The sequence below is a fragment of the Rhinolophus sinicus genome, linkage group LG12 (assembly GCF_036562045.2).
Source record: "Rhinolophus sinicus isolate RSC01 linkage group LG12, ASM3656204v1, whole genome shotgun sequence".
NCBI classification, from domain to species: Eukaryota; Metazoa; Chordata; class Mammalia; order Chiroptera; family Rhinolophidae; genus Rhinolophus; species Rhinolophus sinicus.
Genome location: NC_133761.1, coordinates 9,874,801 through 9,946,889, shown reverse-complemented (window position 1 = coordinate 9,946,889; position 72,089 = coordinate 9,874,801). Strand labels below are relative to the sequence as shown.

At 42.2% G+C, this 72,089-nt stretch overlaps 1 long non-coding RNA gene across 3 annotated transcripts; it reads right to left on the bottom strand.

Annotated features, from left to right (window-relative positions):
• Positions 1 to 12,896: 12,896 nt before the first annotated feature.
• Positions 12,897 to 42,247, bottom strand: LOC141567877 (uncharacterized). Of its 3 annotated transcripts, XR_012490819.1 has the most exons (6): positions 42,116 to 42,247; positions 31,285 to 31,436; positions 28,196 to 28,363; positions 22,736 to 22,826; positions 15,079 to 15,176; positions 12,897 to 13,668 (listed from the first exon to the last, which is right to left on the bottom strand). It is a non-coding gene; the product is annotated as an uncharacterized LOC141567877 (long non-coding RNA). The 3 variants fall into 3 exon arrangements; XR_012490818.1 differs by lacking the exon at positions 22,736 to 22,826; XR_012490820.1 differs by lacking the exons at positions 12,897 to 13,668; positions 22,736 to 22,826 and adding an exon at positions 13,701 to 14,394.
• Between the last annotated feature and the right edge of the window lie 29,842 nt (positions 42,248 to 72,089).

Here is a 72,089-nt window from a genome sequence, read left to right as displayed (position 1 = left end):
GTAGAAGTCAACAGAGCCTGTTGGAGACACAGACAGGAAGTATACTGAGTTAAGGGAGAATGGCAAGAAGTGAGGTCAGGTGGGGGAGGGGGAGATAGGTGTCGGTAGTGATTGGCAAAATTTTCCACTTTATTCTAAATGAAGTGGGGAGCGCTTGAAGGCTTTTAAGGAAGGGGATGCCTTGTTCCTTTTAAAAGTTCATCCTAGCTTCTGATCAAAAATGATGAAAGCTGGAAAATCAGTGGGCAGGCTAATGTGGATTAATCTCACAGACCTTATGTCGAACAAAAGAAGCCAGACACAAAAGAGTACATCCTATACTATACATTGATTTATGTACATTGTAGAAATGCAAAGTTCTATCGTCTAATGTCTATGTGGTTTACCAGTCGTCCGGGCAGGAAAGGATGATGATGGACTAGTGTGGTGATAACGGTGAGAGAGAGACCATTCGTGAGTCTAAGCCTTGTTACAAACTTTTTAACGGGGAGAGGGATACGATTATCCTCCATGTTATATAAATAGGAAACAAGTCAGAAGAACAAATTGCGTTGTCTAAACTCACAGAACTAGTAGCCCTAGATCTAGTTCTCAAATTCAGAGTATTCTATTTATTTTAATTATTAAGAAAAATTCAGATATATACATTTATACAAAGGACTTTTACTCAGCAATAAAGGGGGGAAAATGACTGATCATGCGATGATGTAGGTCAATGTCACAGACTTTACATTGAGTAAAAGAAGCCAGTCACAAAGAGTACATATTATGTGAAGTTTTACAACAGGCAGAAAAAATCTATGGGGTATGGTGACAGAAGTAAGAAAAGTGTATCTCTTTATGAATGCAGGGGTTAACTGGAAAGGGCCATGAAAGAACTATTGGAAGCAATGGAAATATCGTATACCTTGATCTGTATATGGATGACATGGGAATATGTATTTGCCAAAACTCATTGAACTGAATTCTTAGGGGAACAAAGTTCAACATACATAAGTGATTTCCCAAACATATACGGTCAAAATATGACAGTGCTGGTATAAGCATCCAAGTTTTCTGAAGTCAGGTCACATACATACTCTTGCCTTAGAGTCATAGAGCTTGGGCTTGAAGCGACTCAAGAATCCCAGCTTCCGACCCCCTTGTCAAATGTCATGACATACTGTTAACCAGACTAACCATCTACTGTTTGAAGATGTAACTCATAAAGCCTAGAACTCAAATATATGTCCCACATGCCCAATGTGAACGTCCTTCTAGAACAAGAGAACCTCTGCTGAGACTATTGGAGAATTTTTCATGCCAGCAGATTTCTTGGTCCTGAACCGTGTGAGAACATGGTTCTTCTAAGAAAAGCTCTCAAGATCCAGAATGAGACAAAGAACCAAGACAGCTTAAAATAAGTTCTGTACAAGGATTGGTTTAGCTTATCAGAATTTAGAGCCACTCTAGTGACACCTCTGACAATGGTGTCCGTATGATTGATGCAGCTGAGCAGATAATGGGACGCGATACCCTTACAGGAATGGCATTTTGGCAAAACACAGTATCTTCTGACTAACAGTTCATTTTTTATAAGATTCTATTCTTGGACCGCATACTCATACAATCTCATTAGTCGGCCATTAATCATTTCTAAGTCTATCTATATTTGTGATTTTCAAGACCTGGATTTGCATGCATGAAAACAATATGTCGCATGTCCTGGTAACGCTGGCCTCATAAAATGAGTTTGGAAGTGTTTCCTTCTCTTCAATTTTTTGAAAGGGTTTGAGAAGGATTGGTATTAATTCTTCTCTCCAAGCTTTGGTAGAATTCACCCGTGAAGCCATCTGGTCCTGGACTTTCCTTTATTGGGAGGTTTTTAATTACCGATTCAATCTCTTGACTCCTTATTGGTCTTTTCAGAATTTCTATTTCCTCATGATTTAGTCTTGGCAGGCTGTATATTTCTAGGAATTTACCTGTTTCTTCTAGGTCATCCACCTGGATCCCACTAAGGAATTTGGTCCGTGGATAGTGTCAAGTATTTGTTTCTATGAGGTGATGTGGTCTGGAAATCTCCTAGTCTGCCCTCTTGCTGATGTCACCAGAGTTAGTTTCTTCTGTGGGCTGTGAGGGAAGAACTTGTACCATTCCATCTTTCCTTGGCTTGTAGGTGACCATCTTCCCCAGATGTTTCCTTGCATTGTCTTCTCCCTGTGAACATTTTTCTCCTTTTTATAAGGATAACAGTGATAGGGATTAGGTCCCACCTTAATGACCTCATTTTCAGCCGATTACCTCTGTAAAGACCCTATCTCCAAATAAAGTCACATTCTTAGGTAGTGGGGGTTAGGACTCCGACATATCAGTTTTGGGGGAACGTAATTCTACCCATAATATATTCTGACCATTTAGTATGAAAAGCAGGTATATTTATCTCACATTGTTAGTTAACGTTGAATACCAGTCAATGTGTGTAAAAGCACTTAGGACGCTGAATATTTGTGTATAAAAGTAAGGCAGTAAAATTAATGAGAGATAACGACATAGAATTAATAAAACCTCTCTCTTTACTGAGAACAGTCATGTGCCTGGCACACTTCTAAATGTGTTAACTCATTAGTCTTTAAAATCTCTTGTGGAGGTGGGGGAATGAAGAGTATCACCCTCATTTAAAGACGAGGAAACAAGTACAGCAAGTTGGAGCAGCTGGTTAAGAACACAATGGTCTGAGCGCTTGTGAGCCACTCCATCGGAGGTCAGAGCCGACAGGCTTACTCTCACCGTCCCAGTACACTTCTTAGCGATAGAATCAACTGTAAATTTCCAGAATAAAGATTATTATAAAGATAAAAATAAATATGAAGGAATAAAAATAGAAATAATTTCTATAGACAAGGTAAATGGAAAAATAGTTGAATATGTGGACATATGGGAGATGCATAATATCATATACTACAGTATCATTATGTAGCACCGTATGTAGAGAAGTAGGTTAAAATAGATGAGTAGGGGAAACTATTAACTTTGATTTTTCTTGTAGTGGAATTCCAAACAAAGCAGTGAAGTAGTGATAAAGAGCAAGGTCTTCCTTCCTGAGTTCAAATTCTGACTACACTGTTTGCTAACTTTATGACTTGCTCTGTTACTGTCTGTGCCTCAGTTTCCTCATTTTAAAGAACCGGTAAAGTGAAAGTGTTACTTTTGAATGTTAGCAGGAATCAGACGTACTAATATTGATAAAATACAAAAAAAAAAAAAAGAAAAAAGAAAAAGAAAGAAAAGAAACCGCTTGGCGTAAAGTAAGCTATCGACTCAAGGAAGGTAATTCCAGAGCAGAACTAAGAATCTGAAGTTCAGAGAAACCCTCCGCGACCCCTAAGATCCACCCCATAAATTGATCAAAGGATAACTGAAGGACAGTTAATACCGTAGGCTAGTAGCAGTACTTTCAACCCACAGATAAGTTTGGACCTTTCTAAAGAGAAGGGAAACTACAATTATTTTAGACCTACTATGTGCCCGGCTTTTATCTAATATATACATATGCCTATGAGATCTCATCCATCAGTAGTTCAGAGGACATACACTCTTATTATAATAAACCATTTTTTAGGGATGATTAAACTGAGACATGTCCAGGGTTATACAGTCTTGACTCAGGTCTATTTTCCCCCAGGCCTATGTTATTTTCCACTAAACTAAGTAACCGGAAATATAAGCCACATACCCCTTTTCTTGTATCTCTTCTTCTTTGAATCCCTAATAGTGGATACTCTTACCCCAAGTACTTGAATTGATCCTATACCTTTCCAAGAGATTAAATGATAAGTTAGTGATTTGAAAGGAATAATTTCTTCCTCCAAAGTGATGGCATCTTATAATTTCTCCGACAGATTTTTTTCCCCCTCTCCTAATGAACAATCTATGGAAATTACCCAGAGAAGCCTGTAACTGCAGGTTTCTGATTAATCTTTCTTTGGATACCCCTGTATGGTGACAGAATGGTCAGTGGGGACAGTTTTGCAATTGATGTTTCCAACCATGATAGGAACACAGAACTGAAGAGAGGATCAAAAGGCATTTAATGCAGTAGAGACATCTGTCTGTTTTTGCAGCAGAATCAGCATGATACCGTGGTCTGACTATTACTGTCATCTCAGAACTCATTAGAACTCCTGAGGCTTCCTCTGAGCGCAGGCGCAGGGAAGAGTCCCTGGTCGAGGGAAGGGAGAGTTCAGCCTCACAGTGTAATTTCAGAGACTCAAGTGTGTGTGTGCCCTCACCTACTGCATCGACTCCAAGGCGCAGAATGGCCAGAGAGAAGCCGAGGAGTTGAAGCACCTTGGGCTGAGTCAGGGCAACCAGAGGTAAACGTGCCAGACTGATGGCCCCAAGGGGCCATTCTGTGAGTACCACCTACGCCCATGAATGAACCAAGGGGATCCCGAACATATTAGTACCTAAAGGAGGAAGTGGCCTCCCAGATGTCTGGGAAAATGCCAGGTGACACTGAGCCTTCGTCCCAACTTGGTCACTGCGAAATCCTGGGCAAGGACCATCTCCTCTCTGCTGGAGCTTCTGGGCCTCGTTTTGCAAAGCATAGGCCTTGCGGATGGGGTAGGCTCCCAGGCTCTGGTCATCTCTGATACCTCTGCCTGCTGCAGCTTGGCAAACAGAGCTTCCAGGATCCAGATGGGCTTTTGGTTTGGCTCTTCATAGCTGTATTTACTCAAAAGCAAGGAATCATTCTTTTTTTAGGGTCTTTCAACATTGAAGTCCAGTTCCCTATATGTGGATACGTCCTAGCATTTATTTGAATGGAAAAAAAGAAAAGTACTTTATATCAAAAATTCTAAGTTCAAAGCCCAGATGTAAGCACTCTGACCACATTCCTCAATCTTTCGCAGACTCAGTTTACTCATCTGTAAAAGGGAATGGTGAGATCTGCCGGCCTATGAAATAGTGGGGAAAGGGAAGGTCATTAATATTGTCTTCCGACCGGCACACTACTGCGTGCCAGGGGGTCACACACATCATCTCGCTTGGTTCTCACAGAAGCCCATTGAAATAAGCATCGCCTCTCCCAGTTTCTAGGAGCAAGGTGTTGACACACGGTGAGCACGGCGATAGAATTCCCAGCCACCAATGGTGGCAGTTCCAATATTCAGTATCTTCTCATTGTAACCATCTTCATCAGGCATGCTCCGAAGAGTGAAATGAGCCAATAGGGTGGCAGCCCTTTGTACCTCATGAAAGTGCTTCTGATGGCTGTGTAGGGAGTACAGGAGCATGGCGTCGGGGGTCAGGTTGGCGTGGGTGCCTCTGCCATTTATTAATACAAACGCCAACCTGTGACAAGGAGTTCAATTCACAGTAACCTCAGGAGTGTGTGTGTGTGTGTGTGTGTGTGTGTGTGTGTGTCTAAATTGGAGACATGAATACTATTTACCTCATGGTTTTATTTAAAGGATTATGATAGGAGGGGTTTTCATTCTCTTGGCCTCTTTACATCCTTATAGGGAGAGTTTTGCTAAACTTTTGCTCCTGGCTTCATCTGACCCTTCACTTTTTCAGTCTTAATGAGGGGTGACTTCAACATGACAGGCCCTGCAATTTCTGCTTCATTAGCCTCACAATGAACCCACGCGTGGCCCTGTGGGCAGGACCTGGTGTGTATCCAGTCAGCCCTTTCACTGCCTCCCCTGGGGCAAAACTGCTGGTCTTGAAACACCTTCCAATCAGAACTCTCTTCTTTCACCGGGGAGCGAATCCTCCAATCTCTATCAGAAACATTTAACAGCAGGTGAGCACCCTTTCAATCTAAAGAGCATTTCCACAGGACCTTAGCAAATGCTGTACGTTGTGTTCCCTTGTTGCGATATGCACAATGTATCTTTTAGGAATGTAAATTTCAGTGTCTTAGAATATGTGACTCAGGACCAGTCTTCTTAGTTGCCAATTGCCAAATAAGAAATCAAATCCAGTGTATGACTAAGTGAAAGAAGCCCATGCATCCTGTATGATTGCAACAACGTGACATTCTGGAAAAGGCAAGACGATGCTGGCAGTAAAGAATCGGTGATTGTCAGGGATTGGGGAGGGGGAGGGATGAATAGCAGGAACACGGGGGATTTGGGGACACGGACACTATCTCCTATGATACTACAATGATGGTGTATGTCATCCCACATTTGTCCACACCCATGGAATATTCAACACCAAGAGTGAAGCCTCCTCATGGAAACTGGAGACTTTGGGTGACTGTGATGTGTCCACGTGGGTTCGTCAGTCTCTGGTGGGGGCTGTTGATAATGGGGGAGGCTCTGCCTGTGTGTGTGTGGAGGGATCAGGAAGTGGATGGGAACTCTCTGTACGTTTTGCTCATTGTTTCTGTGAACCTGAAACTGGTCTAAAAAAATAAAATCTATTAAAAACAAAAACAAATCCAGACATAGGTAGGTAGAGACTTTATCTGAAAGGATTATCACAAGAAGGGGAAAGGAACTATTGTAATAGTGAGAACGAGCTGGCTGACTGTAGGCAAATAAGCATCTGGTCTTGTCACAAGTAAACATGGAGGTATTCGTGATTCTTAGCTAACTCATGTGGGGAAGGGTCCTTCCTTGCAATAAGTTGTTTTCCAGAACACAAGGGATGGGGGTGGGTGGTGGATTTCTTTATTTTCTTTCTTTCTTTCTTTCTTTCTTTCTTTCTTTCTTTCTTTCTTTCTTTCTTTCTTTCTTATTAGTTTCAGGTGACCATATATATATATATATATATATATATATATATATATATATATATATATATATATATATATATATATATATATATATATATGTCAGGCATCTACAGGAGTTGGATTTCTTAATCTTTGCTCTTTTCCAGAAGCACGATGCTCAGGTAAAATTAGAATTGACGCAATCTAGTTTCCCGTGAGAAGGACCAATTTTCACAAATGGAGGTTCCAGTGTCCCTGGCCCATAAAATGGGAGAATTTTCCAAGGGTCTTCAGTAATGGACCCCTGCTGCGTTTCACACTATGGGCTCTACGGCTCAGTTTCATCATCGATAACTTCAGCTAATACTATACACTCTGCCTGTTAAATTGTGAGGATTAAACGAGGCGATGCTAAGTCACAAGTGGTGAGTGTCTTCAACGTGTTATTTCTCCTTTCCTCATTACTTCTACCTACAGAGCAATGTTCCAGTATGATCCAAAGCTGCCACCAGGCAATGACCTAAAAGTAAACTGATGGCTTCCCTCCGGGGCGAAGATCGTCCCTGTTTGCAGTGGCAGCATGTTTTGTTTATGATGCAATTTTTATGGGCTGGAACTTTTGTGCTTGAGGGTCTCTGGATGCGTCACTTCCCTCCTGGGTTAATTTCCATGAGACAAAAAGAAGAGGAAAGGAGAGGTAGCAGGGAGGGAAAGGGAAAAAGTAAGGACTCAGGATGTCATATCCGCCTGTCAACTAGGTGGAGAAGCATCTCTCAGAGGAAGAGTGCTAATAAGCTACAAAGCACTGACGAAACGATCTTAGAGAGCATGCAGATCCCAGCAAGCCTGAGGCTGACAAGTGGAAGAGCCAGTGAAGACGGTTTCTTTTAACTGCTACGAGCACAGAGGAAAAGTGCAGCTAGTTTGGGTTTGGGTACAGCTGTTTTATTTTGGAAAACAAAAGTCTTAGCCCAAGTGAGATGGTTTCAGGAACTCAGTAAGGACTGCTGCTCGAACTTATCCTGAAGTTACACCAGGAAAACAAAACAAAACAACTGAACTAAAGTTCTAGAGAGAAGCCAACCCCGGGAGGAGTGCCGTCTGTCAGTCATTCTTACTAGAGTAAGACCTAATTTATTCAAGTTGTTTTCCCTTAATACCTAAGATTTAGTTAAAATCAACCATTCTTGGGTAGAGTTGCTCAAAGAAACCTCAACATGTCACGGTAACCAATAGTTTCCATATCAGTCTTCTTACATCCAGGAGCCAAACAAGCTAGTTTGAGCTGTCTCTGCATTTTTATTCATGGAAATTTGAACAGAAAGTGACCATACATCCCAGTTTGCCTCAGGCAGCCTCATCCATGCTTTTTCTAGTGCCCTGTCTGCTTTAGCTTTTGTCCCGTTGTTTTCCTTTTGTGAGATGAAGTATTATTAATTTGCACTTGAGGTAACCGAGGATGAGTTTGGTAGTCATCCACTTTGTTCTTCCAGCCTCTGTGGTGGTCTGTCTCATCTGAGAGTGTGTGGAATGCAATGCAAGGAACGGAGCTCTCACTCTCTCTCGCTGACTTTCTCCAGATCCCTCATTATCAATGTCTTCCTTTCCAAGCACAATCAGGGTACTTGCTGGCAAAATAAATTGCACTTGGACTGCAGTGGCCAGGGGGAGCAAATTGCTTCTGGCTCCCCCTGGTGGAAGGAGGAATATTCAGCGATATTGCCCAGCTAGTCACCCACTGTCCCAGCCAGCTTGTGCCAGATCCTATGTCAATACCCGTGAGTTTGCAAAAGCTCATCTAAAGGGTCAGTGGGAAACATAGGAAATTATAGGTTAGATGCACTTAGAATGGTGTTTGAAAAGGGGGCTGAGGAGATGGAGAGCAGCCTAAATATCTTGCTACGGTGATTTTGCCATTTGTTGTAAGAGCTAAATTTACAATTTATTAATTTTGTTGTTTATTAACATAACATTTTTCAATAAAATATTTCGATAGCAATTAGGTTTTTTTAAGTATGTTACTGAAAAATTAAGGATGATGATAAACATCTTTGATGACAACCATGTGACATACGACATGTTGGTTGACAATTTACTTTCCATCAGAGGGGCGGTAGTGATATCACAGATGGTTTGAAAAGCAGGATATTCAGATATGCTGAAGAAATGTTAGCATCTACTTAAAAAGACAAGTTATTTTAAGAAGTCTCTATTTAAATAAGGTGTATATGTGTGTGTATATATATATATATACACACACACACACATCATTATAAAAAGCATGACTTTTCATTTAGATCAAGCGGTTCTGTTTTCTGTATTAATTTCTCTTGGTTTCAATTCCACATTTTCTTATGTACTTATCAAAACTGAAATAATAACTATATGAGTGTTGGTTTCATGAATGTAAAAACTTAGTAAATTAGAAAGTGATACCCGCTTTGTGCTAGTGTCATGAAAACCTTCCAATAAAAAATCAGTTAAAATAATTCCGATAATTATTTATTGTATCCAATTCATGGAATCAAAGTAAAGTGTTTAGAAGTGCATTCTTCCAAAAGTGAGATATTTTACATTATTGTGAATGCTATTGCAAATTCAGTAAAAGAGTTCAACATTAAAGATAAGATTACTTGGTAGTAATGTGACTACAAATTTTGGTGCTACATAACCTTATGTATTGAAACTATACCTACTTGACTAAGAGACCTATGAAGAATTATTATTAATTTTGTGTGTCTAAGAAGAGTATTATGGTTATATTATTTTTAAAAGCAAACTTTGCCTTTTAAAATGCACACTGAACTATTTATGAGTGAAATGTTTTGATGTCTGAGATTTTCTTCCAATAAACCAACGTTAGAGCAAGGGAGCATACACAGGTACAAATAATACAAGAGTGCCTGTGAATTGATGGTGGTTGTCGGTGAGTGATGGGTACATGGGAGCTTACTGAGCGATTTCCTATATTTCTTGGAATGTTTGAAATTGTCCATAGTAAAGAGGAGGGACAGAAAAGGAAAGAGACAGAAACAGAGAGACAGAGAGGAAGAGAATAACTGAACAGTTCCAAAAGTTTGGTTATTAAGCAGCTGATGAATTCAAATCCTCAGCATCACAGTATGGAATAAGATTTTAGACATATTGGCTTCTTTGAAAAAAAAAAAGTAGGAACCACCATACATATCAAGTATCCTGCAACAGTAACTCTTTTTGTAAACAAGTCTTCTCAATGTGGTTGCATTTTACTCAGCATCAGATGGAATCTTCAATAGGCAACGTCAGTGTCTGGAGCGCTTTGCAAACTGTGTTTAGGAGAACCTGAAGGTTAAAGGTCTTGTATCGTCACCTTCATTTATCTGGTGATCGTCATTCTTATCATTGAGGATGCTTGCTTGTAGTCCTTTGAGCACCTCTGGCTCCCTTATGGGCTCCCTCTGGCAGGCTTAAGAGTGTGAGTGATGCAGGAAATGTTTGCTCAGCTGTGGTAGTACCTCCGCAAATATCCCCAGAATCCTTTCCGTTGAGTTGTTTTAGTTTCACCTGCTCCCATGGTGATTGCACTTCACACAGTTTGTGCCAGAAAACATGATTCACGCTGTTATGATTATTTTTGTTATTAAAGAAGTAATCTTCTGTAGCAAATAGATCCTTTCATTCAATTCATTGTTTTAGTGGCCCTCTGAAAAGTATTATTTTTATTTCACTTCTATGACACAGAACCAAAAAATAAATAAATAAAATACCGTTAGCGGAGACATTCAGAAACGTCTGTATCTTCACACGGTGCATACATAACCGGCCGCCACGGAATCATTTATTGGAATTTTCTACCAGTATTTGCTGAAAAACAAAGGCATTTTAGCCTATCATCATCTGGTTTTTCCATCTATGTAACTTTTTTTTACTGTGACAAAGAAAAAAATGTTTCATCAGTGGTATGAAACTTCTGTCTTACTAAGAAATTTCAAAAAATATTGCGAAATACCACAAAGTGTAGGTAGTAAAATCCAAGAGAGCATTGAATCCAATAGTAAATGATTTAAAAGTCACCGCTAAGTTATAGAATGTTGTTTTCATGTTGTGGATACTGAAATTAAGTTGTCTTGTTAATAGTAATGACTTCCTGTAATCCTTGCTCAAGGCACAAATATACCAGGAGGACAGATTTCAACATTAATGACAGTGGATACAATTTCACGTATCAGTCTTCCTGATAATGTAGGACTTTTTCACTGACTTCTTGTCATGTGTGATGGTATCACTATTGTTTTATATACCTCATAACATAGCTGAGGAAGCCCTTCTGCCCTTCCAAGTTCTTTTATTTGCCTGTTCTTTGCATCATGAGTATAATCTTGAACTACCCTTTCCCTGCAGGAATATTTGAAAGATATTTATTAATTCACTTCAGGTATTACTAGAAAGTACAAGGTGTGACAATTAAATTCTCGAACTTGTTGCACCGATGTGGCTAACCTTTTTTGATATCAGAGGGATGATTCATGATGAATTTGTACCAACTGGACACACAGTTAAACAGGTTTACTATTTGGAAGTTGAAAAGGCTGCATGAAAAAGTTAGATGACCTGAACTTTTTGCCAACAATTCATGGCTCTTGCATCACGACAATGTACCAGCTTACACGGCATCATCTGCGAGGGAGTTTTTAGCCAGTAAACAAATACTGTATTGGGACACCCTCCCTACTCACCTGGTCTGGCCCCCAGTGACTTCTTTCTTTACCCAAAGATGAAGGAAATATTGAAAGGAAGACATTTTAATGACATTCAGGACATCAAGGGTAATAGGACTACAGCTCTGAATGGCCATTCCATTCCAGGAAGAGTTCCAGAATTGCTTTGAAGGGTGGACTAGGCTCTGGCGTCGGCGCATAGCTTCCCAAGGGGAGTACTTCGAAGGTGACCATAGTGATATTCAGCAATGAGATATGCAGCACTTTTTCTAAGATGCATTCGCGAACTTAATTTTCTGACCTTATATGTTCTCTAACTCAGTGTACCCAGGCATGCGTGAATTATACAGTGTTACAAGATGCTAAGAGTGACTGACTAAGTAAGGATGCCTGTGGAACCCTCTTCAGATAATGAATTTCCCCTCTCCCCCTTGGGGTATCTTCTCTCTTTTCTATCATAAATGATTGTCTCCCTGATGAACTGAGAGCATCAGTGCCTCTGTGTAATTAAATAGAAATAAAACTAACTTTGTTTCTTTTTTTCTTTTGACAGCAATAACTAGAAATAGAATTTCTAAAAGTTTCTTTTCAACACCAAGGGATCATTTGTCACTGTTCACTTTGGAGATCGTTGATTTAGATCAGGGCTTGGTAAATTTCCATTGTAGCATGAAGGCAGCCAGAGGAGATATGTAAATGGATGAGCATGTCTGTGTTCCAATGAAAATTTACAAGAACAGGTGCAGGCCAGATTTGTTCCATGGGCCATAGTCAGTCAAACTTTGATATAGGTGATTAATTATGGAGCCCAATGTGTTTTGAAGGTGAGATCTGAAGAGCCCTGACTTATAGGAAGGGCTTGCAAAAACATGAAATGTCTAAGAGTTGAATGAGTGAGAGTTTGAGAGACCATAGGTGTTAGAACTTGAAGTAAATATCTACAATGCCATTGCTAAGACTCTACTGTTAGCAAATTATGGATAATAACAAGGGCATGAGTCAGGCTATGATGAGGGTGGCTGAAGTGCAGTGAAAGTAAGATTTGTTGAAGTTGGGAACGTCTGGGAATAGATGGCCTAATATTTAGAAAGTTGCTGAAGGGATGTCTAAAGTTCCAGGGAGATTATCTCATGTATCCCTCTTGAGTTAACAGATATTTTAAAATTTAAATATTATAGGATTTGTGCTCTTTGGAAAGTTGAGGAGATAACTGGATCATTTAATAGATACCCTCCAGGCAAATAAACTCCCAGGGGCTGACCATTCTTCCTTCCTAGGTCTTGGGAAAATAATGGTAAACTTTATTTTGTTTGTGAAATCTTCCTTTTAAGAACTGTGTGGCCTAACCTTGGGTATTTTATAATATAGAGGAGCAAACAAGCAATGTGCAGACAAACTGTGTATTAGTCAGTTTGGACTCCGTAACAAAATGCTATAGACCGTGTGGCTTAAACAACAGACATTTATTTCTCACAGTTCTGGGGGCTGGAAGTCCAAGATCAAGGTGCCAGCAGCTTCCGTTCCTGGTGACCCTTCTTCCTGGCTTGCAGATGGCTGCCTTCTTGCTCTTCTTATAAGGATACTAATTGCATCATAATATTCCCACCCTTATGGCCTTCTCTAAAGCGGGTTACCTCCCCAATGCCCCACATCCAATTACCAGCACATTATGGGGGTAGAGCTTCAACCAAAAATTGGGGGGGACACAACTTTCAGTCCATAAAAAACTGTTTGGTCCAAAAAAAATACACAGAGGTTATGAAATGGTACTATGATAGAGTCAGGGAAGAGAGAGTATTTCCCTTTGGGTGGTCTGGGAAGACCTTTCTGAGATGGTGACATTTCATCCAATATTCAAAAATTGAGAAGGAACCACACATTGCTTGGGAAGAACATTCTAGGCAGAAAGAACAGCAAGAACAGTGGCCCTGTAGCAAGAAAGAGGCTGTCACATTCCAGAATCTATCAGAAGACTGCTGAGGTTGCAGTACAGGGAGCAAGAGGGGAAGTGGCACTAGGAAAGGCTGGTCCCCTCTGACCTATGCAAGGACACCTTGTTACACAGGATTATTAGATTTCAAGGGAAGCCATGGTATGCGCTTCTGAGTTAGAAAACCTTTGTTTAACCCCCTGCCATACAGATTCTGAACTGCAAACTCTTGAGCGAGCCCAAAGGCTTCTCTGAATTCCAGTTTTCTTGCCTGGAAATGACCACGACATCTTCATTATCAGACAGGGTGGTTGTGAGCAACACATGAGATCCTATAGGTAAAAAAAAATGTTTTGCAAAACAATCTACAAATATGACAGATTATCATGTTTCTTGAGACTCCCCTTTTCAGTTCCAATCCAGTTTGCTCATTGTGTGTAAGATGGCATTTGTTTTTTCAAGAGATACCATTTCTGAGTAAAGTAGCAATTAGGAAACTAGATCCTGAGTCTGAACGTGCTCTGCTACATACAAGCTGGGTGCCCTGGGCCTCAGCTTCCTCATCTGTAAAATGGGGATAAATGGAATTTACCTTTCAGGCAGCTGGTGTGTGTGCAGCACTGAGAATGCTGCCTGTCACTTATTCTGGGACAGTGTTAGCTCTAGGAGGCCACATTTTGAGTCACTGCTTTGGTAATCCCTCAGATTTTTATTCCTATGAGTCTCACCATGAAGACTGCTCTTCACGACTCCACAACTTCTCATCACACAGCTGACACTGAGCTGCAACTTGGACATTCACCCCTCCTCTGGCGTTGCTATAGGATGTGAATGCCAGTGCGGGTGAGGGGGGTTGGAGGGAGGGTCTGCCTTGGCCTTTGTCCAACAAGATTTAATTCCATAGGTGGCACTAGAATGTTCAGTTCTCAGTCACATGGCCCCAGAGTACGGGCATGGGCCAGGAGCCATACTAAAGTTGTGGCGGCCCCAGTAGAATCCAATCTAGACAAGGACTTTTCTCTGAGTCTTTCACGCACGGAACCCTCAAGATCCAGGCCCTGAAAAAGCAAGTCAGCTGTTTGCATCTTGGGACTTCTGTCTCTGACTCTCCGCAGCTTTTCAGAGAACTATGCGTTTAAATGGACTATACAGACACTTACTTCTGGCCTTTGCCTTGTCTCTAGAGAAGACTACATTGTTCTTATAAGTTTTCACCTCTGCGTGGAATTCCCTCCTGCCTTTCTCCCACATCTACCCGCTTTGTCCCATCACTACCCTCGCTGCCTCTGCTCGCATGTCCTGCCTGGTTTCTACTTCATCACGTTTAGGGAATTACTACAGTTAGCCCCTCCTGTAGGAAGCCCCCTGCTGTCTTCCTCCTGCCTTTGCCCCTTCCTCCCACCAGGTGGGTTAGGGTCTCTTCTTCCTGGCCTCCCTACTATCCTGCACATACCTCTACCATAGCAGTTTCTACACATTCTGTGTCCAGGTGTCTTGTCCGTGAGACCATGTGCTTTAGCATCAGGGTCACTGTGACTGGATCGTACTCACTTTCAACGTCCAGTGACTACCAGTTGCTCAGGAAATGTTTACTGAATGAATGACTGATGACTAAATAACTGTTTCCTCTAGTGTCCTTTACATAGCAGACTTCCCCACCCCAATTCCCCATCCTCAGTCCCTGGTTATCCCCACGCATCCCGGATTCCCTTGCAGCGTTCTTCCTCTGCATGCATCTCTACTTTCAGCCATCTCCTTGCTTGTTAGGCTGCTCTATTTTTAGAAAAATTCTTTCAGCAGAAACTTCAGTCCAAGCATCTTCCAGTTTTAGGGAGTAGCTCTGCCATCAGGAACAAAACGAACTTACTACTGTCTTCTTTGTAAAATAATCTTCCCCATACTTAAGACAATTATTTGTCCTTTTTCACTTTTTTTTCACCTCTGGAAAAATTTCTCATTCCCTCCATTGTATATCCATTCACTCACTTAATAATTTATTCATTTAATCAATAACTCATTCGTTCATCCATCTCTTTGCTCACTCACTCAATCGGTCTTTCACTGTATGAATATTTTGAGATTCTGTGATGCCCCGGGTCCTTTCCCAGAATTGAAGGTGTGATGGTGAACAAGCGAGCTACGAATCCCAGCCTTCCCGTCTGTGTTTAGTTTGATGAGAGGGACATCTCAATATGGAGTGATAAGTGCTTTCATTAGAGAAATACAGGGTGATGCCAGGACACAGGGTGGCACCTAACCCAGATTGGAGGAGGCAGGGAATGCCTCCCACTGGGAATAACATCTAAGCTGAAGCTAAGTAGGGGTCAAGAGAATCAATAAAGGGGCAGGGAGAGTGTTTCAAGCAGAGGCCACAACGAGTGGTAAGATTAGGGTGAGTGTGGGGGAATGGGACGTGAGAGAGAATAATGGAGCGTTTCAACAACCAAAAGAAGAGGGATAACTTGCAGTGCAGAAGGAGCATGAATGTCATAGCATGGAGGGCTCTGAGCTGTGTCAAAGAATTTAGATTTTATCCTAACTGAAACAAATATCCATGAAGTGTTTGAAGAAGAGGAATAAAGTGGCTAAGATTTTATTATACAAATACAACTTGTTCCCTCTATGCTTTCCATTTCATTTCCTGACTACTCCTTTCTGGATCTCTCAAGTTTAGATGTGCCAAAAATTGTCACAATTTCTAATGAAGAACCCAAGCAAAAAAAAAAAAAAAAAATGAGTTAAGGGAACTGAGACCAAATGTCCCTGTTTAGCAATTGAAGCACATTTTTCTAAGGATGTGCTTTCTGACCTCATGGAAAGTATCTGAGGCTCTCGCTCTGGTCCTGGAAAAGAAGGCACCTGTTTCAAGGAATGTCCAGCCCCTTCTAACTTGGCAGCTGCCCCTCCAAGCTTGTGACATTAGGCATGTCACAGAGTGAAGAGGCTGATGATGACAGTTTGGTCAATCCATGTGACTATTTTCATCAGCTTTATTTCTGCAGTGTGCTGTGCCCACAGAGGGGACACAAGATAACTTTATAATTCCTTGACCATATTAAGATACAGTTACACCCAGGGCCTTAAAGGCAAGAATATGATTGAAATGTCAAATGGGGACCTGCTGACCTAACTTGTATATCCCTCAAAACCAATCTCTTGCTATCACCTGTGTCCTCTGGGTGAGGTTTCTAAACAGATATAACTTTCAAATAGGGAAGCTCATGACCCTCTGGTCATCAGGACAATTATGGAATGATTGCCAAAGGAGTAGAGAGATGAGCTGGCTTTTCTCTGGATAAAATCTATCAATGCCACAAAACTGCCCAATTGCAGTTGGTCCAGGACGCACATTACATTTCCCCTGCAGGATTACTCTCTTGTCTGACCTTCCCCTCTCTGCTTTCCTTCCCTCCTGTGCACCACCTCTTTACTCACCACTGACCTCCTACCCCTGAGGTCCAGCCCCATGATATCCTTTGCTTTTCCTTCCACAATCTGATCTCTCTGGCCTCCACGTTTTTTGATTCAGTCTGTTGTCTCTTTTTTGAGTCCTCTCCAGCATGAGTAGGAAAATATTGTTCTTCACTGGAAAACTGCACATTGTTTAAATCACACCCTTCCAGATTATATGCATCTAGTCTTTTGTTGTCCTGGAGCCATTTTATAGCTCTGTGAAATAACAGTAATGCATATAATTTTTGTCTACAAATGTAAATTCCAGTGGAGGTGTCAATGGCTTGCCTTCCCCATTGTGGAAAAGGCCAGTTATAACTGTTTGCCCATTCATTTCTATATTTCTGATCTATAAATGTATATATTTTTTTCTTTTTTGGATTCTCCCTTGAACTCATAATACGTCACCAGTTTCCTCATTAATGAGTTAAATCTTTAACACTTGTTCTTATATATGTTAGTATGAGAGTCCTGATTTTTCCCTTGTTTGAAAATTATCTTTAAATAGATGATAAAAAGAGAAAGGGTGGGGCTGACCCGGTGGCTCAGGTGGTTGGAGTGCTGTGCTCCTAATGCCGAGGTCGCGGGTTCGATTCCCACGTGGGCCATTGAGCTGCGCCCTCTACAGCTAAACTTGTGAACAACGGCTCTCCCTGGAGCTAAGCTGCGGTGAGCAGCCGGAGGTTGGTATGAGCTGCCGTGGGCTGCTGTGGGCTACTGTGTGCTGCCAGGAGTGGCCGATAACCAGCGTGAGTGGCCGGCAGCCAGCATGAGTGGCCGAACTAGTCTAAGAAACAATGGCTTGAACCGGAGTAGGGGTGTGGGGGAAGAGAAAGGGACAAACAGTAAGTGCTGAGTTCCTACTACAATCCAGCGGGGGCAAGATGCCAGGCCGTAGGATTGTATTTCTCCTGAGACCACCACATTACAACCATAGGGATTGTTATAAATTGCAGATTCTTAGGCACTCCAAGATAAGGGTCACGAATTTGCATTTTAGCAAGTCAATGTTCAGGAGAGTTAAAGAACCATGTGACTAATGATTAAAACGTATAAAGACTCTGCCATACTTAAAACTACATGGAGAGATAGACTAATTTAGGGGTAAAATGTAGAACGACTGGTGAGAGCTAAGACTGATGTATAAATTGCAAAATTAACTGGAAATGTGTGTGTAAAGCAAATCCAAGTAAACCAAGCAACATTTCCTATGAGAGATAATGGTAAACAGAAACGTTAGGAGAATGTCACATAGCCCAGTCCTTGCTCCCGATAAGACATTTTATATCATTCTAGCCTAGACTGGTATAGAAATTTACATTAGTAAATAAAATTAATTATATGTTTACTTTTAAGGACAGTAAATAGACCAATATGCTTTGTATGAATTGATTAATACAGCAGACATGGCTTGAGTATCTTCACTGGGGATACGACATTAAGAAGGGCTCTTTAATTTTAGTGTTTCTGTTGCTTTCTTAGATAGGAGCAGGGACAACATAAAACCCTCTACATGAGACTGAAATTGTTGGCAATACCTTTAAGGCTATAATGTTATCATTTGACAAGATTTACCCCCAAAACACTGTGGTGCTAACCAGTGTGCTTTGCTCACAGCATTTGTTGTCTTCCCAGATGTAATGTCAGAAACCCGTAATCCAAGAAATTTCTAAATGGAAAGTATGAGCTTACAGAAACCACATACAGGAAGAAGTGTTAAGACAGTGCATCGGTGATAACAATACATGATACCTGAGAGCACAAAATCAAGAACAACAGTGGTTGCCAGGGAAGCTCAGAAAAGAGAAATCAGTAAGGCAGGTGTGGAGTCGAGTAGCTTCCTGGGGAGTGGAAGGCTTCCTGGAATTTATGAAATGCTAAAGTCTAAGGAGAGTTCGCATGGGTGGGATGTCAGCTTGGGAAGCTTTCCCTATAAGAGACATTGTATACAAATCCAGAAGTGAGCCTGAGCTGTCTGCTGTAGAAAAGTGTTAGTTAGCAAAAACCGCCCCATAAGTATGAAAGACAAATACCCTTTCACTGCACATCACCTGCCTGCGAGCTAGATGCCAGGTGCAGGATCTCCTACGGTAGACACATACCCCACTGCTAGATCTTTCTTAGCGAGCTGGGCAGAGGGAGAAAAGCTTCACCCCAAATACCAGTTGCCTCCAAACATCTGGATGTTTGGTGTCATGTATTCTAAACAGCTGGTGTAATAAAGCGGTTTTTACTCTCCACCTGGATGCTGGTTATCAAGTCCATCATTAACTTCTGGGAGTTCCAGATCCTCAGGAGAGAAGTGAGCGGATACTCCTGCTGCCGGCAGAAGCAGCTTCTGTGTGAGCCCCAACTGGCCACACGCCTATATTTAATCGGAAGTGACATAGCCCTTGGGGTTTCCTGTGGATTGAGTCTACCGAGCTGGAAGGTTTCATTTTGACTGTTCCACTTCCTCCCTATGGAGAGTTCATCAAATTTCTCCATTAGCCACAGAAGGACTTTTCACGTAATATGCCCCACTTAGTTGCTAAGGGGACCCTCGTAGCATGACTGACATGCATTCCTGATAGACCAGGCTTTGTAAATGCTGATAATTAAAATTGTTTTAACACTACACTGAAGAATAGGTTTTCTACTCATGCAGATGTTTGCCAGTGGGTACATTTTACCCTTTGAAGGCATTGACTACATTCAGAGTAATCCTCATTTTTCCTTTATGATGACAAATCTCTGCATCTTTCTTTCTCCCCGTAACTGGGGTCTCCTGCCCCCAAATGTAGGCACGTCCCTGACAATCTCAGAGCCATTCTGGACCAGAGGCAAAGTCATGGCGCTTTTTTCTTCTATCTGTGTGCATCTCCTTTTCAGGATCAAATTATTAATCCTTTCCCTCTCGTTCTTGAGAGTAACTTTGTACCGGTCCGAGTCCTTTTGCTTGCTGAGCTCAATAATCTCAGACTACGGCTCTTCCACTCTCAGCACTCTCAAAGATATTTTTTGTCATTACACCTTTTTCCTGCTTGCTTTTATCTCCTTTTGTAGGCATTTCATCTTCCCAACTAGATTGAGCAATCCTTGAGACCACAGATCTTAATTTGTATATCTTTCCTTCCTCTTCCCACCAGGCAGGATGTGTCCATTTAACAGACCCATTGGATTTTAATGGGTTCATATGTGGGGAGAAGCAGAGAGGTGAGGGACTGTCACCCAGCCTGCAGAGGTTGTGACTGTCTCATTCAACATCATCTCCTTAGGATATAGCACGTAGTCTTGCAAATAACAAGTGTGAATGAAAAAATACTGAATGGACAAATTAATATAAAATAAAAGTTTCTTAGGCACTACCTTTAGACAAATCTGGGTTTATGTGGTGGGCAGAATCACGGCCCCCCAAAACTCCTCCATCTTAATCCCCAGCTCCTGAACGTCAGTTTGCATGACAGAAGGATTTTACATATGTGATTAAGTCCAAAATCTTGAGATGGGGAGATTATCTGAATTATCCCGGTGGACCCAATGTAATCACAAGGGTCCTTTTAAGTGCGAGGCAGGCAGGAAAGTCAGATTAAAAAATAGGAGATGTGCTAACAAAAGGAAAGGTTGGAGTGATGGAATTGCTGGCCTTGACGATGGCAAAGGGCCACAGGCTAAAGAATGCAAGCAGCCTCTAGAGGTGGGAAAAAGCAGGGGACCTGATTGTCCCCTCCTACCTCCAGAAAGAATGCAGCCAATACCTTCATTTTAGCCCAGTGAGGCCCGTTGCAGACTTCTGCCATCCAGCACCATAAGGGAATAAAACTGTGTTGTTTGAAGCCACTGAATTCGTGGTAATCTGCTCCAGTGGCCACAGAAAATGAATACGGATCACATTCTAGTTCAATTAGTATCTCTCCGAATTGTCCAGACCGCAGATTTCTATTGTGTAAAAAGGCTGAAAATCATACTGTCACAGCTTAGCACATGTGGGCAGAGTACTGGTTTATTACAGTGATTGGCATTTGCCTAGGCTCTAAATGGATGGGAGGATAAAGTGCTTAGTTATATTTCTGATAAAAAGTACGTTCTTCAAAACACAGGAGTTAGATCCTGAGAACCTACTAAGTAGGTGCATCGGCAAGGCGCTAGATAATTTAATTTCAGGAACCTAAGGAGAGTGGCGTGAAGAACTGAGCGGGCTAATAAATCAGTGAAACTCTTTATGAATAAATATTTAATTTACTAATACACAACATAATAAGGATGTCATAAATAAGATAATGTTAGCATTTTACACATTTTAAATGTGCAATAGTAAATCCTTCAATATTCACGGGCAGTTAGAATTCATTGTTACTAGAAACTCTTTAGGAAAGAACTTCTACTTTGTTTCAAATATGTCCTCAGCTTCATTGAGGTGATAGGAACATACTGGGATGCTTGCTTTCCTGTTTTTCCTGGAGGCTAGGCCTCATCTCTGCATATTGGATCTGAAAAATGCAACAGTGCTTAGGGACCCTCAACACTCCCTCCCCCCAAAACCTCCCTGAAGCCGGCCCCTCCCTAACAGCACCTCTTACACCTACTCCAGTTCTAAACTTACTGCAATTCTAAAACTGGGTTCTCATTTTCCTCATCCGCATTGCCTTTCTCAAAGCTTCCCCCCAAAAGCCTCTTTACTATACTGCCACTACTTTATTTCCTACTCTGGCTCTGTCTTTTTCTATCTATAATAGGCATCACAAAATTCACATTTGCTGGAACCAAAATTTTTGTGGTTGGCGAAAAATATACAGATGTAAATTCTTGTATAATGAGATTCTGTGTAAGGAAAACTCAATTGGGGAGGGAACGTCATGCGGGATAAATGGCAGCTCCCTTCCTGCTCCCCCTGTCCTCAGGCCAGCCTTCCAGCAGAGGTCCTGCCGGCTCACTGTAGCTACCTGTCTGCTCTGGGAACTGAGACCCAATATTGTCGTGTTTCAATTAAACTGCCCCTCACCACATGGACGAGTGGCTTAAAAATCTTCACGTAAAGAAACTGCAAAATGCTAATACTGCAAGTACCGGACCTCAACAAGAAAGTAGCAGAGCTGGACCTCCCCTAATTCTACTACAAGGTTTTCATGACCCACCTTTTGAAGGAAGAGCAAGCATGAGCCCATCAGATCTGACAGGAAGTTGGCCCCAACAATGATGTTATCAATAAGTCTATTTGAAATATGGGCTTACACCCACTAACATTAGCTATGAATCTCACCTCAAGTGTATCTGTGCCATGAGGTATTAGTGAATAACAGACCAAGCCATCACAACGAGCAAGGCATTCAGTGAGCAAGTCGGAAGAAATGAGAACACATGTTGACAAGGTTTTTTTTTTGTTTGTTTGTTTTCCAGGAATGTTTAAAATCACCCATTACTCATTTCATCGTTTCATAAAAATTTTAGTAAATTTAGTGATTTAGAAGATTACATTTAATTTCTTGATTTTTAGAAGATAAAACGTCATATATTTCTGTGGTACAGTGAAAAAGGCTGAGATAATAGATGGAAAAGAAGATGGTAACAAGCCAAATGTATTCTTTTGTCAACAAATACCAGTGATGCTCTACATAGACAGCATTGCTGAATATTTATTTAAAGAAATACACATTCAAGCAATTACAAAACAGAATGTCGTACAGCAAAATGAAAATACAGATGTTTCTAACATGTTTCTGTTTATAGCACTTTCTAGATTCCCATTTAATATTAAAGCAGGCATTAAAAAATTGTTGTGTGTGTAAGCCAGGAAGCAAAGATACCCTCACACACATAGTTGACTTAATACATACAGTGTTGTATAGAAAAAGTTTATAAATATAACCATTGTCGGAGCAGGTGCTCTCATTAGAAGCACAGGAGCGGGGCGGGGTGAGGGGTATGTTGTTAAGTTTGCAGAAGGCACCGCACTTAAAAGTTACTTACTGCGAAAGTCATAGACAAGCTATTGGATCCAAGTTGAGATGAGAAGCATAAATAACGCTGTATCGCATGCAATTAATGCAGTCAATGTCTCCTAAACAAGAATGAATAAGTAACATTTTTGCAATATTTCCAGGAGATGGGAAATGGCTACAGAAATCTTTTCTATACCACAGATTTTATTGTGGAAGTTATCTCACAGCAGCATTTAAAAAGGGGCTACAGGACAATAAAGAGAGATTTGCATTTCTCTTTTACAACACGGCCGATGTTTTAAATTTGCTGACTCTCTCTGTAATGAGAGGTGACTATCAGTAGGCAGCAGATATATTTGTAAAAATAAACTCACTTGATCTGTCCCTGCTACGAAAAAGTGGCATTTCGCATTGAAACAACTGCTCTCAAAAGAAAGTCATATTATGAAGAGAACATTTTGAAAATACATCTTTGGAAATATTTGCTTTGCTATGTGATTTATTTATTTATTGGGTCAAAAAGGCCTAATTGGACTAATTTATCTTGTAAAGCACAGATCAGGCATTACCCTATAGTTAAACAACTCCAATCATCCTCTGAGTTAGGTAACCCTTTTCTCAATTTCTGTCCTACAACATATGCTGTTGTGCTTATGACATGGTATTAGAGTATGTTAGTTATACGTGTATCTCCTCCATTAGATTGTGATTTTATTGGGATCAGGAACTAAGCCATTGTCCTACTGAAAATGAGAACAGAATTCTTCAAAGATATTCTGTAAAAATTTGGTAATTGAATTAAAAGACAAACACAAAATGGACCAAGACACTGAAATAATTGGCCAATATAATAATAATAACAATTAATATTAACAACAATGATTGTGATGAATTATCACTACAATGGTGAATGCTTGAACTATTTTATGTTTCCTATGTCCCAGGCATTGATCAAAGCATTTTGTACGTATTTTCTTATTTTATATTTACTACAATCTTATTGGAAAGGACTGTTATTAGCCCTAGTTTATAGATGTGATAAAGGAACCAGTTAGTTGTGTGAGATACAATCCAGGTGGTCTGTTCACAGAGCCCAGATTCTGTGAAATGGGGAAAAATAAAGTTTGGCATCAATATCAAAAGGAGAATTGCAAACTTATACAATATTTAGGACCAATAATAGAATGACAGTTACATACTAAGGACAATTGGTATAATGCAAATTATTCTGCCTTAAACATATGGGAACTTATGTCCCATGAGGTTACAGATTTTGTCTTCTCAGTCTGTATTCTCAATGAAATAGTATTGGCTCATTAGACTATTTGTACAATAGTCTCTATTCTGTTATTGTAGAATAAGTAAATGAACACATGAATGAATAGTATGGGTCAGGGACGTCGTATAGTTGGTTATCTCACATCGTATCGCGACAAACCGACTAGTAGTCCTGATACAAAGCCTAGAAAACATCGGCTCAGAAAGGTGCAGTTTTCCCCAGGGTCAGCAGCAAGTGACATGGCTCTTCCCTTCTCCCAGTTCACACTGCCCCTCAGGCTGTGGCTCTCAGTCCGCTTTATTTCAGATGGAGACGGACACGCTGCGGTGGAGTGCAGCCAGAACAGTGCAGCCAAAACATTGAGTAGCCCAATCACCACGTCACATGAGGAGCAGCTGAAGGGAGTAGGAACATTTGGCCTGAAGTAAAGGAGACTCGGGGAGATGCGATCACAATCTCAAAAAAAATATTTCAAGTGTCAAGTGGAAAGGGGATTAAGCTGCAGTAGTGTAGCTCTGGAGGGCAAATCTAGGAGTGCTGGGGGAAAGTGAAAGGGAGACAGATGTCAGATCAAAGGAAGAACTGTCTAGTATTTGAAGATGTGCTATCATGGGAAAGACCATCTTGTAAGATTCAGATGACCAATGGCCAGGAAGTTTCCGGGGCAGCACCTACAGGAGGTGGTAGGTAGAACTCGCCCACTGCCTGTCTCACAGACTTGATCTGATGAAATAAGATCAAGTGGGGCTGAGGGAGGTCACCTTGCCATGTCTGAGGTGGCATGGTTAATAATTACACTTAAAAATTAATAAGAGCAGCTTATTACTGTTTCTCACTCTTTTTTCCAAATCATCAGCATCTATGTGATTGCCTCAACTATGAAATGGTAATAGTAATAATAGTACCTTTCTCGTGGTGTCGTTGAGAGGAGTCCATGAGATTATATCTATAAAGGGCGGACAATGATGCCTAACACATAGCCAGCATATCATTTTTCCTGCAATTTTGATAATAATAATAATAATAATAATAATAATAATAATAATTACATACCACGTATGGGACTCCTCCTGTGCGTTACACATGGTATTTCAGGTAGGCCTCACTGTCTCCCAGATGTGGACAATTAACATCCTTATTTAATAGGTAAGAAAACTGAGACTGTACCCAGCATCCCGTGCTGTTATTATTCATCTAGTCTTTATCTCTAAACAATAATTCATGACCAATTATGATAATTTATGACAAAACAGCTCCGTGAAACTTCTTCTAGGTGAGAAACCTGATATTGAGCAAACCAAACACCCATTTAGCCCTGGGGCCGCTGCCTGGGTCCCGGCTATCTGGGTCCCTCTTCCCCACCAGTCTTGAGAACAAAGGCCCAGGGAAATGCCCCTTTGCCAACGGGGGTTTGGTAAGAAAGGAAAGCACAGCACTTTTTCCTCCTCGCTGTGGGGTTCAGGTGTGTGTGCATCATTAGGAGAGAGCAAAACTGAAGGTACAGGTACACCCCTCCAGGTAGCTAGGGGACTTTGCAGAAGAAAGGGAGGTGGGTGACAGGGTTCAATCGGAGGCACTGAAAGCCAGGCCCCGGGGTTCCTCCAACCTGCTTTCTAACCGCAACACTGCCACTTAGACAAGTCATTTAACTTCTTCAAGCTTATTCCTTTCATTTATAAAATGGGGGTGATAATGCTTACTCAGGGATGCAAAGGAATTGAAAGATATAACGTGTAATTAAGCAGCTGTTGCCATGTCTGTCTGGGACCCCAGGCAAGTCAGCCTCCTTCCTGTTCATTTCTGCCCTTGGTGGTTTTTATCATCACACCTTCCATCAACATTCACGTCCCACCTCCAATATCAAAGAGCAGAGCGATGCCTCATCTGCCCTCATAGCTTGGAACTTCAACCCAAAGCAAGTACTGCTAGCATCTCTCAAAACAACCCAGAACGTTAGGATTTGAATGGAACCATAAGAAGCCTCACCGACAGCCAGTGCCAGGTGATTCAATAGTCACTATCGAAGCTCACAAAGGATAAAACGAAACTGCTTGAAATCCCACCCTGCCAGCTCCCCTCCTTTGAAATGATGACGTTTACACCTGATAGAAACACTGGGAGTTTCAATCTTTCCCCGAGGGTAAGGTTTGGTCTAGGGATGTGGTGTGCTATGAGGTCTTGGGAATTGGAGAGGATCAGCCCACAGGACTAAAATATCAAACTGCTAGGACCACCACAGAAAAATTAGTCACCTCAGGACTTTACCCAGGATGGGTCTGAGGTGGAACGTGTTGACTGTGCAGTGCCACCAGAATTTAACGAGCTACCCTATTTCCCTGAAAATAAGAGCTAGTGGGACCATCAGCTCTAATGTGTCTTTTGGAACAAAAATTAATATAAGACCTGGTTATATTATATTATTATATTATATTATATTATATTATATTATATTATATTATATTATATTATATTATACCCGATCTTATAGTAAAATAAGACTGAGTCTTATATAAATTTTTGCTCCAAAAGACGCATTAGAGCTGATGGTCTGGCTAGGTCTTATTTTCGGGGAAACACAGTACTTCATCACATCCTGGAGCCTTGGAAAACAAATGTCACAAACTCTCATTAAACTGTCAAACACTTTTCCAGAATTTCCTCTCCTATTATAGCTGATTATGAACACACACACACATGCACACACCCCCCCACACACACAAATATCTTGATAAGTTACTAGAAAAGGCAGAAAAACATCTGACAGTTTAATGACATTTGGGTGAAAGAAAATTCTGTATTTTAATGTTTTCTAGGCAGTAAAATAACTCATAAAGTTCCTGAGACTCATTCAGCTTGGCTATATTTCTTAAAATATTTTCATAAACGTTGAAGAGCAAATCCCATTACCGGGCACTAAAAAGGTTGCAGTCGAGTAGATCAGCCATTCTGCCCACATTCACTCAGCTCAGCATTCGCCCCGCTGGGTCTGACCAGCGACCAATGGTCCTCAGACTGAGCTGTGTCCCATGGCTGGCATTGCTCAGTGAGGCGAGGCTTTCTGCATACACAGGGCTGGCCTTAAGGTACATTAAGCTGACAGCAGGTGGCCTGCAGAGGTGATTGTAGCCTGTCCTTTTCAAAGACATCTGAAGAAGTGTGGATCAGTGCATGGATGCGATACAGTGTAGGGAAGAAAGTTCTTGTCAATGATGACACGAAAGCCCAAAGAGGGACTCAACAAATCAATGTGCAGGGGATGTTTTAGAGAAAAACATAAAAGCATCAGATAAGTAACGTGTAGTACATAACTTCCTTTTTTTAATTTTCTTAAATTCATTAGGGTGACATTGGTGAATAACATATAAGTTTCAAGTGTGTAATTCTACAACACATCTTCTGTATACAAGGCCTGATAATTAAGTTTGTGAAATTGTTGCACCGATGTTGCTAACCTTTTTTGATATCAGAGGGATGATTTATTATGAATTTGTACCAATTGGACAAACAGTTAACCAAGTTTACTATTTGGAAGTGCTGAAAGGCTGTGTGAAAAAGTTAGACGACCTGAGCTTTTTGCCAACAATTCATGGCTCTTGCATCATGACAATGCACCAGCTCACACGGCACTGTCTGGGAGGGAGTTTTCAGCCAGTAAACAAATTACTGTATTGGAACACCCTCCCTACTCACCTGATCTGGCCCCCAATGACTTCTTTCTTTACCCAAAGACAAAGGAAATATTGAAAGGAAGACATTTTGATGACATTCAGGACATCAGGGGTAATAGGACAACAACTCTGATGGCCATTCCAGAAAAAGAATTCCAAAATTGCTTTGAAGGGTGGACTAGGTGCTGGCATTGGTGCAGTTTCCCAATGGGAATCCTTCGAAGGTGACTGCAGTTACATTCATCCATGAGGCATATAGCACTTTTTCTAGAGTGAGTTCACGAACTTAATTGTCAGACCTCGTAGTGCATTGTGTGTTCATCACCAAAAGTCAAATCTCCTTCCATCAACGTATGTTTGACCCCCTTTCCCCTTTTCTACCCTTCCACCCCTCTTTCCCTCTGGTAACCATCATACTGTTATCTGTGTCTGTGAGTTTTTGTTAGTATGTCTTGTTCATTTGTTGCTTTCAGTTTTATACCCCACATATGAGTGAAATCTTATGGTTCTTGAATTTTCCCATCTTACTTATTTCACTTACCTTAATATTCTCAGGATCCATCCATAGTGTTACAAATGGCATAATTTCATCTTTTCTTATGGCTGAGTAATATTCCATTGTATACGTATATGTACCACATCTTCTCTATCCAGTCATCTATCAAAGGATGCTTTGGTCATTTCCATGTCTTGGCCACTGTGAATAATGCTGCAATGAACATAGGGGTACATATGTCTTTACAGATAAATGTTTCCAAATTTTTCAGGTAAATACCCAGAAGAGGGATTGCTGGGTCCTATGGTTATTCTGTTCTTAATTTTTTGAGGGAACTCCATACTCTTTTCCACAGTGGCTGTACCAGTTTACAATACCACCAGCAGTGTATGAGGGCTCCTTTTTCTCCACAACCTCTCCAACAATTATTATTTGTTATGTTGATAATAGCCATTCTAACAGGTCTAAGGTGGTATCTCATTGTGCTTTTAATTTGCATTTCCCTAATAGCTAATGATGTTGGGCATTTTTAAAAATATCTGTTGACTGTTTGTTTGTCTCCTTGTGAGAAATGTCTGTTCCGGTCCTCTGCCCATTTCTAATTGGATAGTTTGTTTTTTGTTGTTGTTGTTGAGTTGCATGAATTCTTTACATATTTTGAATATTAGCCTCTTATCAGAGGTGTTGTTTGCAAATATCTCCTCCCGTTTGTTTGGTTGCCTTTTTGTTTTCTTTAACTTCTAAGGTGATTTTAAGTCCTAAGAGTCTGGGATTCTGAGGGGGTGAAAGAAATAAAGTGTGCTGCAATGTGGCTTGTTCCGAGCCCTGAATCCACCGAGCTTGAGAGTCGCATGGAACAATCTCCAATATATGTACGGTGCATGTGCTTGAGAAATGGCTTTCGCATGTATTCGGAGATGTGATACAATTAAAATATGAACTAGGCATGAAAATGATCTGCACTTCAGAGGAGATGGAGGATCAAAGGCTGAAAAATTGCTCCACAATACAATATACAGATGATTAGAATTGTATACTTGAAACCTATATATGTTTACTAACCAATGTGACTCCAATACATTTAATAAAAAAAAATTTTTTAAATTACTCCAAACCACTCAGTTTATGAATGTCAGAGCTAGGATAGCTCACTGGAGTATAAATCCTGTGATCTTCCTGTTGGTTTTTCTAGAGCCATTAGGAGGCAAAATATCAATGGACATAATCACAGGCTGGACGTGGGAGAACTTTGAGTGTTCAAAGACACCTCCGAGGTTCTGAGCCACTGTACATGGGGGATTGGTGACAATACTGAGAGAACTAGGAAAGGCAGTGGAGAGACTGTTTTGTTTAGAAATTGTTGATGTTTGAGCTGCTTATGTTTGAAGATGTCTGTGATCGTTGAAAGAACAAAATCCAAAAAACAATGATAAAGTAATAACAGCTAACATTTAATACTTGCTAGACAACTATTGTGGGTTTGTGTGTGTGTGTGTGTGTGTGTGTGTGAACTATCAACTCTAACAATAAGCACTGACTGGGGAAACAGAGGCACAGAGAAGTTAAACAACTGGTCCGAGGCCAGGAATTGAACCCCCGAGTCTGGCTGCAGAGTTCACTTTCAGTCATTACACTGTGGTCAAAGGAGGTTTAGAGGACTTGCATAGAAATCTATAGTCACACGATTTGGGGCACCTGCCATACCTGGGTAGGTAAGGGAAGTGTTTTCAGAAGAGGTAAAGCTTGAGTAAGAAAGTTAAGAAACTCCTTTTCACATACTGGTATTTGATCTTGTTTGACCACTGCGTTTTTTTCTCATAAAAAAATAAGGTGAAAGAAAAAGAAAATGAGAACTAGCTCTGTACAGGTGTGTGACGGAGCTCAGGTCCCAGTAAATCCTCGCTGTAGTTGTCATTTTTATCTGCTCACAGGACTGGCTTGACTAGTTGGACTTAAGGACCAATCACTTCAGCCAAGTCACACAACAACGCTGTGTGTTTGCTCATCTTTCAAATCGGTTTTCTAACTGTTCACAAACCGGATTTTAGCAGAATGAAGCCCTCAGCAAAGCTGGTTGTCTTTACAGACGTAGTCAGGTCAAAAGTAGATGGAGAGTATCCTGGTTTCACTTGTAATCGACTGTTAGCCCAGAACTCTGTCTGGTACGATTCTTAATGGTGTTTGCTGAAGACAATGTCTGCAGGCATTTGCTATTAGAAACATGAAACACCATCTTACAGTACGGAGAGGTTAGACTGAGGCAGAGTGATGCGGATGGAAGGTTCCTGAAAGCATTGTGGGAAACATTCCTTGGATGTGTTCTTGGGCAAGGAGTTGATTTATTAATATTGGAAGGGTGCATGAGAGAAAGGAAGTAAGAGGTTATGAGAGAATGACCCTCCTGCATGGTGGTGGGAGAATTCTTGTAGTGTGTATGTTAGCATTGCCGTGTCATGAAGGTCTTCTGCTTTCCTGGGTCCGTGCTGTCCAGCATGGTAGCTACTGGTCATCTGTGGCTCCTGAGCACTTGAAATGTGGCTGGTCTCAATGGAGATATGCTATCAGTGTGAAGCACAAACTGGATTTCAGACGTCGTACGCAAAAATATAACATCAAATATCAAGGATTCATATTTGATTGCATATTGAAATGGGAAACATTTGGATATATTGATTTAAATAAAATATGTTATTAAAATTAATTTTTACCTGGGTCTTATTAGGTGTTGAATGTAGCAACTAGACAATTTAAAATTCATATGTGGCTCACGTTCTATTTCTGTTGGGTGGCAACTGCCTTGAACGGTTCAATGGGCTGGACACGTCCCTGTTGGGATGGAGGAGTTGGTAATAGCGGTTGGCTTGAGAGTGGATGGGGCTGATAAGCTAGGTGGGTGGGTTATCACTGGGACTCAAAGGATGTCTGACAGAATTATATGCTCCCTGACTGCAGAAAACCCATCCTGGGGAAAATAAGTTAGGAAAAGGTTTTGCAGTCATGGGAGGAAAGTCTTCTGCATCTAGCTAGAGACAGGGCATAACAAATCTATAACTGGATTCGTGGAGGCTAGAGGCAGAGAGGGAGCTAGGAATCAGTGATCCCTGAGAAACAAGAACTGGACAAAATGCTCGTACCAGCACTGGGCTCAGGATGGTTTCCTTCAATACCATAACCTGCTCTTTGGAAAGATACGTAACTGGACACTTCTTGTACTCTCTGCATTCAGTTCTTTTATGTTCTTCCTCTGTAAATATTTTTCTTCATTTCACTGAACCTCATGTTTGCCCTGGGAACACAGAGAATTTTTGCACAAACTTAGCCAAAATATTAAAGGGACCATGACATCATTCCAAGAAACAGATGTACTGATATGTATTGGGGGATTTTTTAAATGTTTGAGAGGATGAAACTCCCATGACACCAGAAAAAAGTGTCTTTATTGTTCTCTGAACCCGTTATACCTACCACAGTGCTGGAACGCAGTAGGTATTCAGTAGTCATCTAATGCATGAATTAATGCCTCGAGAGGAAACTGATACTGAAGAGGACAGAGTCAGATCAGCTGCCCCTCCTTAGCAGAAACTACTTGGTATAATTCTTGGAAGATTTTGCTTTACAGAAATTAAACCACATACTGGAGTGAAAACTGGGTTTTCCACAAATAATGGAGGAAGTGATTCTAATAAAACAACAATTACAGCTACCATCAATGGAAGAGAGTTCCCACGAGCCAGGGATAAGGGCTTTGTGTGTATTATCTCATTATATCTACATCAAAGAATTAACTATGACCTATGTAACATTCAATCTCATTTTATAGATGAGGCGACTGGGATGTAAAGAAGTCAAAGAATCAGCCAGAATTTATAGTTAGCAAGGGTGGAGCTGGAATTTGAATTCAGACATTCTGACTCCAGAGTCCATTCTCCCAATCGTTATGCCAGAATTGTATTTCAATTAAGTAGCATCCATACACTGAAATATGCATCATGTCTCTTTGGTGAAGGCTTCGCTCTTTGTGTGGATGTGTGGGTGAGAACATGTAAGTGTGCTGTCACTGATGGAAGAGGTGTCTTTCCCTGCCCTGGTCCGTTCCAGCAAGATCTGAATATTTGATTGGGCTCAGCGGTCGGAAGATCTTCTCAATAATTTACCTGTTTGTTTTAATTACATTAAAAAGTAGTTACTTTCAACACGGTTGCATGTGTAAGTGTTAAATTGAGCTTTCAGATTATGAGATTCCATAACTAGAGCTAATATTTCTGGTTCTAAATTGCTAATGTACAACTGCTATTACTACTCTTAGTATTAGTACTAAAGATGTGTGTGTGTGTAGTAACTACTAATACTACTACTACTACACACACACACACACACACACACACATCATTAAGTTCAAAGAGCTTTCTCAGGACTGCTCACCATACACCTACAACATGTCATCTAGAAAACTGTCAATCCTATTCAAACAAGAGCACATAGAGATACCAAGCGCTGCCTTTATCTTTAGCTACTTTTTTTATTATATGCAACGCTGTTCTTTCCAGTGCTATATATTTATTTTAAAAAGTTGTAAAAACAATGTAAATGTCAAATAAGAGGAATAAGAATTAAGCACATTACATTAATTCCATGAAGTAGCACATTACTCTCTAATAAAATTGTAAGGAAAAAGAGGTTATGGATAAGTGCAAAGAAGCGATGATTAAAAGTTAAGTGAAAAAAAAATAGGACATAACCATATTTGAATTAGGGTTTCCATTCTGTATAGCAGTATTTATAGAAGGAAGGCTATATACTGAAATAGTAACAGTGTATCTATCTGGATGCCTAAATTAGAGATCTCTTTCCTCTCTCTATATTTATACTTTCCAAGTTTTCTTGTATACACACACATTTGTTTATGTGTGTGTGTGTGTGTGTAAAATTTTTATGACTGCAAAAAATGTGGATGGGACTGTCTACATGAGATGGTGTGATTTGAAAAGACCATCCTGAGGAGGTAACATTTGCACTGAAATTATATGAAAGAAAAGGGCCCAGTCATCAAAAGAACATTCTAGATAGAAGAATAGCAAACCCTTTAGGGACTGACAGGTGACCAAGTAACTGGGCCATAGGGACTGAGAGTGGGGGCGTGGCACGTGAGGAGGTTGCAATGGGTGGCAGGCGCCAAACCATGTAAGAGTCAGGAGAATGACGTGGACTACACTTCTGCAAACATGAAGTGTTGGAGTTGTCAGCAGTTCATTTCACCCTTTCCAAGAGAAGTGTATTGGTCATGCTTAGGATGAGTAAGATGTCCAAGGTGAACCCAGGGGCAAATTCTGAAGTGTTCTAACACTAATGCTACAGTTATCGGTCATCTCAGAAGCAAAATAAAAATGTGCTAAGGGCCTGTATGGTTAAACTAAGGTATAGTCTCTCTCTCTCTCTCTCTCTCTCTCTCTCTCTCTCTCTCCCTCTCTCCCTCTCTCTCTCTCTCTCTCAAGAGGTTGATGCTACCACAAGAATTTGGCCATGATTTTGCTTGTCACGTTGCCTGGTATGCATATGGGTTACTCTGTAAAGGCAAAGCCATTGGTCCAAGTTCATGCTGGAGTCCCGAGGGCCAGAATTGAACATGAAATAGTCGGTGTTGATCTTTGGGCAAAACACAAAGGAGAACTGGTAGCCAAGTCCTGAGAGAGAGAGGGATGAGGACGCAAGCACTCCCAAGCCCAGGGGAGCAGGTAGAGAGGACATGAGGAAGGAGATCCGAAGGGCAGGACCGAGACCAGAGAGCAGAGAAGAGGGAGCACGCTGCTCTGAGGAGAGCAGGGAGGAGAGCGCCCCAGGAACAGGATTCAGGAGGTGGGAACATTTGCACCACACACGTGACCACACCTGTGGACAGAAAGGGCTTTGTGATGGGGGTACATAGTAGGGCTCTCTGGAGAAGCAGAGGATGCCTATGACAGCAGAACTAAGTTTATAATTCACCTGGGGAGCAACAGGGGATGAAGAGCAGGCCCAGACTACTTTTCACGTCCGCATGCGCTCAAGACCTTCCTTCAGCGTTTTGCAGGTAGACAGTGAATTGGCAAAAGGGCCACACACGGAGAGCCAGCCGACACTTCTCTCACGTTTCCAATTAGATGCCAAGACACCCAAAGATACCCCAGAGGTCCCCACGGGGAGTGAGGGGGAAGTAACCAGGCAGAACCCTGAACCTCTGCCCAGTCTAAACCGGGCAGCTCTGCTCTTCTCTGAGTCACAGAGATGTGGGAGATTTGGAAATAGGCTTCTAATGAGAAATAGCATTTGAAAGCCGTTGGCTTATGGAAAGGAAGAACACCTCTGTTTTTCCCTCTTGTTAGCCAATTCAAACCAAGACATTTGGGAGTAGCAAGAAGCAAGACAGGATTCCTGGGGAGATGTTTCACATGTAGCCTAAATACAGATAATCGAATTGGTGTCTTTGGAAGGGGGAGCGTCCCCTCAGCAGTAACCACCTTGATCACCAGATGGTCGTCGTGTGTCTCCTGGGCAGCTAGGGCCCCCATAGGAAGTGAAGTCCACTATTGTGTAACTGGAGGAATCGTTGTGGTCATTTTCTCTACTATCTTCCCTTCAACTAGCCTATCCTAGGCAAGATCCTGCCCTTCCTTCCACTTCCGACATTTATGAAGTGAAATTCCCATCTGGCAGCTGCTCACAATAAAGATTGACTAGAAGCTTCTGTGAGGGCCTCCGGAAGTTCTCTGGGCAAGCCCTACATTTGGTTGATTTTCTTTGCCTTCTGCTCTGTATTGTTTTTCCTAAGGATTTAGAAAGAAACAGAGAAGAACCATCTGACTTGATTGTTTTTAGGCAATTAAAAATGGGGAATGAGAGCGCCAAGCTTTTTGTGTAGCAGATAATATCCTCTGACTCTGGAATGACTTTAATTAAAAAAACCATGACTTCAGTGATGCTCTCTCAATGCATAATATCCACAAGAATGGTAAAAAAAAAAAAAAGAAACATCTGCAGTTAGCCTTTTGGCAAACTTCCTTCATTTGTGTGTATTTTTAAAAACCCCAGTGTAATAACTGTTCTGGACTTTTAATTTCTATTTTATATTTAAGTGACAAAGAAATTGTCGGATGGTATTTCCTCATAGCTCTCTCCCATCTTCTTAGAAATATAAATTGCTTGAGGGGGAACTGCTATAATTTTAGACCAGAAAAACACATGCCAGATGGCGTATATGAAGCTGACCCGCCCAAGGATGTATGCCTTCCTCATTAAGATGTGTTCTAACTATTACTGCAAAGCCCAGGGAATGATGGGTCTAAACCCTCACTTATGCTTAACTGCTGACATGTGGCTTTGTTTCTGTGTCTTATGCTCCTATTTCCATGGATGTGAAGGAAGCACCAATTAGGGAACGCTCCATTATTAGAGAACCAGGCACAAGCCCGCTGAAGCAGGCGACCTGCCTTCTCCCCAGAAAGAATGTCCAGCCTGCCTGGCTGATGGTCCCCTGGCCGCAGTCACACTTGGCTTTTGAGATTCTCCAGCACACTCTATAAACATGTCTCAGGCTGTCCTGTTCCGTTTGTTTTTTTGAACTATATTGTGCAGGGTAGAGAAAAGGGAAATCTAGTGGAACCCTGGAGATGACAGCGGGGAGGCAGAGAGAGGCAAAAAAAAAAAAAAAAAAGAAAGGCAGAAAGGGGAAAACAGGAAACAGGCTGGTGAGGAGAGACAAAATGCTCAGAGTCAGGAAGCAGGATCGCTATATTCTCTAATCTCCACGGTGCAGTTGGTTTGCTGCATGGTTTGGACAAATTCAGTGACAGTCTCTGTGCGCCCGGGTATTGCCTGTTAAATAAGGGCTCATCTTCGCTTTGCAAGAGGAATGGAAGCCTTTGCTTAGTCTTCTCTTACATGATGGACCCCTTTTTATTCTCAAGGTCTCAATCTTCATGCCGTTTCCTAACCCTGACTCCCTGGCTAAACTGGCATGAACCCAGCCCCTTAGTCTCTATATTTATTTCCCGCATTGCTCTTATCTGTCTTGGTTCTCTAATAGTTTGTTTATTATTATTAGTTATTATTATTCTATTCATTTATGGCCTCATTCCTCAGAGGCTGTAAACTCCATGAGAGTGGGCATACATCTCTCTTATCATTACCCTGTCACTGGTATTTAGCACAAGCCTGGACTATAATAGATGTCGAAAAAGTATTATTAATCGTGTACATCACCGAATAAGTTTACCAGATGGCGTAGATGGCACGTGAAAGGAATGGGAATGTAGGAAAATATATTTTGTTGTTGAAGTTCTATTTATTAGGACTTTCAAAAATATATCATCAAGCACAAAGCTCAAGTGATGGCAACTGATAAATATTTAAATAAGACAAAGTATGTGGAAACTCAGATATCTCAAGGATTATATTTTAAAGAACTTCCACTATATTGATTCCTTAGGAAGGTTTTTAATATTACATTATTGGGATATGAAGAAATTGGTGTCTTCTCGCCATTTTTGATATCATTCTTAAAATACCCATTAAAACGAAGCCATTTTGTCCTGATAAATTAAGTGCTATATTGCAATTCCTGGGTAGACTAAAAAAGAGCCTTCTCTCTACTCTTTTCCAAATATACAATTAACAAAGACTTAATTATTCTCAGGGAATAACTTATTCCTTGCAATTCGCCAATTCGAGAGCTATTTGTTACAATCTTAAAAGAGGAAATGGTGCATAGGCCAAGAGGAAATTTGGAAAGGAAATGTGCTTGAAGAAATTATTTTGAAAGGTGAAATGAGGGAGGAAAGAGACAAAGGAAAAAGAAAAATTAGAAATGAAGTCATTTCTGTCCCTCTCTAATAACCTCTGCTCCTTGGAACTGAGGAAGCAGAACTTGACAGAAGATTCCATAGACTGACAAATGGGATGCTTTAAAGATCCTTCTAGTGAGTCAGGGGTCAGGGAACACAGGCTTCACCCAGACTCACTCAAATCTGGGACTCTTTGGTTCTTATTTTCCTCATCTGCAAAATGGGAGCAATAAAATCTTCTACAAAGGGTGATTGTGAGATAAAGTAAGATCATGTATACGAATGCACCAAGTCTAGCTCAATTCATATCAGTTTCCTCCCACCCCTCCCCACTGGCCCCAGCCTTACCCAGACTCAAAGTCGCAGAGTAAAGTCAGGCAACAGAAGCAAACACTATTGACTCAACTATCTCAGCTTGCGCTGGACATCCAGCACCTGTTTTTATTTTGCTCCCTGCCATTTGCAATCCTTCTTCATGTGAATGATACTACTCGCCAACTTCCTTAAACCTACTGTGGAAGATAGTTAACGTCCTCTTGAATAATGTGGCCTATGAAAATTGTCAGGGTTGTAATTTTAATTATTGAGTTGTTAAGTCCCTTGTATAATATAATAAAATAGTTGACCCACATTGAACCATATGTATACATATATATATATATATATATATATATATATATATATATATATATATGGCATGTGTGTACATATGTATTCTATTAGAACGTCCATGTGTTAGTATATATGGTCTAGTAGAATATGTACAGAAATATATATAAAATATATATTCTAAACCCTTCCTGCCAGCTTGTTTCCTTGTCGGGAATCTCTAATCCTGGCTGGTTGGGGGATAGAGGCTTGAAGTCCACATAACTGAGGTGCTACAACAGTTCTGATTACGTGGGATAGTGTGGCATGCCTCACAGCTGCAGAGTATTTGGTCTGATTTCCCAAACTCAGATGCCATTGAGTTTCCCGATGCCAAAATCAAGCAGTCAAGGATGAGATGCCTAAGGCAAAACTGTTATGGGTTTTAGGGGATGATACTGCCCAAACATTCAGTTCTTAGGCAATGTTAGTAAAGATATTAAGTCCAAAACAAGAGCGGTATTGATCCCAAGGCCTTTGGTAGTGGTCAGACCACACTCTTCAGACAACACCTTTAAAAAGAAGAGGTTATCCAGGGTGGCCAGAGTCTTCACAGCTTCCCCCTGAGAAATGCTAAAGGAATCTGGAGATGCTTGCCATGAAGGAGAGAACCGAAGGAGATACAGTCATTGACTTCCAACCTCTGACAAGACATGTGGGCAGAAGAGGGTCTAGCTTTATCCTGCCTGTTAAGAAAAGCAACATGAGCTCCAATGTGCAGGAAATGTGAACAGGTAAGATAGGATTGGCATTTTCAAAGGAAGAGAGGATTTTCTAACAGGTAGACCTGTCTGAACATGAAATGGTAGTGAGTTTTCTGTCAGTGAGAGTATGCAAGGGAGAGTGGGGCTGATGGACTACATATCTGGGATGTTACATTCTCGGCTTTTCTCTGAGGCACCAAAGGAGAGTCCGGATAGCTTTCCCCCTGCTAATTCTTGCCTGAATTCTGAGCACAGGCAGTTGAGATAGATTAGAAGGAGCACACACAGCCTTGGAGCCCCTGAGGTCTGTTGAACCCCGTGCCACCCTTATAGCACCTTAACCACATGATCTTTCCATTCCTTGAACGTGCCAGGTTCATTCCAGCTCTGGAGCCTTTGCTCTGGCTCTTCCCTCTGCCTGAAATGCTCCAGGTCATGAAATGATTCCAGTCTCAGCTCCATGTCCCTTCTTTACAGAGGTTTTTCCTACCACGCAAGCTGAAGTGCTCACTCACCCATTTCTTGGTGCTGTTTCTCGCATGCTCTATTTAGTGTCCGTCACTACCTGTGATTTTCTTCTTTCTTTCTTTGTTTACCTATGTTTACCTTCCCTACTTAAGGTAAACACCGCGATAGCAGGACTGCCTTGGTCACCACTGTATTTTCAGTGCTCGGAGCAGTGCTGGCTCAAATAAGGCCCCTTAAATGTACCTGCTGAATAAGACAATGGGCCAGCATCACGCTTAGTCAGATAATTCACGCCTCAGTTATATCGATAATATTATATTCCTAGTGACCTTGGTCCAGGCACCGCCAACCCCTTCTCTCCTATTCAAGTAAGCATCATGGTGAAACGTATGCCTCTATCAGGGCTCAGGATCCTGCTTCCTTCTGTGGTCACAGTGAGTTGGCTGAGGAGTGAGTATCTGACCCAGAACTCACCAGTGAGTCACCTTCCCAGGAATGGTTGAAACTGGAATTTCGAAAAAGAGTTGTAGACTTTCTGTGATGGTAGAACATGTAGCATGTGAAGCTGAGGATGTGTTGGCAACCCCACTTCCCAATCCTTGGAAGCCGACCTGGTGTAGAAGGGAATGAAATGGGTCCACAGAGAGAAACAGAGACGAGAAATGAGCAGCTGAACTCTCAAGTCCGTTAGGCCGGAGGCCCGGTCATCGGGCCCGGCCTGTGGTTCTGTGAGATCTCCCCAGGATTCTTTACATGCATGACCCCTTTTGTCTACACCAGTTGAAGTAGCTTTTAGCATCAGCCATCAAGAGAGTGCTGATCAACATAGAAATCAACTGAGTGAGACTGACATGGAAAATCCTTGACCTATGGACACATAGAAAGCACTCAGAAACATTCATTGACTTATTTAATCAATGAAAAAATAGTACTTATGATATACACACAAGACCTGACACTACAGTTGAGAATAGCTGCATCTGTGCCATGTGACCTTTTATTCCCTGTAAATTGTATTCTGTCTAAATGGCAGGTAAACCACATAGTCCCTGAGATAGAGAGGGGAACCCAGCTTGAAACAAGGGCCACCATGACACACACCTTTGACGAGACCCAGCGTTCACACAACATTTTGGGAGATCTTTGGCAGCTGAAGAGGCAACTGGGCATTTTCCAAAAGAGCGAAGAGCAGTGGAGAGGCCTCAGGCTAAAGCTGCAGCGTTTCCTCAGGGTCTCTAACCATGCTGCATCCCAGAGTGCGCTATGCATCCAAGTAGTTTGTGAGGAAAGCACGGGCAGACCCCGCCATGGGGGAGCACATCCTGTATGGGTGGGGGCCAGCACGTTCGAAACAGAACGTACAATAGCATCCCAGCCAATCACGAAGGGTGCGCCCCACACACAGCGGTTAAGAAAGCTGCCCAGATTGAGACACCACATCTTTCCAGCCCCCCTCTTCCCCCAGCAGGAGTCTGTGGAGACAGAGCTGCATTTTGGGGAGCAACATCATGCAATCACTTGGTAAGAGAACAGACTGAGCTGAGAAGCCAGATTTCCCCTCCTGGGTGACATCCTTAGGAGGCATATAACTCAACCTTTTAACACATATTCAAGAGAGAACACAAGCTACAGTTGATGGTGACAATCTAGAAAAGCAAAGGGCCCCAAGGTTTAGTAAAGCCAGATGTTTCCACTTCTGAAAATAAACATAACAAAATGTAAAATGATACAAAGTTCGAATTTTAACAAATGCATGGATACTAGGGCAGGCTGTAGATTGTGTGGGGTCTTTGTTGTGGAGATGGCATTCTTGGTTTAGTGTTGCTTACATCTGGCAAAGGCATCTGGGTGTAGCGAGGATGAGCTCTCCCCCTCCCCTTGGGTGAATTTGTGGAAATCATTCAATCTCTCTGAACATGATGGAAAAAAATGGGGTAAGGATATATGTCTTCTACCATCCAACGACAGAGAGACCGCTGACACAGAAAGTGCTTCTAGAAACTACTGGAGCTAAATGCTAGAATGCGAGTGTCCGTATAGGGCCCTGGGTTTACACACGGTGACACGAATCTCAGTACAAAGAAAGGACACTATAGGAAGGAGAAGACATGTGAAGATTCAGAAAACTAGGAAGTGATAGTAATATTGTTAGTAGCCATGATGTATTAACAGTAATACGTTCTGGCATGGATGGGAGGAAAACCATTGGAGCTTGAGGTAAATAACTTGTACATTTTCTGGGAGGTAGACAGTAAAAATAGTAGCTAATGAAGAAAGGGAAGGATGGGGATTTGAGCATAGAAGAAAGGAAGGAAGAGGATGAGGAAGGAAGACAGGGAAGGAATATTAACTACCTACTCTGTGCAAAGGATTCCTGCTTTTCCTTGATTCAAATGCTCTTCTGGCTCAGTCCTGCTTGTCCTGAAAGATGTACTTCAAAAGTCTCCATGTCTTAGGGAGCCATTGCTAACTCCTCTGGGCTTCTATATGGCATAGCATTTAATTACGTTGCCGTGAAATTAATCCCACAGCTGCTTTTCTCAGTTGACGCTGAGCTCCTTGAGGGCATGTATCATGCCTGTTCCATTCTGAATCCACTGCCTAGCACAGATTCTAGCACATAGTAGGCACTTCGTCAATATTTTTGCGTGAATGAATCACCTCATTAAATTCTCGCAACTCTGAGCTAGGGAGATAAGTAGAGTTGGGGGGAAAAGGTGTCCAGAAGAACTGAGATTCAGATGTGAAACTTTTCAGGTGACCGATGGGGACATTTGACACTCACTGTAGACTAACAGCTTGTGAGATTGTTGTAGGACATCAGACCAGAGATTATTGAACGTCCATTGGCTGTACCTGTGCCAGGTTGGCTGATAAGAATCAAATGGAGTGCTTGTTGAAAATATAGATCTCGGGGGCCTCCCCAGATCTGAAGAATCTGAGTCTCGTCTTATCACATCTGTCCAACTGCTCCTGAAAAACTGTCATCCTTAGTCCTTTCTCTTCATCCTTATTCAATCTAACACCAATTCCTGGTGGTAGATCCTCCCCAAATATCTCTAGCATCCACCAACCTTTCTCTACCCCCAGCATTACTATCCTTACATAGACACATGGACCCTTGTCAGGACCTCCTGACTTTTGGATCTGTTTCTACACATCTTCTTCCTATTGTAGGCTGTCGCAGCTAGAGCAATCATTGTAGACAAAAATCGGACTCAACATTCACTCACTAGATGAAATCTCCCGAAAGGTCTCCCGAAGCTCTTAGAACCAAGAGTAACACTGTAATATGGTCTCACAGTTCCCTTTGGTCCTGCCCCGCTTACCTCTCCAGCTCCCTCTCGGCACTGCCGTCTCCCCCACCTGCCTTCAGTTCTTCACATGCTGCCCGCTCCTTCCAGTAGCATGGCCTCTGCCTGAGTGTTTTCTGCCTCCCATCCCCTGCTCGCCAGTTTGACTTCTACTCATCAGCTCAGACAAGGGCAGACCCTGTCATGGACATGCTCCTATCACCCTGGATTTTTTCTTATCACAGTTTCTAATTATGTATTTAGTTGTGTAATTACTCGGTTGGTGGCTCTCTGCAAACCACCGCTCCACACACGAGACTGAAAGGTGCACGAACGCAGGGCCAATGGTAGCTTTACTGAGTATCCTCTCCTCAGTGTCAGCCGGTGTCCTGACGAATAATGGGCATTCAGTACACGAGTGCTCAATGGATACATGAGTAATACAGTAAGGTCAAGTTTGGGCCCAGGAATCTCCATTATTATAAAACTCTCTAAGTGAGTCGATGCAGACTCAGGGGAAAAGGTTGAAAAGGTTATTGGAAAAGGTTGTCCCCAGGTGAGAACCCATGATTCTAGGGAAATGTGTCATGCCTCTGTCCTTTGTGTGTGCACGTTCATGGATTCGTCCACAAGAAATGTCCTGAAGAGTTTCAGGCCCTTGGCGGGCGGTCAGCACTTGGTGAGCGGGTATCCTATGTGTGCTGTGCGAGTGGCCAGCAGCTCTGGCTCTGTTATGGCCAGATGGTTTCCGAGCCCTCTCAGTCAAGTTCAGTCCTACGGTTATTTACTCAGCACTTTCTCTAAGCCAAGCCACCTTCTGCTTGGTACTAAGCCTAAGGCCTGCCTTCAAGGAGAACTCCGCCTAAAGCGAGAGACACACGGGAAACTGCAAGGCAGCATGAGATGCAGCATCATTGGCAAGTGAGCGCTCCCAGTGTAGCACAGTGGTGGGGGGACAAGTGTCGGGAAGAACTGACACTTGAACCAGGGTTAGAATGATGGGTAAGAGTCTACCAAACTTTGCAAGGAAGCCGGGAGGGCATACGAGGAAGTGAAAGTTACATTTTGCAAATGCAAAAGTGCGGAGCCTGGGACCTGTGTCATGTATTTGGAGAACTTCCAGTCACTGGCAGAAGCAGTAAAGATGACAAAGGGAGAAGCAGGTAGATTGGGACAAGCCTGAAGAATCATGAAACATCTTACCTTCCTTGTAAAGTTGTGCCCCTTTCTCCCCCTTCTGTCTCTCCAGATGCAAGCGCTCTGGTTGCATTTCTGTGAGTCTTAACCCCTTTTCATGGCCCTTGATTAGCCCTTAATTCTCGACCCCAACATCGCAATACCCGCCTAGCACATTTCATAGGCAGAGGTACCTCGTGGCTCCGTGAGAGCCTGTCTTCGTCTTGCTGAGATTGTTGCTGGCAGATTTACTTCCAGTGTGATTGTTGCAAGAATTTGTCTAACGGAATGAATGATCAACCCCGAGTAAAGGGATTATGAAAAACTTAATAGCACTGTAGCAATGTGGCTGTTAATGAAATACAGCTGGCTGTTCCCGCTGTTTGGCACCAACCGACCCAACACTGTCAACATCACAATATGATATTTGTTCCCGATTATTTTACAGCAACAACTGAAATACAATATGGTATTAATCATATTTATTATAAGTATCAATTTGAGAAATTTCTGACATGCCAGAAAATGAATAGGTTTATTATGAAAAGCAATTCTGTTTGGGGCATGCTGACTGCTGCCGTATAATAAATAGCCTCTGTAAGAAATTTTAAAAAAAGAAATAAAGCGAAAAACAGCACTGAAAACAAAAATGAGGCATCAAGACCCTTCAGATGCCTGCTGTTTCCAAGAGCGAAGGATACCCTGTGTCTTTACAATGCCAACAGGCTAAAATAGACCCAGCGAGAAGAGAGCAAGGAAGCTTTCGTGACTGGGGTTCAAAGGAAAAGGGACACTGGAGGCAAGTGACACTTTTGGGAAATGCAGAACCCTCCAACTGGCTCCTCCTCACAACAGTATCCCAGCAGGCAGTGCTTTAGAGACTGTGGCTGTCTTATTGGCTCTGTCCAGAAAACTCTTGCTCTAAGTATATTACAGGGCATTGTATCATTCCTTTACTTCTTTCAGGTGCATTTTCAAATATCTCCTTATCAAAAAGGTCTCCCTGACATCCCCATTAAAAAAACAAAACCAACCCCTGTAAAGGTTACGTATATTTTATTTCTAATAACTCTGCAACTATTATATTTACTTCTTATCATCTTCCCCCACTCCCCCTAAGCTGTAAACCAAATGAGAGCTGAGCATTCATTTTGTTCACTTCCTTGCATCACATGTATGCCGAGCATAGAACGGTCAAAAATCTTTGTAGAATGAATGAATGAACAAATGAATAACTGAACAAATGAATGAATTAATCCATTCAGTCAGCGATATCTTTATGAACTAAATTTTGACAGTTTCACCTCTTTAAAACATTTCTTCATTTCCTGTTCTTGAGCTCTCTTCTAGCCCCCAATTTAGTTCCTCCTCATTAGATCTTTTTCAGTAGCTTCCAAACTTGTTCCCTTTGAATCCCTTCAATCCATTCTCGCTATTGCCACTGAAGTCACTTTAAGAAAAGACTGCATTATCCCCTTGCTTAATTGAGGTGGTTAAAATCGTTCATGAGTCTCTGATTTTTCTAAGGATAAAGCTCAGAAGTAGAAAACACTTCATGCCCTGGTTCTTGCCTGTTTCCCCAGCTTTATCTCTTGCCTCCGCCCAAAGCACATTGGATACCCCCTAGCCCACCTCTGGTCCTTCTTGGATGTTTCTTTCTTTTTCCCTTTTTTGCTGTTCAGTTACATTCAACTCCTTAATTTTGTCATATAACTGGGGCAGAAAGAGAAAAACACATAGAGCTATGGAAACATGTTAAGGAATCCAGCATTGTACAGAACTCCCCACACAAGGACAGGGTCTTTCAAGACAATCAAGTAACAAGAGATCTATTTCCAAAGAGACCTAGCAGAACTCACTAGAGAAATAATAAAGACATATGTCAGAGGACTTTCAAACAAATGGTGTTCAAAAGTCAACTGCAATCTCTGGGATGGTGTCACAAGTAGATAAAAATATTTCCTGGCAGTAAGGGGGTTTTATACTTAATCTAATCTTAAAATAGTGGTAAATTATCATTCAGGAAGGACTTTAGGGTAGATTAAGATGCATTTGAATGTCTTCCAAGACGGAGTTTGGACAGGGAGTTCAGAATTCATATTCTTGAATTTAAAGATCTATCAGAAACAGTGGAGCTGGACACACAAAAGGGGTAATAATACCTCTATTTACCTATGAGATTCAAATCAAGTGTCACTTCTTCTGGGAAGATCACCATCTGTGCTGGGGCTCTCAAATTCTTCCCCTTTGTCTCCAGTGACTCTTGTCTTGTATTGATGTATTTGTGCCGACACATGACATTTCTTTGCTCAAACGGATGTTTCTCCAGCTAGAACAGAGGACTCCATGCTTCACTCATCTTGTACTCTTAGTGCCTACATGTCATCAGGCCCATAATAGGTGCTCAATGGATGGAGACTGGGGTTTGAAGAGTGAAAGAAAGGAGCTCCTGAAGTGTAACGCTAAGAGTAACACTTGTGGAAATATGGTGTTCCTATACTTTACTGTCAGCAGAATGGGCTGTGACCATGGGAATGAATAACTTAGGGAGAAGTGATGGGAAGATGACTTCACATGAGTAACTGCAGGAAAGTCAAATGCTAGTAGCAGCAACGTTGACCCGTAAAGCAGAAACTACCATCATAGTGCCCAGCACAATAAATGGCACACAGTAGGCAATCAACCATTTGATCGATCAGTCAACCTAGTAAAAGCTGGGATAGAAATTGGTACAAATATTGGAATCGATATGCCCAAAGGTCTCCAAGGAAACCCTATTATCCAATCATCTTTTCCCTGTTAGGGTAACTTTTTTTTCTTTTTCTTTTTTAGGATTATTGATAAAAATAACAACCAAAATATATCTTACCTTAGTTATCTTACGCATGGCTCCAGCTTGGTTTTTCATAGTGTGGTGTGGCTGGGGAAGGCCAGTTTCTAAAGGACATAATTTGTCCCTGATTTTTTTCTTTTCTTTTTGTCATAGTCATTCCGATTCTTGCTCCAGTTTTCAAAAGGTCTGTAGGAAATTACGGACCTACATCATTTCTTCCTTTGAACTATTAGTACTTTGTTGGGTAGAATTTATTTTGCATAGAATTATTTAAGATCACTTTTTAATTATAACTTTTGTCTTATGGGATTTTTACAACCTTATTTTCTGCTGATACAAATAGCTTTTGATCCTTAAAAGGGCAGGGCTATATTTCCCTTCAAACATTTTTAAATCACTAAAGAGAATTAGTTTTTAGTAATAGTGAGGGAAGAACATTTTACTCCTAAAACTTAAGAAAGCGGGAGGCCCAGTAACCAGATGCTGGAAACCAATTAAGGTTTTTTTATTCCAGTATCCAGACAGCTGGCAGAAACAAAAAATAGCCTGGAAGAAATGCTGAAAATAAAAACTATAAAAGTAACAAATAAACATCATAGTTTGTCCACAGTATTCCACAAAATGTCCACAAATAGCATTTCTTTTTATTTTATTCCTGAAATGAGTGGGCAATAAACCATTTTGGGATTTAAGGTTTAGCTTAAGATATGGGTGTGATTATCATAATTGGGAAAGGAGCATGAGGTGACCCTGGAATCATTGTTGGGAAGTCAGCAGCATAAGGTAGAGAGAATTGCAATTAGCAAGAAGGAGTATTGTCATCCAATTTCCATCAATAAACAGGAAGTGGCAACTTTGCAGCAAATTCCAGAATTCTTCAGACTGATCAAAAGTGAACTCTATGAGGGATTCCTATATGGAAGAGGAAAATACAGAATAAATGTAAGGTCTTTGTTATTGCAAGGGAGAGTAAAAGAGGAAGAAGAAACACTGCAAAAAGACAAAAATGCATCCAATATTTTGAGGCAAGATTGTAGGATTCCTAGGAAATTGGAGTTTGGAATTTCCTGTCCCATCAAGATAAACAATCCACTTACCTTTATTTCACTTCTCAAAACAGTGAAATGGATGGGAGTTTAGTTCCCCAAAAGTGAGATTTTAGTGGAAATCAATGGTACAGGGTACCAGTTATCCTCAGAGGAAAGTAAGCAGGAAGCCATCTGAAGGGACAGGTTATTTCCAAAAGAAATGGCTAACGGATTGCATTTGTAGATGTGTTTGGGGCCAACCCTGATGCCCTATTCTTAGCTGATTACAAAAGAAATTATTCTCAGTTTTTAAAGTATCTCGGTTCTTTCCTGCTGTGGTTGCAGAAGGTATAAATACACCTTAAAAGAGCTTAAGATGCCTCCCAAAGCCCCAGAACCAGAGGCACAGGGGCTCCTAGCAATGGTCCCAGGCCCAGATTCAGATCACCAACCTCTGCTGAACTCACTCCTAGTTGTGCATTTGAAGATGGAGCGTGTGAACTGAATGTCAACATAACACCTGGGAAGGGCCGCCTGGTGTCATCAGCACAGAATTGACCAGAGGGTCGGGAGACCCCGGTTCCCTCTCAGCTGTGCTACTGCAAGTCAAGGTCAGTGTCATCTCTGAGCCTGACTGTCATCATCCAAAATGGCAAGAAGACAATGGAAACAAAGACTAGATCAGGATTTGGCAACCGACTGCCTGTTGGCCGAATCCAGGCCACTTCCTGTTTCGGTACATAAAGCTTTATGGAAACACAGCCACGCCGCTTCACTTTCATATTGTCCGTGGTGGCTTTTGTGCGACAGTGGCAGAGGTGACTAGTTGGGACAGAGTCCACATTGTCCGAAAAGCTTAAAAGAATTGCTTCTGGTTCTTTACAGAAAAAGTTTGCTGAGCTAGAGCCAGAGAAATCTGTGGTGTACGCTAATCCGCTGCAGGATTGGGCATCAGAGTTTCCACGTGATGACACATGATGAAATGTGCTCGTGCTAATCTAGAACATAGCACAGGAATTGGTAGACAGAGCTGTCTATGTCAGTGCTCAAATCCAAAAGTCATCCACCTGAACATATAGCAATGTCTCATGTCTATTATCATGCCTGGGTTTGGTATAAAGGGGTGTAAAGGGTAGGAAAATTCCCTGAGCTTTTTTTTTTTGTTTTTTTTAAATTTTTTATTGGGGAATTTTGGGGAACAGGGTGTTTCTCCAGGGCTCATCAACTCCAAGTTGTTGTCCTTCAATCTAGTTGTGGAGGGCGCAGCTCAGCTCCAAGTCCAGTCGCTGTTTTCAATCTTAGTTGCAGGGGGCGCAGCCCAACATCCCTTGTGGGAATTGAACCAGCAACCTTGTTGTGAAGAGCTCGCACTCTAACCAACTGAGCCATCCAGCCGCCCTCCCTGAGCTTTTTAAGTCATTTTACATTCAATAGGAGACCACTGAGGCTTTTCTGGAGCAATAGAGAGTGTGAAATAGAATAAGGCATCCAGACCAATAGGTTAAATTTATTGAAAGGGTGAGTAATTGAAGTAATGTTACAGAATATCAAGCAGATTATTTAGATAGCGCATAAGTTTCCAGTTTGATCGGGTCAATTTGCAGGCCGTCAGAAAGTACACAGAGAAATAGAGCGTTTGCTCCATGGGCCTTCAGCATTAGAATAGAGTAATTTGGTCTCGTTAGCTAGTTAATGTCTTTCTCATGTTCAGAGGAAGAAAGGAAGCAGCGATGAGAGGGAAGTGATGAGATCATACTGTAATCGCTTCCACAGATGACAATAACAAGCCTTTTCACACCTGCTAATATTTCATGTTGTATTTACAGCTCTTCCCCCTACACAGACATAGGCGCCTGAATAGAGGAGTGGGTCAGGGAAATTCTAGAAAGAATCTAGGAAATGGTTGCCAGTTTTACCTGGTTTCAGAACCTCCAGTGGAGCTGGGGCCCTAGGTGGACTGAATTGTGGTCTCTGGGTCGGGGTCCAGGCAGTTACATCTTTACCTGATGCTTAGACAATTAGTACAGCCAGCTTGGGAACCACCTATGGAGTCCCAGCCCTTCGTTTCCCAGGGATGAGATTGGCTGAAGGTCACAGCCCTCATCTCTCCACCCAGCTCATGTCTCTTACAATAAAACACCAGGTCCCCACAATGGCCTCGTCGGGATCATTTGTACCATGTGTATGACCGATTCCAGCCAGCCACAGGGGCCTACTTCTCTCCTTCAAACATGTGGGGCGCACGCCTGCCTCAGGAACCTGGCACTTGTTGTCTCCACTTCCTGGAATGCCCCTCCCCTGTATCCACATGAATCACTTCCTACTTCATCCAAGGCCCTGAGCAGAGGTCACCTGCACAGAGAAGCCTTCCTTGGCTCTACTTTTCTTTTCTTTTTGGCACTTATTATTACCTGACATGTCGTGTACTTAAATGTTTGTTCATGGTCTATTTCCTCCTCACTTTGATTGCAAGCCGGGTGTCAGAACCAAAAAGTGATGTTTGTTCACAGCTATAGATCCAATGTCTATTTCTGCGTGGCACATAGTAGACTCTCAATAAATATTTGTGCATGGATGGGTGGATGGATGGATGGATGGATGGATAGTTTTTCGAAATACTGTCCCCTGGACTGCCAGTCCAGTGTAATGATGGAAAGTGAAGTAACATAAAAAGCTTTGAAATCAAACAGATATGGTTTGAATCCTTCATGCATGACTTTGAGTGAGTTACTGATTCTTGCCAAGTGTCAGTTTCCTGTGTGTGAAGTTGGGCACTGACACTGGAGGATCATTGTGAGAATTCTATGAAGCAGCCTAACAACAGCTCCCTAGGGAAAGAAGACTAAAGCGGGCTTCAGATTTAGGTTTCCCCACCGGAATTCCAAGGGCCTGGGAGGTTGACTGGAGTCCCCTATTGGGCTGCAGAGAAGTGGAAGGATGCTTTAGTTTCTCAATGCTGAAGGAGTGGGAGGTTGTGTAATTCTCAGTTAGTGCTCTTTTGAACCACATTTCATCAACATATTGTGAAATAGGGAACAATAGGAAGCCTGGTCTGGCCAACATGCATCGGGCCTCGTGCTGAGCAGGATGTGCCAAGGGGAGAGTGAGGTCCCTGGCAGCTCGCATTGCCCTTCCCAGGCCTTTGCTCTCATGGGGCTGGCTGGGAGCGGGCAAGTCACCCTGTGAATCCACTGGGCCAAATCACCAAGCGATCCCCAGTGGCCATAGAAAACAACCATGTCTTTTGTCTACTGCCTCCCAAGCTGAGATTTAGGGCTTCTAGTTGCCAGAAGAGGGAAGGGAGGAAAGAGAAGAGCATTGACAATCACGCCGGAAGCCTACATTCTAGGTAACCAGCTAGTCACTTTCACAATCCTGCCGCAAATTTCTTCAGCCCTATTCATCCATAAGCAGAATGATTGGCCTCATTTTCCAGATAAGGCAACAAGGCGGGGCAAGGTGAAGGTATTTAGAGTATTATGCAGTTGGTCAGCCCACAAGCGTGCAAGACCTCGCCCTAAGACTTGATTCTTTTCTTCATTAATTCTGTAACCACAGGAGCCACTCCTGAATTCCTGTGTTTGTGTTCTATTTTGTAAAATAATAATAATAATAATAATAATAATAATAATAATAATAATGATAGTAACTACTCCTTGAACAAGCTGTTGAAGATAAAGCAGTTATCCCAGTGTCTTGCCCATAGTAGGTGCTTAATAAATGCTTGCCACTGCTGTTAATTTTGGCTTAAGTGACCCTACCAAGGGGCAGGGCTAGCATTCTGACTCTGGTTGACCTGACTCTAAGCTGCTTCTCTTCAGTTGTACCACATTGGTTCTGGTGAGTTGGGCCACAGCGTGAACTTTATAGCCCAAGTAATTCACATTCATAAAATGTTTGAACTCGAAGGCTTCTGTGGTCCCTTCCAAACAGGACATTGAGTACTACTTCCAGCGGGAGAATCGGACATCCTATTCTGAGAGGTCTCAAGGAAAGGAAGTCTGGAATCTTCCCTGGAATCACATCTCGTACGGCACCTCCCTTCTCTGCAGGATGCTAAGACCTCTGGCCTCTGTGGGCTTTATCCTCCCCTGCAACAGGTCCCCCTCACAATTAGTTCTTGGCACTGTCATCAAAGTGAGCTCTCTCCAAGGACGTGGAACAGGATGAAAAACAAATCTTGTATTGTAAACTCCAAGTGCGATCAGGATAGGTGCAGCGAAGAAGGAAGGTTCTGCTGTGGAAATTGAGGGCAACAAAGAAAGGCAGCCCACTGCCTGTACCCCCCACCCCGGTGATTTGTGGGGCTGTGTGTGTGCCCTCTGATGCCCAAAACATTCCCACAGCAAAGCAATGCTCAAGAAGCAGACCCACTGAAGACTTCACCTAAACGTACAGGCATTTTTCTCTCTTGTTTCAAGTCATAGCAGGGAAGCGTGCTGGCTACTTCTATCCAGAAAGTATCAGGTTTATCCCACAAAATCCTTAGGGCAGCAGTGGTTTGCCCTCATCTCCTGACAGCGCGGATGAGCGGAGGGAGCCAAAAGACACAGCATCTCCCTTCCAAAGAAAACTCTACTTCAAAGAAGAAAGTGACCGCGGTTGAGGAGGTGAAGTCACAGCCTCGGCAAACCTTTGAAGCCGGAGGAGAAGATGTAAATTAAGTGCAGACAAGCAGGGTATAAAAATAAAATCCTTGAAGGAAACGCAAAAATCCTTCTGCAATGGGTGTGAAAGCAAAGGAAGTTGGCCAAGGCAAGGAGCAGATAAACAGGATTGCATGATGTCATCACACTAGGAAAAGGCAAATCGGAAGAGAAATAGAAGGAAAGCGCATGGAAGTTGTAAATTGTCTGTTTTATCTGAGAACTTGGAAGAATCAAAGTGGAAGCAGAGTCAATTTTCTCTATGTTCAATGTATTATAAACCCGCCGAGAGGACAGGAAACATGATTTTATTTGCTGTTTCTGCAATAGTGTTATTCTGGTAAATGACAGAGCTATAGGGCTCTGTCCCCTTTGAAGGGCTACATGCCAAGTGTCACTCTTGAGTTCCTTATATAGGTGTTTTTTGTTTTGTTTTGTTTTTTTGGTCTGTGTCCCATTAGTTATTCATTCGTGTAGGTATTTATTTATTCATTCATTCATTCATTCATTCACTCATTCAAGAAACCCAGTTCCTTGGTCTTTCCTTCTTCATTTGCTTAAGTTAAACCAACCAATTGTTGCTTGCAACCATAAACACTAATACAGGGCCCGTGAGGAATTTTCTGGTTTTTCTTCTACAGAGAACATGATAATCTTCTCTGTTTAATTCCATCGTTTTTTGTTTTTGTTTTCCTGTTCTTTCTTTAGTGTGCTTCTAGAAAGTCTGTGCTGTATTTTTGACTACCTCTGGTCACGAGGGAAGATTTTGTGGTACATATTTTGTAATCGTGCTCTACCCCTGGCTAAAATAACACCTCGTTCTCTCCATCTGAAATGCCCTCTGCTTTAACCAACTTCACCTATCAAAAAAAAAAAAGTGTGTGTGTGTGTGTGTGTTTAGACCCAATGTACACCTTGAAGAATAAGTAAAAAGAAATAACACAGTGATAAAGCTTTACTAAACCAGGCTTTACAGAGGCACCATCAGTGGCTACATTGGGACCAATCACTGAATCCTCCTCAGCCATAGATTTCCCATAGTCATATCTACCCCTAGATCATTACTGGAGTCAAGAGGCAACATATACGAGGTCTGACAATTGAGTTCGGGAACTGGTGGCAACGATGTCGCTAACCTTTTTTGCTATCAGAGGGATTATTCATTAAGACATTGTACCAACTGGACTAACAGTTAACCAAGTTTACTATTTGGAAGTGCTGAAAGGCTGCGTGAAAAAGTTAGATGACCTGAACTTTTCACCAACAATTCGTGGCTCTTGCATCATGACAATGCACCAGCTCACACGGCACTGTCTGTGAGGGAGTTTTTAGCCAGTAAACAAATCACTATATTGGAACACCCTCCTTACTCACCTCATCTGGTGCCCAGTGACTTCTTTCTTTACCTGAAGATAAAGGAAATATTGAAAGGAAGACATTTTGATGACATTCAGGACATCAGGGTAATACAATGACAGCTCTGATGGCCATTCCAGAAAAAGAGTTCCAAAATTGCTTTGAAGGGTGGACTAGGCACTGGTGTCGGTGCACAGCTTCCCAAGGGGAGTACTTCAAAGGTGACCATAGTGATATTCAGCAATGAGGGATGTAGCACTTTTTCTAGGATGAGTTCACGAACTTAATTGTCATACCTCGTAGGTGTTGGCCCTTGAGCCTATGAGCTCCCCTAGGTTCTCTTTCCTTTCTACACTAGCATTTAGCACAGGGCCTGTCACAGAGTAAGGAAACCACACATGTTAGTTGAGTGAATCGATGGATGGATTCGTGAATGAAGAAATGAAATATCCAAACTGACAATAAGGAAACTCCCCTCTGCCAACTTGCTGTTTGGTTTGATTAATATTAATTATTTAGATACTTGGTAACGTACAGATCCCTAGCAGCATGGAGCCACCGACTAATACACTCTTCGAGCCAATTCTAGTAAGGTAGAAAAGTACTCCCGTATCTTAGAAAAGACGAAATCTGGTACTAGAGTCAGCGGCATGATGTATTTAAAGGTGAGCCTAAGGCTGCTGTTCGTATAAAAATCATCCTATGATATTTCTTGCTGGTTAACATTTTTATTCAATCTCATAGAACAGTTAGAGTGATTAAGACCCTAGAAAATAGAATTCATGAGAAAAGGTTAGAGGAATTGGAATTATTTAGCCCAGAGAAAAACGTATATGTAGTCATTCAGTGAGACCTCATTATCCAATATCAATTTATTCAAACAAGGGCATAATTTAAACTGACAGCTCTGTTTCCAGTGAACAAATGACCTACTGTTTAAAAAAAGAAAAAAAAATTGATAATCAGAAACCATTTAACTCAAATGTCATTATTTCCTTTCTGATCTATTTTAGATTATCAGTGATTTATTCTGTATGAAAATTTCTGGGCCACGTTCCGCATGACGGAAGTTAGCAGTTTACGAGATAGCATCAAACAGAGCCACGGCCCACCATCGCTGGCCCTTCACGTCCTGTTCTCTAAAATGAGGCTGTTTGTTCATTCATTCAATAAGTACTGAGGACCTAATGCATGTCAGGCTCTGTGCCGAGCATTAGTTAGCAATATGGAAGTTGTAACAAACAATGTGCATTATTGTATATAATGCACATAATAAACACTTCCAGTTATGGCCCTCTCCTACCAAGCTTAAAGATGCCTGGCAATCTGTTAGAAAGCTATACCAGACCCCTAAATTAAGGCATCGACAAAGCACATATTCAGGTGTTGGGGGAAGGGAGAAAGCAAATTAAGCTACCATCTCATTTATTTTCATCCAGTTACTTTTCAGAAGGGCACCTGTCCAAAGGAAAATGGGATACAAAACAAATGAGTTTTGAAAGATAAAGAAAAGGAAAAATATTTTAAGAACAAAGGACCAAAAAACATTAGCGTTAGGAAGGACCTAATGGTTAGCTGAGAAATACAAAGTTCACAGAGGTCAACTACATGCTCAGGTCAAGGCAGTAAATTAGTAGCAAATGAAGACTGTAATTCTAGTCTCCTAGTTGTCTTGGAGCTCTGCTATTTAGTTCTCTCTCCCCATTCATATTAGTTAGTAATTGCATTTGGTTGCTAATAGTAACTATCAGTCTAAGGTTGTTAATAATAGAATGCAACATAATGACACAAAAACATAAATATTTATCCACTCACATAAAATCAGGAGATAAGCAGCCCATAACTGCTCTTAGGGACCCAGACGCCTTCTGTCTTTCTACGCTTTGGGTATGTCATTACAATCTTCTTGTCACAAGAAGGCTGCTAGGGCTCCAGCTCTCACATAGTCTTTAATTAGGTACATTGCTGCCAGGTATATATTCAGCTTTCTATTACTTAGTGGAAGAAAGTGAACATTGGGTAGGGAATTTATAATCTACACCACATTATTGTTAGGAAGCAATATTCCCTGGGCCTCTTGCATTTCTGCATCTTTTTATAAGCAGAGGCACTGTCTTCCTTTGTTCTGAACTGTTTTTTCAGAGTCGTGTGTATAGCAAACCGCCTTGGACGCTAGAGACCGTGTCTCCCTCCAGAGCAGAAGGCAGCTTTGTTTACTGTCCAGTATAACAGTTACTGTCTCTCAGGGGTTAGGCGTGCTGACTGCCCAGGATAAAAGATTCAAGTCCCTAAACTCACTGTTCCTTCCCTGGAACCCTGACTGTATGGGCCGGTATCGCATGACCCTATTCGTGTCACCCTATAGGAAATGAGGCTCAGGGAATTGGCTTAAGAAAATGACGTTACTCTGATTGCCATCATTGCTCTGAGTAATCAACTGCCATCTGTGTCTGGTCCCGGAGTCTCCTCTCTGCTGCCAGCCTCCACGAAACTATAAGAGGCTAACTTGTTAGCTTGTGAGGAAAACTTCATACCCTCCACTGTTCCTGACAATCCCCCATCACTTGCTTTGTATGATATACTGTCCAAGGGGCCTAACTCCCAGGTGTCTAGAATACAGTAGGTGACCAAGCCACGCTTAAATAAGTAAATGACTAAGTGAGGAGAGGCCCCCAAAGGGCATTGAATGCAGCCGCCACTTGACATGAAGTCCTGCCTATACCACTTCGGGGCCTCACGACCTTCTCCGACCTCAGATTCGGGAGCTGGTAGTCTGCACTTCACTCCCTCCACTTGCTCAACTTTTGCTTACTCCCTAACCTACTCCTGCCGTTTGGCTTTGGGCCTCTTCGCTCCACGAAACTTCTCTTCCAGGTCTCCAGTGACCTGTGAACTGCCACAGCCAACTGACCCTGTTCACTGCTTATCTTATTCCCCTCAGCGCTGCTGACATTTAACTCCTTCAAGCGCTTCCTTCCTTTGCTTCAGTGAAAGCTTCGTTTCCTGGTTTCCCTAACACCTCCAGACAACTATTTCTCCGTCTCGTCTTCCTTTCATCACCCTTAAATGTTGGCAAGCCACGGCTACCCATCCTCCACATAGCTCTCATCTCACTCTGTAGAATAAACTCCATACGTATTTTACAAAAAGCACGTTTAATGACCACGTGTGTGCTGATAACTTTCTCCTCTCTATCTCTAGCCCAGCCTGTTGTAAGCACCAGACCTATATTTTTAACCCTCCATTCACCATCTCCACTGGAATTTAAAAAGAAAACACATTCAAAGAGAAACTTATTTATTTTCTCCCCTTCTCAAACCCCGTGGACGTGGAATCCCTCTCTTGGAAATGGTGTCACCATCCATAATAGCTTTTCATGTCAGAAGACCTAACAACGCTGGTCAACCTTCCTATTGGATTCACCTGGTTGTCTCATAAATAGCTCTCAGGACGCTTGTCTTTCCTGCTGCATTGACGTTAACTTAGGTCCTCATTCATTATCTCTAAGTTTGGCCCCTCCGTAAAACTGTGTCTACAGAATCTTCCCCATTGGATCATAGTTCCCAACAAGGAATGAACCAGAACAAAAATCTCTCACTGCTGTCCTGATTAAAATCCTCTGTTGGCTTTTCTTCGTCAGAACAAGAGAAAGTCCAAACTCTTCAGCATAACACACGAAGCCCTCCCTCCATAATCTGTCTCCAGCCTGCCTCTTCACTTCACTTCCCAATTCTCCCTTCTCACATTCCCAGTCATAATGAACCACTCAGGTTCCAGCATGTTCCCTGAAATCTCAGACCTCTGCACCTCCAGAGAGACTGATTTTTCTGCCTGTCACTCAACCCCAACTCCAGACCCAGCCCAGAGGATCTTTTCTCCTGTAGGAACTAGCTCACTAGCTCTAGCCCTGGGAAGTGTACCTGCAACGAGCGAACTCTCTCTCTTAAGAAAAGCGGATTACTCCTTTCTTTGTGCTTCTCTGTACCCTCTCTCCCAGGAAGAATCTTTTTATCACGCCGCACTGTACTTACTTGTTTACATTCCTGAATTTAGCAATTAAACATGGCTTATGTATTATCTTTATATTCCCAAGGCAGAGCACAGATCCAGGTACACAGAAGAGGTTCAGTAAAAATATTCTTAAATGGTAAGAAAGCTGGAGAGTTTCAGTAATGCCAGCAAAAAGAAAAAAGAAAAAAAAAGGAGTCACAAAGGAGAACGAAAGGCAGGACAAAATTTACCTTCCTCACGTTTGCCTCAAATGAACCCTGGAATATTCTTAGGCAATCTTCACCCTCCTGGGCCCTAAAATAAGAAATCAAGTTCACCGAGAAGTAACAGATTGGGAATTGCGCATAGAAGCACGACCTCCCAGCCTGTCCAAAGATAAGCCAATGGGGGAAAGGGCAGCTACAAGGCAGTGGTTTGTCTTGACCTTGCACATAAAAAACAAGTTGTGAACACTGGGAAATGTCCTAGCACGTAGGACAATAAGGCCTACATGAGGCTGCATGGACGTGTAGAAGGTGCAGAGCACTGGGCAGGAAACAGGGCCGGAAGCCTCGGGCAGACATGCCACTCCCAAACTGGCCACTTCTGGGTCCTTGGGCAGCTTCCTTCGCGTCTCTATGCCTCGGTTTCCCCATATGTAAAATGAGAATCATAATAATACCTTTTTTACTTAATAGAGTCAAAAAGGAAAGTGCACATGAAATGTTTCCAAAGGGCCCGGCACAAGAAAAACGCTCAATAAATGGTACCCAGTGTTTATTGTAAAGATGGTATTAATAAGACAGTTTTCTCTAAGTGGCAGAGCCTTCATTTATAAAATGGAGATCATTTCTCTCCCTGAGTTGTGTGAAGATTAAGTAAGGCACACATGCAAAAGTACTTCCCAAATTCAAAGCCTTATTCAATAGAGAAGCTATTATTTATGCTGTTATTATGAGACATAAAGGGTCAAAAACTAGCCGAGAGAGGCCAAAATACATTTGTGGGTTTAGCTTAAAACAAAGGAGTGGGACCTGGGGGGGAGGGGAGGAAAAGCTTCACATATTAAAGGAATAAGAAGTACTACTATTTATTAGGCATATCCTATGGGGCCTTATGCTTTTTATTAATTTATTCACTAACTTTCTGATTTCTCCCAACAATATACTTTTCCGTTGCTATTATTGTACCTGTATTAAACTAACAGATGCACAGAATATTAATGTAACTTAGAAAAAAACACCCAAACAGGACTCAACTCTGTTCCAATTGTTGTAGGAGGTGCTGGCAACTAAATTTGTGACTACAATTATTATTAATTTGGTTCAGGCAAGATTCCTTTAGGTGGGATTCCTTTAAGTCTTATTACCAACATTAATTTCAAATTACCATGTGGAATGACCATCAGAGGTAGTTACTGTAGTAGTAGATAGTTACTGTAGCATTAATTGCAAAAAAATTACATTGAGAATAAGCTGCATGCATGATATGCTATAGCTCGGGGCCCTCTCTCGTTAGGAAACCAATGGCAGCCTTATTCGGGTATAACTAAGGGAGATGTCTGTCTTTACCTTATTTCTGTCTCCCTACCCTTTCTTTATGCACACCCCATAACACCCACTGGTGCCTTTCCTGACAAGCCACATTTCCATTTCAGATGGATTACACTCCTATGGTTGTTTCCTTTATTAGCAGTTTTACACCAACTGCAATGAACGCTCAGTCTTTCTGTGATCATTGTCTCAGTTTGTACTAAAATGCTGTCTTCATCCATTTAATACAAATATTCACCTGTCTCCCTGGTATTTCCACTCGCATGTTCCGCAGACAACTTGAGTTTCACAAGTCTTAATTTGAACTCATTTTGTCCTCCCCAGGTTAGGTTCGCCTACCGTGTCTTACAACAGCAGATAAACATCTCCTACCCAGTAGGGCACAGATTCTAAAGCCAGACTTTCAGTTTGAATCCTGGCTCTAATGGTAACCTGCTGCATGACCAAGGGTGAATTTTTAACCCCCCCGCGTCTCATTTTTCTCATGTAATATTGATATTATTTAACGCATATAGAGTTTTTATAAGAGTCAAATAAATTACCATGTGTAAAACACTAAGAATAGTCAGTCCTTGGCACATGGCAATTAGTATACATACAAATAGCCACTCACCAAGTAAAATGAACCCGGAAGCCATCGAACACGCCTATTTCCAGTGGATCACTTGCTTACTAAATCTCTCAACTGCTATATCCACATCAGTGACCTTTCCTTACCTTTGTTTAAGCCCCATCGTCTTTCATCTGACCTAATACAGCAGGTTCTTCAGTGGCTTACTCCTCTGTGCATCCATCACGCAGCAAACATTAATATATATTCACTCCTGGTTTTGGACCTGACATTGTGCTCAAGTGTGGGAAGCAGTAATGAACTTGATGGGCATGGTTTCCTCCTTCTGGTCTCGCCTTCTGCAGTCCAGAGCAATATGACGATATTATTGTGCTTTGGTCTTTACTGTCTTCATTTCAAAGTCGACACCTCCAGTATGACATGGGCTGGCCTTATTTACCACGCCATTCCGTCTACTCTTCCCGACCCACGTGAACCTCCTCTGTGAGCACTCACCTCTGCTTTTTACGGCCTTTTCTCTGGGCCCTCGCACCTGCTTTTTCCTCTGATCCCTCCAACTCTACTCTACCCACACCTTTTCCCACAGCTAATTCCTGTGGGCTGTTTAGTTTTCCCTGATCGCTAGATCCATGTTCCTATATAACACGTAGAATTCTGTCCTTTCGTGACACCAAATTAAGTGACATTGCAATTTCTGGTTTATTCGTCTTCCCTGAACCCTATAGGGTATATTCATTCAGGAAGCCCTTACTGAAGTAACAAACTCCGAAATTTCAGGGGCTTATATGTTCACATATAGTGAAAGTGTGTTTTCTGCTTATGTCCGCAGTTGGATACAGGTGTTAACTGTCCAGTTAGCTTGCCACATGTGATTCAGGAAACCATGGTCCCCAAGTCTCTAGGGGACTGTGTTTATCCAGCAAATGAGGAAAGAGAGGCTGTAAAAGGCATATCTGCTCCTTAGACTGCCATAGAAGCAATGCACATCGTTTCTGTTCACTCCAGTAGCAAGAATTCCCTCTAAGGCCTCATAGGATTATGAGGGACAGCCCTGTCCCAGCAACCACTTTCATCTCTGCAAGTGGAAGCACATATCTCTGATGGACAACCAACTGTCTCTGCCTCGGTTAGTCAATTATATCAAGCCCGGGATGTGCCTTGTTTATTGTTTGTTTTCTCTGCTTAGCATAGTGTATGGCACAGAAGACATTCTCCCTGGATGAGTGTGTGGGACATGAAAGGACACTTGGCTTCCCTCACTCCAGCTTGTCCTATTCCTAATTACACAGACACGGGGAGGTCATCTAAGTCTCTAATTTGTGTTCTAATGAGCTGTTAGCTTTTTAACCCTTAGAAATAGCATCTCCTAAGTCCTGTGGTTTGTCAGTCTCCCTCTGCTTCTCTGCTCAGAGCACGTGTGGCTCACCCCCAGGCTGCAGCAAAAGAGGGGACACCGTGTTCTTTTCTGTTTGGTGATAGGATGGTGCTTCTCCACTGGGCAGATACTGGATTTGCTCTTTGCCGGGAGTCAGCAGACTGCAGGTTTCTGGAGGGGAGGAACTAACGATTCCGTTCTTTCATTTACAATCCTAGGAGGAGTTCAGTAGAACTTGAAGGGACCTCAAAGATCGTCTGGTCTATAGATGGCAAATCCTTGTCACATGTGATACCAATCCCTTAACACACCTATGGCAAGTATTGCCAACCATTCGTACCAAACCACCACGCCTCTCTGTGGCTTCAGCATTTTCAGCACAGAGATTCAGACTCAGACTCCAAACGTATCGGCGTTGGCATTGAGACAGTGCTGTTTGTCATCTTTGATCCACTCCACCTCCTTTTTTGATGGAGGTATAATGCCATTGAAGGGAAAAGAATTGAAGTCACTACCAGGGTCACACAGGAAGTTGGTAGCAGAGCTAAAACCAAACTCGAGGCATCCTGATCCTTGGTCAAATGTTTTGTTTGTTTGTTTGTGTTTTCTTACCACTTAGAAACAGAACATTCAAAACCACATTCAAAGCACAAGGAGCTACTCCAGAAGTGCGGCTGTGGTTTGAGAGAGTGAACATGGCCGTGTGCCTTAAAAATAAATTCTGTGTCTCACCGTTTGGCCGAGGGCCTCCTCTGGCATTTAAGAAGGTCTTGCCTTTGGGGTTTACAAGATGTCCATTCATTTTCAGTAGCACCAACTTGCCATGGAGTGAGGTTAAGATCCTGGGCCCCATACATGGGTGGGTAAGTTTTTCACAGTCTATCCAGATAGTCAGTGGCTGAGTGGCCTTAGGCAAGCGGACTTCCTGTTCCAAGCCTCTGTTGCCTCTTCTGCAAAACAAAGTACAGTACATGGCTTTTGAGGTGAGCTTAGGTAACCCACGTAAAGCATTGAAGACAACGGATTGTGGGTATAATTGCTATTGCTTTATGCCCAGTCTCATGTCCTGCCCCCCCCACCACCACCACCACATGTTGTCAGTAAAAAGATGTTTGAATAGCTTAAGAGTAAGATGGAAAGAGCACCGCCAAGGTCTCCAGCAGCCTAATTCTAATCCTGGCTCTTCTGCTCTCAGTTGTTCTGCTCTTAGGGGACTTGCTTTGCTTTCTGGTCCTCAGTTTGTTTTGTCACCTTTAAAGTAGGAAGACTGGGAGAAGCTCTTAAAGTCTTCTTTCATCTGTGAACTCCAGTCATTCTACACTCTCTCACTAGGTGAGACCCCAAAATGATGGTTCCTGAGCTGCTTTCCTCGGTTTGGGGAACACTAGGAGGAAGGCTGCTAATCAGGTTTCTTTTGGGTGCAGCGGCCAGTCGCCCTTGCACTTGGCATTTGAGACGAATCTCCATGAGTAAAGTGTGGTCCAAGTATGACTTCAGCCTGCTGGCCCAGCAAAGCCATTGGATGCTGCCAGCAGAAAGGGAAGACTGTTCCAGCCATGAGGCAACTGTCTTGTTATAATTCATGGACATGTGGGTGAGGGGCACGTCTCTGGAGAATATCCTTGTGCCCACCCCAAAAAAGGTCGTTCTAGGTAAAGGTTCTCTGAAGAGAAATATTGGTGGGAATAAAATATATGGCAGAACCCTAGCCTCCCACTCCAGGCCAACCACCAACATAAGCAGGATGACAAACCAGCGTAGAGCTGCTGGGTGTTGGACACACACGGGTAATCAATATGCAAAACTGTGGTCCCTGTTTTTAAGGAGCTCACCATTGACTAGGGCAGGCATATAACTTAAGGCAATTCTATGACTGTAATAAATAATATCATGGACATTCAACTAGAGATAAAATGATGATTTTAGCAAGAGAAGTTGGCATCGACTTCGGATGATAGGTAGGGGTGATAAATTGTCCAGAATCACTAAGCAGGGCATCCCTTAGAAGAACATAATTCAAAACACATTAGCCTCACCACGGGTGACTTCCCCTTAAAGGCAGATACAGAAGGAGACTTGATTGTTTTGGAAGAAAAGAGAGTAGAGACCTAGGATAAAGACCCAGGAGAAGAGGCAGCCTCGGGGGAGACAAAGGAGTGGGTTGTGTCTGAGTTGATGGTGTGGATGTTGTTAGTAACAGTCCTTATTCAGGTGCCTGAGAATAGGCAGAGAATAGTCTTCAGCAGTCACCTAATTGTGAGATCTGTACCACTTTGGGCTCTGGCCCACGAATGCGTCCCCCCTAAACTGTAGCTTTCTAATGTGGGTATGTCGTTTCTCACCCACATCTCCATCCAATGAGGGTTGGGCTGCTCTCCTCCGTCCGGACACTCTGCCCTTAGAAATCATGTCCTTCTGCGTTGCCTTGGAAGGGAGAAGAGAGCTGGAGGGTCAGGTTTTTTTAAGGCTGTGCCTTGAGTGGCTTTGATTCCTTCCTCGCACATTGCATTGCCCGAAATTTAGTCAGGTGGCCCCCAACCTATTTGCAGTGGAGGTTGGGAAGTGTCATCCTGCATTCCCAAGGAGAGAAAACAGTGTGAGGAATACATGGCATTTGTTCCTGCCATGGTCCCCCGTAATGTATGTTTCTCGCAAGCATTTCTCCAGTCTTTAGTTACAATGTCCTGAGCCCTGGCTTTTTTCTGCACATGAGACTTGAATACTGTGTGTTTCTGATCCGACTTGAAACAATCAATCAGCACCACGGTCTCCCTGGGTATTGTTCTGCCACAGTCCCAAACTCCATGTCTTATGCCACTGAAGCAATGGGAAAGGAAAGGTCTTTGATTCTAAAGGCCTTGTCCAACCAGCTGGAGCTCTTCTCCAGGACACCATTCTGCCACTAGCTCTGTGGGCTTCCCTGCAGTAGGGCTTTTGCTACAAACTGCCAAGGCCAGCGTCTGTTTATCCACCCTCATCCCTGTGCCATAGACAGGACGTTGAGACGAGATGAAGCCAAATGGATCAGATCACCCCTCCTCCAAAGACACTTAGTTACCTGGAGACCCCAGAATTCATACCGAGAACAAAGGAAAATTCGAGATGTGAACTGCTGGTTCTCCAGCTATTAGACAGGTGAAAGGGAGTAGAGCCCCAGATTGGATGTATTTTTGATATAAAAGTGGGTATACACTGGTTGTACCACAAACTTCATTGGGAAAAATTCCACTTAGAGTAATGTGACCCTATTAAATAGTAATGTAAGAAGATGGTTTCATGGAGGCAATAGCATGTGGAGTCAAAACTGTAAAAGGGAGTAAGATTTTGCCAAGTTGTGCTGGGGAAGGGCAAGGGGAAATAGCAGCTCAGGTAAAGGAATAGCATATAGCATGGGATTATAAAACAGCATAGTCCTTACCCGTTAGAAATAATCTAGAGGTCCAAAGGTAGACTGTTTACCCCAATCGAGTCCAATGATATTCACATTGGCTTATCGGGTGTAAGTGGGGCTTCAGAGTCACTGTCTGGTTCATGATGGACCTTTACAAAGTGGCCATGAATGACTCAAAGGAAAAGACAGCAGAGCATCTGAGGACACCGACCAGACACTGACTGGACCTCAGGAATGTCTGAAGGTGGTCTTGTACTGAGTCACTAACACGAGCCCTCACTAGAGCAGCCACAGAGAGCCAGAGGGAAAGTGGTGTCTCCTGGGTGTGAAAAGGTGGACACGGGTCTTCTCTATTCATCACAGAAAGAAAAGACTTGGGAGCAGTAATTCAGAACAAACATGAAAAGGACCGAGATACTGCCCTTCACCTGCCATTCAATATCAAATTTTAGTTAATCTTCTTTCAAATAACCTGAAGCAAGGGCACCATTTTTCACTGAACACTCAGCATTTTATGTTTTGTTTTGTTTTTTAATTTATCGGGGTGACAATTGTTAGTAAAATTACATAGATTTCAGGTGTATGATTCTGTATTACATCATCTATAAATCCCATTGTGTGTTCACCACCCAGTCAGTTCTCGTTCCATCACCATATATTTGATCCCCCTTACCCTCATCTCCCACCCCCCGCACTTTTTGGTTTAATCTTCACAATGCTCAAAGTGGGCATCGACCTCTCCATCTCATTGCTAAGGAAACTGGGGCTCTAAAAGCAAGAAAGACTTGTGCATGGTCTCCCAGTGTGTCTGAGGCCCACCCAGGATCACACCTGAGGTGATCTGAGTCTAAAGCCCCAGCTGTGTTCATTAATTGGCCGGAAGAAGCTACTATCCAATCTGAGAGCCTGACAAAGGCTGAGAATGAAAATGGATCTCACTGGCAGGTTTTCACTGGCTTTAAGAAGGGTGTGTCGGAGAAGGGACAGCTCAAGAATCAGGGCATTTATCTAAATTCAGGGTTCCCTTCCCCCTCAGGAAGGGACCATGAGCATCCTCCAGCTTTTTCTCCAGAATATATTCTAATAACCTTTCTTTCCACTTGGCTCCTAATCTGATGTTAATTCCTGGGTGCAGTAGCTTTTCACTCTGAGCACATTACAACATTGCAGCTCGCACGTCACCCATTTGTCCCAGCAGAGTGTCTTGAGAGCTTAAACACTCAATGTGGTAGAGGAAAGGTTAGCATTAGTTTTCCTTGATAACAGAAGAATGTGCTTTCCAAATACTAAACAGGAGAGTTTATTGCATTCATGTGGCAGGTTTCTTGTTCCTCTGCAGAATGAAACACAGCACCGTGTGTCATTATCAGTTGTAAATGAATGAACACTTTATGAAGTTAAGTTAAAAAAAGCATGTATTGTGAGTTCACTCTGCAGCAGACACTGTGCTATACAAGGTAAGACAAAAATAGATCAACACGGTCTCTGCACTTAACAGCTTCAGACTTCAGTTGGGGGTGTCAGTAGGCAAGTGCATGCTTTCTGTGTCATAGGGGTTAAAAGAAAGGTCTTTGAGTTCATTTTAGAAGCCATTGAGGGCAATCCATAAATTCTGAATTGGCAGATTGCTAAAGTAATAGAGCCTTTGTTTTAAGTGTGACTATTTCTCACGCACGGAGCCTGATTTTACTAGTTGACTAGAGAGAAATGCCCTGTGAGTTTCCATACTGGCCACAGTACTTGCCTGAGAACGGAATGGCATACAGCCATTGATACTAATGCCAGAACTTATTGGACACTTGCTCTCAGTGAAGATCACCTATTATTACAGAGCTTTAATTAATCCCCCAGCAGCACTATATGGTAGATATAGTTAGTTATTACCCCAATTTTACAGGTAAAGACACTGAAGCGCAAGAAGTTAATTCACTTGCCCAGAATCGCATAAGAAGATTTGTGGATCCATTTGGTTTTTACTATGTTTGCTTTTAAGCTTTCTTAGGGATAAGTGAGTGTCCCCTGAAGATGTGAACTTCCTGACACTTCTGACAAAATTCCTGTCTATTCAACAGGGTCTCTGTCCTCTGGATGGCATGACCTCCACTGTTCCCCTGTTCAGTATGAGTTCTGGAAACTTTAGCTTAAGGTTCCCTGATAATTCTTCTTGCCCCAAAGTTCTGTTTGCTCAGTCTCATGTATTAAGATGTCACAAGGGGACCCCGTGCAGTTTTCTGGAGCACTTCATCTTCTCCAGTACTTTCCCCCCAACAAATTTCAGCTGCCTCTCCGTCTCCCCCAAAGCCTTCCTCCTCAGCTCAGGAGGCTGTCAGGCTGTCTCAGAGCCTATGCCTGGTCCCACAGTCACCACTGTCTCTGTGCAAAAGCCAGATGATTGCAGTTCATCTCATTTGCTTCCCTTCTCTCAGGGATCATGGTTCTGCGTGGCCTGGTGTCTAGTATTTAAAAATTGTTGTTTTGAATATTTCATACTATTTTCTAGCTGGAAGCAGATGTTCTCTTGTCATGTAATAATTTTGAAATATATATATATATAGTAATGAAACATGGACGGACTGGTCTCATTATTGAAAAGTATAAATGTATGATAGAAAAATGTCTGAAAATATATGCATGAAATGTTAATAGCAATTTCTAGGTGGGTAAGGTTGTAGACATTTTCTTTTTTCTTTTTGTGATCTCTGGTTGGAAACATACGTTACTTAAGTAACATAAAAATGGAGAGCATTAGGGAAAAATTCAATGATTAAATATACAGTCTTCAAAAAACAAAATTTTAACTAAAACGTGCCACCTATATTCATCATTAGAGTTGAGGGGTGACAATCAGAATTAAGGCTATCGTACTAGAAAAGTTAATGGTGCTATTTATGCATCCAGGAATCAGTTACTGATCTTTAATTAAGTTTTCTTTTTCCAGACTAAAAGTTTTTGACCCAAGATCGTTTTAATTGTTCATAGCAGCTTCCCAAAATTTCACCAATGCCTCCTCCTTACAAAGAGTTTCTGCTAGAAGTTGCTCTTGACACTTTTGTCCCTCTGAGCTAAAAAATATTTTTAACTGTGTTGATTATTTGTTTAAAATTTGCTCCTTTAGTTTTTCCCTCCCACTCTGTTCTGTTCTTTTCTGAGAAGAAAGGGAGTTGAAATTTACTATATTGATCAGGCACTGTAGTCTTTCATATATTTTTCTTATTTGATCCTCAGAATAACCCTGCAAAGTGTTTTTAATTCCCATTTGATAGGTGTGAGAACTAAGTCTCAAAGAGGCAAAAGGCCTTTTCCAAGATTGTAAAATTAGTAAGTATGGATCCAGGACTAAGCTCCAGACTCCAGATGTACTTTTCAATTTGCTGAGAGACTCTCATCAGGAATTAAATAGAATTTCACCCTCCCTGCCTTGGTCCAATCTTCCCCAAAGTTTTATAATATGCTAGTAGTTAGTTCACCAAAAATGTGGCTTTACCCTCTTCACATCATGTGTCTGGGTACAATACTAGATGGTACACGTACCAAACTAGAGAGATTAGCTTCAGCCTTGAGCAAATTTTATATTCAGGTTTGTGAGGCCACATTCATTTTGGTAATTTTCTCCCCTCTGCTTCCATAGAACTCAGTTCATTCATGTGAATATCCTTTTATTTTAAATTTTTACTTAGTAAGTGATATGCTTGAAACCCTTGTTAGGTAGCAATAAGCAAGACTTGACTCCTATGCTCATACTCTGAGTATAATGTGAAGACATTTGCACAAAACTGTGGTGTGAATGGTGTTAGAAGTTGGCATGGTAAGGCTGTGGGTGCACGAAGAAAGAACCCCTTGTTTTACCTGGAGTGGAAACCAAAGAGGGCTGGCTTCTTGGAGGAGATCGTGACTGGATCAAATCTGGAAGGTTAAGTAAGATTGAGGCTGATGGATAGGCCAGGAAAGAAGAGTCCGGTATTAGAAATACGCACAAGTACTTGTAAGAACGAAAAAGCATGGTGTGTTTGAAAATGTATAAAGCATTGAAATCTGGCTGAAGAACAAGTACAGCGGTAGATTGGTGAGAAAGAGGATGAAAAATTTGGCACAGTTTAGGCCTTAGGTGAGAGGCCATGCAATGGGGAAAGGTCACACCACACACCACAGACCGAGTCTTCATTGAAGACTTTCAGGTAACAAATGATGTGATCAGATCTCCTCTTAGTGAAATCTTGTAGGATCTGGAATGGAGATACTATTCACAGCTTCCAGGGATTCGGACTTCAACATATCTTGTGGGGGGACATAATCCAACCCAAAATCGAAGGTATCAAGAAGGAACTTGTAAACATACAAGATTCCCTTAATAGGGCAAGGGCGTGAGCACTGAGAAATGTCCGTCGCATTCAGCAACAAGGAGGTCATTATTTGGTCCTTAGGAAAACGGGTTTTCATGGAGTGTGCTACCACTTGGGCACCAAGAACGGTTTGGCAAGTGCCTCCTTGACAGAGCCCAGTCTAATGGAGAAATCAAGCAGAGGTTCAGAGGCAGGAACCCTTGGAGGGTTACAGAAAGCCTCCTGGAAGAAGTGGTAACTGAACTAGGTTGTAAAAGCTGAGCAAGAATAAGCCATTCAAAGCGGAAGGAAAAGCATCCCATTCTGGAGGAACAGAGTGGGCAAAGACACAAAGGACAGAGAAAGCATAGTTTGTGAGGAGCTATAAAGTAACCTGATATGGATGAAGAGTAGGGAGTGATGGGGGGAGGGGATAGAAGGGTTCATCTGGAAAAGGCCTGAGCCACCAGGATTCAAATGCAGGACTTGTGAATTTTCTCTTCCCATTCTGCCTCTCTCCCACCTTCTTTTTTTTTTTTTTTTTTTTTGCCCTTGCCCAATTTAGACAAACTGCTTTGAGGGTTTCATTAGATTCAGCTTTCACTTGCTGTAAAAGCATGGCCTGGCTTATGCCACAGCACAGGTCAGCCAATGGATGTGCAAGGTCAGAAAATGACTTTCTGTCGACATCCATCCTCGCTCCCTACCCCCCACCCCCACCACATTAAGAAGAAAATAAGAATGCCTGCCCAGCTGTCCTGCTTGACGTGACTGGGTAAATTATCTTTTATTAAGGATCTGTAGTTGTTCTTCACTGAGCTGTGACCTAAATTTAGTGGTGCTGAGAAGTGAGCCCAGCCAACAGGATTTCCCTGAGAACGCCGTGAAGTTCCGGTATCAATGCAGTTCATTCACTAGAATTCGAGAACAAGCAGCCAGTCTGTTTTGTTTTGTTCTGTTCTGTTTGTTTGTTTTCTGTTCATCAGTCAATTGTTTGGGTAGCGTGACCAGAATTTTTCTAGCATCCAGTCTGAGACTGTCAGGAAAAAGAGATCCAGACTTATTCATAGTCTTCCTGAGGCATTAACTCTGAGGCAGAAACCAGACGACAGTCCATGGATCTGACTTCCCTGCTTTTCACTCACTGGACGTTTTTACCCTGAATCGGAAAAATGCCCTCAACCTGGGAAGGGTGACGTGGAGTAAAATGAAGGGAGACAACTTGACCTCTCATGAAAGGGGAAAAGAAGAGGAGAAAGGAGAGAGAGAGAAAAAATAAAAACCCAAATAAAATACAAACCTAGACAAAGTCCCCAGTGGAAATGCACATGCTGTAATACAGCTCGTGAGAAGGCAGAGAACTAATGTAAATGCTTAATGCTTACAAAAAGGTCCTTTACTCATGATAATCCAGCTGAAGCCCAGAGAGGTAAAGAAATTTACCGAAGGACACACAGCTTTTAAAGCACAGAGAAGAGATTTAAAGCCATGTCTTCTGACTCCAAGTCCAGTGCTCCTTGCCCCCAAAACGAAGCCTTGGCTTCTGACAGAGTGGACTGCTGACCAGTGACTATCAGGTAGGCCTTGGGACCTTGATGCACACACAGGCGGGGGAATAATAGTCCTTGGACATGTTCCCCCAGTTTTGACAGCAATCCCCCCAAAGAAGCACTCCGTGGCTACTTCTTCTACTGCTTTGGCTGGAGCCACCTGACGACGGATAACTTTCTGTCTAATCCTTCCATGCACCCTTAAATGAGAACTACGAAAGCGTGTGGAATACAGAGGACAGTCTCTAACCTACCCTCAAGCAGTTTAGTCTTTATTCAGGAGGCTGAGAGATGCATAATTCCTGATACTTAGGTATATTGGAATCATATTGTCACTGACACTAATCATAGTTTAGTCTTATTGCAAAACTGGGAGGCAGATTGAGCAGAGGATATTATCCCCATTTTGCAAATCAATAAACTGAGGCTTCGAGGATTGAGTCACTGGCCTGTGGTCACTAAGATAGTGAGTGGCAGGACCTAGTGTAAAGCCCGTGAACTTGCCTGCTCATCTACTTTTTTCCCCGTCCACTGCAATGACTGTCAGGGCTGCTTTCAGGGTACAGAAGTCCTGTGTCAAATTCTGACTCTGGTCAGGACTCTGGAGTCTGAAGATGGAGCTAGAGGCCTCACAGTATCTTTGAATAAGAGCCTCGTTCTATGAATCAGATTTAGTCAGTTTGGGCTGCTCTGATAAAAATACTGTAGACTGGGTAGTTTACACAACAGAAATGTATTTATTCCTATTCTGGAGGCTGAGAAGTCCAAGGTCAAGGTGCTGGCTGATTTGGTTCCTGGGGACGGCTCTCTCCCTGGTGTTCAGATGGCCGCCGTCTTGCTGTGTCCTCACATGGCAGAAAGAGATCAAACCTCTCTTGTCTCTTCTTATGAAGGCACTAACTCCATTCATGAGGGCTCTATCGTCATGACCTAATCACATGTAAGAGGCTCCAAATACCACCATATTGGGGATAGGGCTTCGACGTGTGAATGGGAGGGGGACACACAGACAGTCCATCGCACATTCAGCCTCTGCACTTATATGGCTTGGGCAACATTAAACAAGTCACGTATCGCTATAGATTTTTTTTTTTTTTTTAATTTATTGGGGTGACAATTGTTAGTAAAATTACATAGATTTCAGGTGTACAATTCTGTATTACATCATCTATAAATCCCATTGACTCTGGGTGATGAACATACAATGGTATCGCTATAGATTTGGCCTTAGTTTCCAACTCTATAGAATGGAGCGTTCCATTGAATAAAGTCTATATTGCCTACTTTACTTTCAGAACTTCCAGTTTTCTTTAACTTGAAAATACAGGCAATGAACCGAAATGTAACATATTGTTGGGCCAGGTATTGTTCATCTTGGACTCTACAGTCCAAAGAAAATATATCTCTGGTTCACACGCTCTGGCGAGAGTTTGCTTCCTACTCTCACATACTGCTTCTCGCTAAGGTCTGACCACTTAAGTATGCATCGAATAAACATACTTCAGTGCCTGGGAGCATGTACCCCAGAACCAAATGGTTTGGGTTCCCATCTGCCATTCACCAGTTGAATGACCTTGGGCAAGTCACTTTATTTCCTCCACGATTCCATTTCCCGATCTGTAAAGTGGGGGTTATAACACTTCTCACTCCTTTTGGTGGCTGTGAATATCAGATGACTTGGCATCTGTCAAACACTTAATTCCTGACACACAGGAAGATCTAGGGAAACATCAGTGCTTGTTAGAGCTCTCATCCCAGGAGAAACATCTAGAAAATATCTTTCCCTATATAGCAACTTAATTGTGCTTTCCCTGTAGTTACTGATTGTGCCACATTATCACATAGGCCTTCTAGTTAAAGTTGCCTGAGGTGATTCTGTTTATCCTGACCTTGGAAGAGGCAAAGCAGCTTAAAACATACCCCCAGGGGGCTACGTTTTAATAGGGAGTGATCACTCCATTTCCCCAAAACCCCAGCCAGGGCTTCTCTATTCACAGCTGCACTGAAGAGCTTCCTTCCTGGCCTGTGTCTTCTAAAAGCGGAAACTATTGCAAGGTCTCTAAGAGGAAGGAAAGGGGATCTTTTTAATTAGCTTTCTCTTTTGAATGACGCCATCACAGACCTGATTCATTTCCACGAATTGAAGGGAAAAAAAAAAAAATGTGGAGTGGGTGGTAAGCAATCTGTGAAGGAATGAGTGAAAACTGCCAGGAAAGCACAGA